The sequence below is a fragment of the Cajanus cajan genome, chromosome 7, assembly GCF_000230855.2.
Source record: "Cajanus cajan strain Asha chromosome 7, NIPB_CcT2T_4, whole genome shotgun sequence".
NCBI classification, from domain to species: Eukaryota; Viridiplantae; Streptophyta; class Magnoliopsida; order Fabales; family Fabaceae; genus Cajanus; species Cajanus cajan.
Genome location: NC_138523.1, coordinates 49,857,310 through 49,929,398, shown reverse-complemented (window position 1 = coordinate 49,929,398; position 72,089 = coordinate 49,857,310). Strand labels below are relative to the sequence as shown.

At 29.3% G+C, this 72,089-nt stretch overlaps 5 protein-coding genes across 10 annotated transcripts; all 5 read right to left on the bottom strand.

Moving 5' to 3' along the window:
- Positions 1-7,995: 7,995 nt before the first annotated feature.
- On the bottom strand, positions 7,996-11,368 carry LOC109810646 (basic helix-loop-helix (bHLH) DNA-binding superfamily protein). 2 transcript variants are annotated; one of them, XM_029273824.2, is made up of 7 exons: positions 10,930-11,368; positions 9,653-10,400; positions 9,422-9,550; positions 9,239-9,304; positions 9,047-9,112; positions 8,421-8,459; positions 7,996-8,326 (listed from the first exon to the last, which is right to left on the bottom strand). In XM_029273824.2, the coding sequence occupies exons 1-7, from the start codon at positions 11,238-11,240 to the stop codon at positions 8,162-8,164; spliced, it is 1,524 nt and encodes a 507-aa protein (XP_029129657.2). In that variant the 5' UTR covers positions 11,241-11,368; the 3' UTR covers positions 7,996-8,161. The 2 variants fall into 2 exon arrangements, with proteins under 2 accessions (XP_029129657.2, XP_020229748.2); XM_020374159.3 differs by having other exon boundaries at positions 9,239-9,310; positions 10,930-11,367.
- Positions 11,369-24,975: 13,607 nt separating this feature from the next.
- Positions 24,976-29,909, bottom strand: LOC109810600 (peptidyl-prolyl cis-trans isomerase CYP21-4). 4 transcript variants are annotated; one of them, XM_020374106.3, is made up of 8 exons: positions 29,735-29,909; positions 29,065-29,226; positions 28,461-28,500; positions 28,202-28,255; positions 27,785-27,870; positions 26,323-26,454; positions 26,064-26,214; positions 24,976-25,551 (listed from the first exon to the last, which is right to left on the bottom strand). In XM_020374106.3, the coding sequence occupies exons 2-8, from the start codon at positions 29,214-29,216 to the stop codon at positions 25,465-25,467; spliced, it is 702 nt and encodes a 233-aa protein (XP_020229695.1). In that variant the 5' UTR covers positions 29,217-29,226; positions 29,735-29,909; the 3' UTR covers positions 24,976-25,464. The 4 variants fall into 4 exon arrangements, with proteins under 4 accessions (XP_020229695.1, XP_020229697.1, XP_020229694.1 ...); XM_020374108.3 differs by having other exon boundaries at positions 29,065-29,221; XM_020374105.3 differs by having other exon boundaries at positions 29,739-29,909.
- A 10,823-nt stretch (positions 29,910-40,732) lies between these two features.
- LOC109810636 (uncharacterized) lies at positions 40,733-43,015 on the bottom strand. Its single transcript, XM_020374150.3, has 2 exons — positions 42,094-43,015; positions 40,733-41,188 (listed from the first exon to the last, which is right to left on the bottom strand). The coding sequence occupies exons 1-2, from the start codon at positions 42,764-42,766 to the stop codon at positions 40,875-40,877; spliced, it is 987 nt and encodes a 328-aa protein (XP_020229739.1). The 5' UTR covers positions 42,767-43,015; the 3' UTR covers positions 40,733-40,874.
- A 9,042-nt stretch (positions 43,016-52,057) lies between these two features.
- On the bottom strand, positions 52,058-53,080 carry LOC109810634 (AWPM-19-like family protein). The gene is made up of 3 exons (XM_020374147.2): positions 52,849-53,080; positions 52,581-52,758; positions 52,058-52,492 (listed from the first exon to the last, which is right to left on the bottom strand). Exons 1-3 carry the CDS (start codon positions 52,973-52,975, stop codon positions 52,225-52,227), a joined length of 573 nt encoding a protein of 190 aa, XP_020229736.2. The 5' UTR covers positions 52,976-53,080; the 3' UTR covers positions 52,058-52,224.
- A 9,936-nt stretch (positions 53,081-63,016) lies between these two features.
- Positions 63,017-70,033, bottom strand: LOC109810595 (ABC transporter G family member 21). 2 transcript variants are annotated; one of them, XR_014427947.1, is made up of 6 exons: positions 69,348-70,033; positions 67,986-68,793; positions 66,711-66,881; positions 66,443-66,621; positions 63,398-66,132; positions 63,017-63,254 (listed from the first exon to the last, which is right to left on the bottom strand). XR_014427947.1 is itself a non-coding variant. In XM_020374099.3 (5 exons), the coding sequence occupies exons 1-5, from the start codon at positions 69,579-69,581 to the stop codon at positions 65,479-65,481; spliced, it is 2,046 nt and encodes a 681-aa protein (XP_020229688.1). In that variant the 5' UTR covers positions 69,582-70,033; the 3' UTR covers positions 63,397-65,478. The 2 variants fall into 2 exon arrangements, 1 of the variants encoding a protein (XP_020229688.1); XM_020374099.3 differs by lacking the exon at positions 63,017-63,254 and having other exon boundaries at positions 63,397-66,132.
- Between the last annotated feature and the right edge of the window lie 2,056 nt (positions 70,034-72,089).

Below are 72,089 nucleotides of genomic sequence, written 5' to 3'. Positions count from 1 at the left end.
TTTAGTTTGTAGCCGCCCTCTTCCCGCCCACAACACCCAAATTATTGAAAGGGATCAGTCGAATCGAGTCTTTCAATTCAAGGCTATCCAATCGGTTGTAATTATTGTGTAATTTAAATATTTAAAAATAATTATTTATTATAGATTATAATTATATAAAATAAATATTTATCATGTGTATTATATAGACTAGAATATTAATTTATTTTCTTTACATATAAATTAGTATAATTATTTAAATGAGATTATTTTTTTAATAGTTATCACATATATTTAACATATTTAAAAATATTTATTCATTAAAAATTTAATTGTATAAAATAGATATTTATTTTTGTGTATTAGAAAATTGAGAATTAAATTAAAATTTAATTATGCTAATTACTCTTTTTTTCCCTTAGTTTTTATGAATAGATATTAATTGAAAAGTTTTGAAGATTTTAAAATTTGATACATAGTTTAAATCTGACTGTGAAATGAATCTTAACTTTTGGTTTAATCAGCACATTACAATTAAGGATTTAATTAAAAGGACTTAAGGCAAATGAAAATAAAAGAATAATTAGCATAATAAATGATAATTAACATATCCAATCGACTAACAAAATTATAACGACATTAATGATTGGAAGATTTAATCATAAGACTTTTAAATTATAAATATCTTTTTAGAGTGGTTTTAAGTATAAAGACCTAATTAAAAACTTGAAAAAATTAGTTATATTAAGGCTATTTATTATATTATGAAAAAACTGAACTGTAACATGATCTATTTGAAAGTATGGAACTGGAGTTCCCCACCTCTGCATTCACACTTGCCAGCAGCATTTGGTGGCAAAGCAAATTCCAATTATGTTATGTTCACCACCAAAGACCATCATCTTTATTAGGCAATGCGTGAGTTGTACCTTCAATCAATATCATTATGTTTTCATAGGCTTTTTAGTATTCCTTTTGGAAAGAAAGAAAAAAAGAAAAAAGTGATTGTCACTCGTGTCTTGCTGTTTCAATTCAGAAGCAAATTAGTTGGGGATTTAAACGTCGGATCTTGCTCTTTCGTAACATTAGGTATACTCATCCATTCTAGGTGTCAATTTAGAATAAATCTATTTGTTAAAAAAATATATCAACTGCTTCTATTTTCACTTCTTCAAAATCAAGTTTTGAATTGTGATCTGAGTTTAATTTGAGAAAGGTTGATGAGATTTTGAGATAAAGATCACTCGATACAGGGTTTGAAAATCTATACCAAACATTTTGTAACACTTATCATATCTTTCACATATCAATGGTCATTAGTTTAATGCTTTAAATATGTTTCTTTTTTTCAAACAAAAAAAAAATTGTTTCAGACAATTATTTCAAAATAAATATTTATCATTCCAGTTATTTATACTTTTGCAGACATTACATTCGTCCAAAACTATTAATATATGTTTATATATATAAAAAATTCCCCCAAACTTTCAATGGGAGGGAAATATTGTTGCACTATATTATATATTCTGTTTTACATTTTCTTAATAAATAAATTATTTTTATATTGTAAATATTATAATGAATTATATTAATACACCTTGAGATTTTATGAAATTTTATACAATCTCGTAACTTTTATTTTTATTTTTATTTTTACATTACAAAAAAATCTCTTATATGGAGATATGATGTAATATTACTCAAATAATTAAGAAAGTTAATGTAATGTCTTAGTAATGTTAATATAACACTTTTTAAATAATTAAGCAGAGTAGTATAGGTAGAAAAATTAGAGGATTGTTTGCATTTTAACAAATTTTTGAGGTGTTAGTGTAGTAATTTACTTAAAATAATAAATAATTTTGTATTTGAAAATAACATAATAAAAGTTTGATTTTTTTTAGTTAAAATGAACCTTTTAAAATTAGATACAAAGTTTTTTTTACATGATTTATAATTTATTTTTATTCACTCTTTCACTCAGTTAAATAAGTGGAGAATTTTCACTTTTTATTTTTACTCATCTAAATAATACATTCTTTTATTTTATTTCCCTTTTACCTTTTTTTTCTCTTTATTTCACTTTTAAATTAAACGGACCAAAAGAGAGATAAACTAAGAACAGGCCCAAGAAAGAGAATCAATAACCCAAAGAAAGCTTAAAATAATACTTTTAAAAACCGACCAACCAAACAAAGCCCAACATTCCAAATGAACGAAGATCCAGCCAAAATAGAATCAAACCTAAACAATACTAAAAGAGTTAAAGCAAGACCCAATAAGGAAAAAAAACTCCTGAAGCAACAAGCTTTGTAAGTCCAATTCAAACCAAACGAAAGGCCATGAACCTCTAGCTCAAAGACATAGGTGTGTTTGGAAATTCGTTAAGGTTATAATTGCTGTAAGTGAGGTAAAAGTGGTAAAAATTGTGAAAATCAGCAATACTTTTTTGACAAGTAAGATGACATTCTTTATTAACAATTGTCGAAAATTAGCAATACTTTTTTAATATATCATTTTTATTAGTTAAAATTTATAAAAAAAATTATAAAATCATAGTTATTCTTCGAATAATATAGGACTCACCAAAATTATGATTTCTAATAAATTTCAATCAATATAAAATATACATAATGCATTCAAAAGTGTGTTGGAAAATTTATTACTAATATTTCTCTTATTAATTATTGTTCTAATTCTTTATCTTTGAAGTCTAACTATAACTCTTTAACTAATATATTGTTGATCTAAGTAAAACTCTGATTGGATCTCTTAAACAACGTGATGAGTTCAAGTTTTGTAAATAAATAAAATCTAATTTCGAAAATAAATTATATTAAAAATGGTCAATCAAATTTTCTAACAAAAATTAATCAACAATAAAAACAATGAATACTTTACAACTATAATAAGGAAGTTGGAATTTGATTTCACTAAATCGTCCTTACATATATACTATAAACAATTAAATATTAGGTTTTAATTTGTGTTAATCCTATAATTAATAGGTTTATTTAAATCCTAATTTCTTAAATATGAAGGTCTAAATATCTTCTTTAAAAATTTCAATTTCTTGCAAAAGTTAATAAAATAATTTGCATTGATATCAAATGTTATATATGTTGACTAATAAATCTTATGTTATCTTTAGTTATAACTTTTATTAAAATCTCGTTCTAGTTCGTTATTTAAAAAGTATTTTTGAATGACATTTAATCCAAAAAAAAAACCATATTTAAGAAATTAGGGTTTAAATCATTCTCAGTTTTTTATAAAAAAAACACTAGAAGTATGAAGAAAAAACAATTAACTGAATTAAAACTTTAATAAACAATTAAAAAAAAAAAAAAACAATCTCCAACACATAAATTTAGCTCGAGTATGTATCTTCTTCGGTATTGAATCTGGTAGGAAACAGATACACACAAAGTAAAGCCAGGTGTTAAATCATTCATTATTTTTGTGTATATCCCTCTTTCTAGAAGAAAAAAATTGGTACATAAAGGATACATGCTCATTTAACTCATGGTCATAGAAGAACACAAAATGGTAGAAAATACTGAAAAGAAGGCCATGAAGTTTATGGATGTGGTCTTTATTCTCAGTTTTCTCAACATGAATCAAGTGGGTTTCGGTCGGCGTTGGCCAAGTCAACCACATGCCTAGCGATTGGTTTGTTTGGTCATTTTCTGCAAATGTCGGATATGATGAAACAATTTAACAATGATTAAAGCAGTTTTAGTATGGTTACTGATATTAGTGATATAGGGTAAAATTTTATATTCATCTTAACAATATAAATTAATTTCATCCGCTAGAAGAATGAGATCTATTTATAAAATGTTTTTTAAATTTTTTCATAAACATTTTTAAGAAGAAAAATTTAAAAAATTTCTTACTAATTCGTGGAAACTCATTCTTACAAATTTCTTTAAGTTCTTATTTTTAAGTTACGTATAAATTAAGTTTATTTCAAATTTTCTTTTCTAAAAATACTTAAAATCTTATCTAAACAATCTCTAAAACAAGAATATGTGAATTATTATATCGATATTTATAGTAACTTGTACTTTAAGGGGTAAAGTAGATTTATTTCATATTGGGAAAAATCTAAGTCCCACATTAACTAGAGATTAGGCAATTGAATAGTATATAAGTGAAAAACAACCCTCACCTTACAAGCCGGTTTTGTAGGGTTGAGTTAGGTTTAATCTACTATTCTAAGATGGTATCAGAGCCATTTAGATCCACTTTAAAAATGGGCCACCCACCATTGATGCATGCCTTATAGGCATAAGGGGGTGTATTGGGGGGGTGTATTGGGAAAAACACAAGTCCCGCCTATCCTAGATCATTAAAAAGGGCCACCCACCATTTATCCACGTACAAAGCCCAATAGTGCTGGACGTGAGGGGGTGTATTGGGAAAAACTCAAGTCCCACATCGACTAGAGATTAGGCAATTGAATAGTATATAAGTGGAAAGCAACCCTCACCTTACAAGCCGGTTTTGTAGGGTTGAGTTAGGCTTAATTTACCATTCTAAGATGGTATCTCAGAGCCATTTAGATCCACTTTAAAAATGGACCACCCACCAGCCATCGTAGATCATTAAAAAGGGTCACCCACCATTTATCCACGTACCAAGCCCAAATAGTGTTTGACGTGAGGGGTGTATTGAAAAAAACTCAAATCCCACATCGACTAGAAATTAGGCAATTGAATAGTATATAAGTGAAAAACAACTCTCACCTTACAAGCCGGTTTTGATAGGCAATTGAATAGTATATAAGTGAAAAACAACTCTCACCTTACAAGCCGGTTTTGTAAGGTTGAGTTAGGTTTAATCCACTATTCTAAGACCATCCTTAAGTATTTAACGATTTTAAAGATTCCCGAACTTGTGTTCAAATTTCCTATGTGTCCATGTTATGTATAAGAAGTGAGGCAATTATGAAACTAGTGACGATCGATTTTATTATATTTTTAGAGAATGTGCGTTAAATTGTGGTTTATGTGTGCACGAGGTGTCTGTCTGGGTTCTCATTATATGAAGTGCGACTTGATATCTGGGAGTGCACCACCAATGTTCACATTTGCTCATCTCTCCTTTGACCACTTTTCTTCTGCGCATAACTTTTGTCTTGCATTGCGTCATTTTACTTCTACAACTCATGCTGTCTTTTACTTGTTTAAGGATTCTAAATCGATCAACGTGTGAGTGGACATAGTAAAAACCATTCATGTCTCTCTACCGTGGCCGTTTTAATTTCCCACAGTTAATTGTTTTGATGGAGGAAATCAAACCCACCATTATAAACAACTTGTTTGTTTGTGTGTCCATGAGATCACTCAGAATTTTTTAACTTAAGAATCAAAAGTGATTGAAGTTCAAGACTTGTCAGCAAATATCTAAAGTTTGAAGAATATTTAGGAGAAATAGAATATTTCAAAAATGACGACAGATTTAAGTGTGAACATCGAGTTCATATAGCCAAAGGCAAAGTATAATATCTCAATCTTAATCACGAATCGACAAACTCACATATTTATTTCACACCGTACGTCTTCAAACATCATTCATCAATGCACATTGCGAGAATGAACAAAGTTGTAGCATGAAATCAACACATTACTCATATGCTTTTGGAGCTAGTTGATTGTTATATATATCTATAACCCTTGTCTTCAATTAAATATATATTCCTCCGCATCCCCCAACAAATTGTTTTATCTATCTTCCATTCATTTATGAATGATCTTGTATCCTTTGGCCCAAACAATCTATGATGCTCGTTGGTTTGATTAATTGGCTTACTACATTGGAGAAATTTGAATTCTTGTAAAGCTAAGTTTAAAAACCATACCTATCATTGTGCTGGATTTGAAAGCGAGGAATGTGCATTTGTAAGACCTTGGATCTAGCCAGTTTGCCTCTTTGTTGATCCAATGTGGAAGCAAAATACAAGCAACCAAAACTTTTACTTTGACAGAGTCGGAGAAGTTTAATGCAACAATTCAAAAGGTGATTTTTGTTTAAGAGTCCTTGGGGAAGCTTGAAATAAAAGTGCAAATATGTGTGAAATTTAAGATGCCACGATGCTTTCTTTCAATAATGGAATTTTATTTGTTGGGGACTTGGGGGTGACACACAAACATTTACATATGTGCATTTTAATTAAATTATAATAAAAATAGGTAGATTAATAAATTACAAGCCATTAAATGTTGTTTTACTGGGTAATTTCCATTTTCATGTTTTGATTCATCACAAATAAAATTGATCCTAAAGTTAATTAAATGAAACTTGCACAAATTAATTTTGCAGGTGAGATGAATTTATCCAAATGAAAGGCATTATTAATGATTTATGTTTTTATTTTCTTAGTTCGGGAGCCCAAGAAGTTGAAGCTGCCTCCTATGGCAGGAAAAAAGAAATTCTTATTCATGCTTTACTAGTTTAAAAGTGAATATTTTTAAAGTCAAACATTAAATTAATAAAAGCATTAATTAATTTATGATATATCAGTTAAACTATGATTAAATTAATATACATATATATAATGGTCATTAATATGTGTTAATTATAAAAGAGATCTATTTAGTTGGTCGAGTAGAATGCATTTGAGCATTTCCAATACAAAGTGTTTTGTGATTTTTTTTTTTATACTTTAAATGGATCCAATATGTCACATAATTCTTAAGTAACTCACATATATTTCACTTTTTTACAACTTAAAAAAATTAATGTAATTATTATAATTAAATAGTCATTTAATTAAACATAATAAATAATATATTTTTATTTATGCAAGTGATTTGTATTCTAAATAACATAGCTTATTTTAAAAGTCATTGCTTGTTTAGTTTTTTTTAAACAAGTTCTTGTGTTATATTATCATACTCTAATGGGATTGCTAATAAGTATCATTTATTAATAAGATATACCATAAATACCCTGCATTGGAGATGTTCTTAGTTGTTATAAATCATATTGGTTGTGAGTTTGATTTTGATAAATAAAAAAATATATTAATTTTCAATATAATATTAACCTTTTAAAATAGTCAATCCCTATATATCAAATATACAACCATTTTACACATAAATATTTTTAAATTTTTTATGAGGGATTTTTAAGGATTCTTTTAACTATATATCTAATTCAATTTTTATTTATCAAAATTAGTTATCAATTAAATTTTAATATTTTAAAATAAATTAAGAATAAATAAGAATAATCTTATACTATAATATAAATTATATATCATAAATTTAAAATATAATTTATATACTTAAAATATATATTTAGTCAAATTTTAAATATAATTTATATATTCAACCATAATATTTATTTGTACATATAATTTATTGTAAATTTTAATTATATATAATAAATATTTAATATACGCATTATTTAGGTTAAGATTCTAGTTTGATAAGAAATTGTATAGCTACAAAAATTGTTAAAAGAAGTGTAAAGAAAATGTTATTTGCTAACGAATAATATAAAATGCTAGGTTAAAATTATTCTGTTAATATAATTTTTTATTTATAAAAATTAAATTATTAATATAGACATTATGAATTTAATTACATTAATAGTATGTATTATACTAATTAATATATATCTGATGTAATGGTAATATATATATATATATATATATATATATATATATATATATAAAATAATAATAATAATAATTATTATTATTATTATTATTATTATTATAATTTGACATACTTAACGACATTATATGTTAAGATGATATAATTAATAATTTAGTTTTCATCTGATAAAGGTTTAGAAATGGAATTAAGCTGATGATCCAATATATACCAAACAATTTGTATATGATATTTATTTCTCCATCATAAGTCACCTACTTATATAAGTGATCGTTCCTCACCGTAGCTTAAATAAAAATAAATAAAATATATAAAAAAACGGTGTTATATGACTTAGTGCATGCATCTTTGTTATTGAAGAACCAAATTACTAGTTTATGCATCTCAATTTGAAGGTCAACCAAAATCTGTTTACTCGTATAACTCATGCTAGAAAAAAAGTTACATTTACCATGATATACTTTATTCACTAGACGTTATATTATAATTTTCCAAGATTGGAGCAACGTACGTACATTCACATACTGTATATATTATTAGACATGACACATTTTTCACCTATACAAACATCCTCTGTATGCTGGTGTCCAGTAATCTGGTCCACTGCTCTCTCTGTAAACTAGAGGAGTACATGAAGTAGGAACTAAACAAAGACCTCTGCTACGAAGGTCTACCTTTGTCTCCTCCTTATCTTTTCTATCCAAGCTTCCCCATGGATCCTTCAATCCCATCAAAACCAATGTCAATTCTGTTACTGTTGTTAAGAGTGAAAACATGAGAGAATTTTAAGAGAAATGGAGAGAACATTCTAACCTTGTGAGAATTAGCCTTCAAGTAAGGGTTGCTCAGTAGCTGCAAAACATGCAAGAAAGTAAATTTAAACCATGTACTAAGGAAATAATGGCTGCACTTACGTTAAAGGAATTGATCACGAAGTAATTTAACTCTTATGTATTCAAAAGGATAAATTTTTATACAATCAATTAGTTAGTTAAAGTATTTTGGTGTTATATCCCATTAGGTTGACTTAGTAGTAGGACTTTAGGTAATTTGGATGAATTAGTTTAAGGTTCATATATTGTTACTTCAATTCATTATTGTACACCAAAAAATGTGTTGGTGTTTAATTTGCATCTTTGTTGCACGTTGTATGTTGGGCATGGTCAGTGATAAAGAATTAATTTCTACTTGGGTGATCTTTAAATTATTTGAAGTCTCACATAGTGCATGATGCTCATGTGGTCGAGGAAAATGTGAAATCGTTCAATGTAACATTTGTTTATTCATTTTAGTAAATGATTTATCCAAACAAGTCTAGTTTTATTGGCTTTAAAAATGATAAGAAGAAGAAGAAAGAAAGCAACAACAACAATAATTGTGTGTAATATTATATAGTTGCATAATACAAAGAAAAGAAGCTTTTCCATAATGATGCCCACCTGGACTTGTTCTTGAAGAAACTTTATGTAGCCTATTGCTTCAAACAGCACAGATGCTGTATCGGTCTGAAATTCAACAAAAAAATTGATCATTATGAAGTAGGTAGTGAGAAAAGTAGAGCACTGTGAATTATATATATTTATAAAGAAGAAGAATCGAAAAAGGAGGGTGTTAGTGCAATGTGTAGTAACCTTTCCAAATGGAGACACAATTTGTTGAAGGGCTGTGATTTTGTCCCCTAGCTTGACTTTGGGTGCCTGCACCTTTTAAACAATGAATAGAAGTTTCTTAACAGTACATAAAAGGAGGTTTCCCACTTTCTGCTTTTCTTTACACTCATAAGTTCATGTTGAGTATTTTTTTTATGTATGTACCTTTGAAGAAGAAGCAGTTGATGCATCTTGCTTAGGCTTTTTCAACATTGCATCTGAAGATTCTTCAGATCTTTTCTTCTTTACTTCACGTGTTGTCCCCTCTCCTTTTCCATTAATATTAGTTCTTATCTGCATCATTTCATATTATACACATTTCGTAAACAAAATTATATATCTAAAACTGTATAATAAATTAACCATATATAATAATTTTGTTTATTATAACCTCACCGGTGATGGTGCCTGAAGACCCTGCTTCTTTGATTCAGATACGTTATTCAGGTACTTCATACTAGGCTTCTGTGAATGGATTCCAATAACTGGCCTTCCTAGTCGACTATCAAAGGATATAACATCAGAGAAATTTCTTGTGCATGAAGAAAGATTAGGCAACCCTTGGTAGAGTTTGCAACTATCTCCAGCTGAAAGGTTATTAAATCCATTTTGATATCCATTTGCATTTAATGGTCTTCCAAAACCAGCTGATCCTGGCACTTCACTTGCATGATGATGATACTCTTGTTTGACCTTCATGTCATGATCATAGCATGGGAACACTCCTGAATTTCTAGTTGCTCCTCCAAGCGAGCATGATGTGGAGTCTACAAAAGGTTGCTTGAAGTGATCAGATTGTGGGAAGTGCTCCATGGAAGAACTCAAGGACATGTTGTTTGTTTGTGGATCAAAGTGGCTACTAACTTCTGGGTCTGGTGGGGCAATAGACCAAGTGCTCACAAGATTAGATAACTTTGTCAACCTTTCATTATTCTCAATCATTGCCTCACTGAACCCATTTAAGTGCTTCTCAAAGCTATTTAATGAAGTTGAACCACTATAATCCCAACTGGTATCAAGTTTCTTCAAGTAGTCACAGACTGGTTGAAACATGGTGCTTGTCATGCTTTTTGATGATAGTGCATCCAGAAAGTTCTCTCCAATTTCTTGGCTGTTGTGCAACTCACCGTTTGATCCAACACCCCTAAAGTAAATTTGTTTGTGAAAAAAAAGTTAGTTGTAATTAAACTAAATGAAAAAAAAAATAGCAAATCAATCTTAATATTCTGTGCACGAACAAAAATCCCACTAATTCAGATGGATACAAGATTTAAAAGACAATAAAACACGTACATATTAAAGTTGTATAACTTATAGTGTTTAAGAGTGGTTTTGTTAGTATGAATGAATACAAAGGAAAGTAAAAAAATAGATAAAACATAATTAACATAGTTTTATAATATGAACACAAACGAATTGATGAGTTGACTGGAGTAGCTCACACAACAGCTGTTAGATAGTGGAAAGCAAAATACTAGAAGATTATTCGACCATTGAAAATCATAGTAACCCTATTATCAATTAGGACCTTTATTTACCGTAAAGCACCCTTAAATTTCACCATAAACAGCATCGAATATACTTATCTATAAACGTACTATAAATAATCTTATTCATATTGCTATATTTATTCCATATTTTGTTATAAAATCATTTCAAACATACAAACTTACGATAGAACGTGACTCCAAAGTTGATTATCCGAAGCATGATGTTCTCCCATCAACTCGTTGGAGGAAGGAGCAGGTGGCTCAATGAGTCTGCGAGAGGACTCAACAGTGAGGCTTGAATGGTTGGAAGCATTAGTGAAAGATGTAGAAACAGATATATCCTCCTCACAAGAAGAGGAAGAATTAGGGTTTGGTTGGTTGTTCCATGTGTTATTAGTCTCGTTCCAGGAAGAAAGAGAATTTGCCTGAAGATACCACCAGTTTAATGGGGTAATGGAGGTTGCAACTGTGTTTCCAGCACTTTCTTCAGTCATCTCTCTCTAATATCTCTCAATTTTTTTCTTCTTAGTATCCCTTTTATTGGTTGAACAAAGGACCTAGCTAGGGTTGGATATATAAGTCTCTTTGGTTCTTAGTTTTTGTGATGGGATGAATGGAGGGGATTGCTCTATATTAAGTGACGTATAAATTTGTAGATTATATCAATTATAGGGGGGACAATAAAATATGCAACCTGAGTTTTTCCACTAACGTTCGTGGGCAATTATTATATGAGGTGATGGGCCAGCACGAGTTTGGCTTAATGTTGCTAATGTTGTTGAGCATGCTATTTGGGGTTGCTAGTTTTACTACCAATTAGGTTATTACACATTAACTTTTTATATCATTTTATATTACTTTCATTTTTAGGCAATGAGAAACATAAATTACATCACGTTCTCTCTATATTATGTTTTAATATAAAAAGGTAACAAAAAAATAGTAGAAAATATTGATTTACAAAAGGTTACAATTCTGTACATCGAGCACTTTTTTTTCCGTCTCTCTCGATCGACAAGAGTATTACCACTCATTTCATGGGAATAAATAATTTTCTCAAAATATGTAAAAACTGAATATAAATGAACTTTGTGCGCCACAAGAAAATTAAAGAACAGCAGAAAGTGTAATTTCGCATGCAATTATTCTTGTTAATGCAACTCTGTATGTTCGTCGTCAAATATTTTTATGATGTTATATATAAAATACTTTAAAAGATGCGATCTCGCAGTTCTAAACGAACTGCGTGTAATCCTCATCCTAAGCATAGTGTAGTTTATTAATGTGGGGTAGAATTTTGATAGAGATAAGTTCCTGTAATGATTTTGACATAGTTTGGTTTAGTTTTTAATTTGGGAAAGTTTTCGTTTATAAAATCTCTGTTAAACTTTTTTAAAGGTAAAATGCCAATCTTTTCAAATTAGATGAGGGAAATTTATGCATGGACTACAAGGGATATAGTTGGGTATCCTTATACCACATGTTAAATAAATAAATTTGACTTGGCTGGTAAAAAAGAAGATATAAGTGTTACTTAAAGTATTACACAAGAGTATCTGAACAAAGATAAAAATGTATAAATTAATTTGTGTTAGTTTAATTTATTTATTTTCAGTTTTTAAGTATTTATTGAGAAATTTAGTTAGCGATTCAGTGAATTTCAAAATTGGAAGTTAATTAATCAGGTTATAAGAGGAATATATAACTGGTAATTAAGTTACCAAGAAGTTAGAAAAATAAGAGTTTTTAGAATGATGGACTCCCGTTGAATTTATTTTCCATATGCGTTTGACTAAATTGAGCTTGTGGGACCCACCTGTAGCAAATGGACATGTTGTGTGCGGAAGGATCAAATTGTTTTAGTTGTCAAATGGAGTATGCTTACCACTCACATTCTTAAGAAAATTGTTTTGGTGTCAAATGGAGTTTTGCTTCGGTACCATTGTTGGATTGTGAACAGAACTGAAAAGATGAAGAAGATTCTCATTAATAAGTAAAAACGTAATGATTTTTAACACTTCATTTAGGCATTTTTTAAATAGTAGTAAAACAATAAATATGCCATGTATACTTTAATTAATATATATATAATTTATATACAAAATTATATATTTTAACATGATATGAGAAAAAAGTATAATATTCATATTTTTCATGAAATAATACGTAATTTGTTCTATATTTTAACATAATAAATATGATAATACTTATATCTTTAATAAGAGATAAGTGTATCGGTGTTAAATTCAATTAATAAATTAAGTTTTATATTAATATTCCAATGTGAGAGGTCAATATATTAGTATACTCACATATCTTAAAAGAGATGCAATTTATTCTAAAAATTATATATCAATTTTTTAAAGAATATATTTAAATAACGATTAAATATTTAGCATAATTAAATACTTGACACTATAAGAAGACATTTGTAATGATAGAAAAAAATTGGCACTAAAAATAAAAAATTATAAATAAATATTCATTTTATATGTTGACCCACAGTCACATATAATTCATCTATTTATTATATAAGTTGTAAAATAATGATTATAATTTTTAAGTTTTATTTATATTAAATAATTATAAGTACAAGTATTTGAGTTTTACGTGTAGTAAATATAGGAAAAAATTTTGATTTTAACAACGATCATTACATATGTAAGAATAAAATATCTATATGGGTGTAGTTCATATTTTCCCTTACAGTGTGTTAAAACAAGTACACAAGTTTTGTTAGTTTTATAGGATCCAGCTTCATCTACTATAGAGTATATTGACCTAACAACGTATAACAATAATCAAGGAATGAATTAGTGAGAAAGTTGTACGTACTGACGTACACAATAACTACCTTGTACGAAGTATACATATTGCGCGGTTTCTTCAAAAGAATCTGTGTCCTAACTCCTAACTCTATGAAATTGTTGGGGTCTTTAAACGGACAAAATTTTTTAATCCTAAACATGATTTAAATTAAAAGGCCTTGATAATTTAAAATTTAATTGGACGTTGAAACCAAAATAGAATTTATTGCACCACTATGTGCATCAGCATACAAATGATAAAAGTTATATTTGTGTTAACCTACCACCCCACATCCATGTAAGTACGTAAGAATAAGAGAACTATGGTAGGCTGGTGGAAGTTACAATTTGATTTTCTCTGTCGAGAAAATAAATTAAAATGTCTTACTTATCTGTGAATTAATGAAGACCATTGGCTCAAACAGAAAGTAACCTTTTAGTTCCTGCACTAGCCAAACCACTACAAACAGATGTTCCTGAGCCACATAATCCATTCACTTTACAACGAAATTAATTAACTAAGATCGAAAGTGAGCCATAATAACCAAATAATCAGTATAATTTAATAGTAGTATCTTTAATGTGAAATATGTAGAAGCTGGATAGGAGAACACACATACAGAAAGTTGATAGGTTAGGTGGCTTTATTTTAACATTCTGTCCATTTGTTAGTACTGTTCAATTAGAACTATTGATAGCCATGAGAGAGATAGTTAATTGTTTAGCATTATGAATTTTTTACGTGCGACTTAAGAAATTTAATTTGCTTGTGCCACCGGGAAGAAAGCTACTAGCTACTAATTGCATGAAAGGGACGAAAGGGTTACGGATTTCGTTGTGGAAGATATGTTTGACATAAATTGGTCTATTGGACCGAATGTTAACATCTTGTATACTATTTGGTGGAATCACAGTGAATGGGAAAATCGTTTTGCATGCTTGAAATAATATTTTATAGCCATTGTAAACCGATATATAAACTCCAACAATATAAAATAACACCTTAAACAAATAATTATAATAAAAAAATATGATATTGTAAATTTAATTATAACATTTAACATAAAGATTTTAAAAAATATTTTTTTTCTAAATTATTTACTTAGACAAGTGTGCACATACATCTAACATATTATTTTATTTCATCTTAATATATTAGTTTGGCTTTACTTTTCTCATTTTGTTAATTTTATTTTGTATAATGTTTTATTTTATTTTTATTTATTTATATTTTATTAAAAATATTATTGTTTACAATTTTTTTGTATTTTATTTTTATTGTCTAAATAAAATTGAGTTTTGATGGTTTGGATAATTTTTTAATAGTTAAATTTATTATTTTTCTGGAAAAAAATTGATCTATGGATTGATCCTAACCCATAGGACTTTCTGGACTTTTTTATAAGTGGACTTTTTGGCCTTATGAGCTATTTTAATCTTGATTCATGTGGACTAGAGTTTTGAAGGATGATTTTGGACCAATTTGACAGGTCTAATTTTAAATTGAATTACAAAAATATAAGTACTTACATCAACCACAAAGATGCAAAATTAATGTTTAGCATAATCCTGCCATGAGTGATTTCTGACAAATTGATTTGGTTTATGTGTATCAAAACTTTACTCTTCTCATCGCATACATTCTTCACTCATAGTACTTGCACATGCTCATCTCCAATTTCAATAACCATTCACTATCCTTAAATAATGTTAAGCTATTAGGACAGAAAGACAATTTTAATTCAAACCTAATTTCTTTTATATATAATTCATACCAAATTAAACATGAGTCTCTACATGAAAAGTACAACTCTTTATTTAAATTTTTTATAAACACTAAAATTACCTTTATCACATTACGAGAATCTAAATTATGATTACTTTGATCCCATTTTTCAACTCAATCCAAATAAAAAAAAAAAAAAAAAAATCGTGAATTTCTTTGTGAAATTAAATTAGATGATATTTTTCTCTTCTAAGTTATTTTTCACATACTTCTAGGCTGTAAGAAGAAAATAATTAATCTGAAAGAACTTTATCTTTAAATTAAAGATAAATATATTATGATAAAATGCATAAGAACTTAATTTTTTAAAATACATTATGATGGAATACATAAAAAAAAAATATTACCCGTATAATGTAACTCTTATACGAATACCTAAATACACATAACATTTTTTAAAATTAACAGTTTGTAGATGGCATTGTTTTAAAAAATTTGTTGTATATTTTGAGCGACATTTAAAATTTTAATATATTTTTTAAAAGTATTTTTTTGAAGAAAACAAAAACTAATTAGTCATTTTTTATCAAACAACCAAATTTTTAATTACAATTAGTTTTATTGATCTTGATATTTTAAGTTGACTCTTTCTTTATTTTTTAAATGTGATATTTCGATAGCTAATTTCACTCTATCCCTGTTGACCATCTGGTCAAATGTGGATGAATTTAGAAATATCTTTTTCTTTTGTAATAAAGATAATAAACTTGTGCAAGAGAGCTCAATCTCACCTTATTCGTCTTTCTATTTTTCTCTTGTGAATTAGTTTGTGTATTCTCACTTATTGTTAATTATATTATCTATCACTATATTTTTGGGTGTAAGAAATAAAAAACTGAGTATAAGAAGTATTTGTCCACACGAATAAATCATTTATGACAATATTATTACATGTCTTAGATTAATAAGGTTCGTAATTATTCATGTTTGAGAATAAGGGATTGATTTAATTTGTAATCCCGAAGATGGATAGCAATTACAGCAAAGGTAACATGGATTATGGGTTTAATAAAGCAAGTGCAACTAGAGTTTGATGAACATGACACTAAATGCGAAATAAATAACTTATTTTATTGCACAGTTCGTACTTTTTTTGTAAGGCGAAATGAAACGAATGATGAAAATTATTTATTATATAAAACACAGTAAATAATAATAATAAATAATTCTGTCATTGATCAAAGGTTTATACAACGATTGAAAGGTTCAAGTGATTAAAATATGTCTTTAGAGATTAAAATATGTCTTTAAACTTTCTCCATGCTTACTAAGCAACTTTTTTACACTCAATTGTTTTGATATCAATTATTTTAATTACTTTCTTAAAAGATTATAGCCTAATAACCGGCATGAATTGTGTTATAGCTTCTAACTATGTATTTTTATTTATCACTCGTCACATTACTTTTTTTTTTTTTTTTTTTTTTTTTTTTTTTTATAACAGCAAAATTAATATATAACAGGTACAAGGGGTACCTGAACCCATATACAAAGTATAGAGTTTTCCAGGATTATAGAGAAATACTTAGTACATTTCTATCTCCTCATAATCAGAACCTGCTACCCTATCCACACCCGTTGAAACAAATACATGGCCCAGGATTGCTACTCCATTGAGAGAAAGAATAGGCAAAGGATGGTTTGAGGGTGGATAGCCACCTCCAACAAAAAATAAGAATGTCTCTAACTATACTACCTTGCTCAAATGTTCCGCCGTCAAAGATACACTTATTCCTGTACCTCCATAAGGTCCACATTACTAATGTTACGGTTGTCACCACTCTTTTCTAGATGGTTGAGATAGCAATGAAAATTGTAATGTTTGTAACAATAATTAATAGGAATAAGTACAATATATAATAATTTTGTTTATAATTTTTTAATTTAAAAAAATTATTAATTATTTTCATGTTATTATATAAGCAAGTGTTTTCATGTTATACACACATAGAATTCATCTATTTAAACTTTTGAGAGAGCTAAATTTAGAAAATAAAAAAAGTTATAATTAGTTAATTACAATGTTGAATGTACAGTTAGTTAAAGAAAATTATTATTAATGAATAATAAAAAAAAGTTAAATGAATAAAAAAATGAAAAAATGATTGTTTGAAAATTGTTTTCCTCGATCATTTTTCTTTTGGTGGGTATATGATCCCACGAACACCGGGGTGTATTTCTCAACAGCCCATCCACTTGTATTAGGCCAAGTACTCACATTCTTAATCATCTAGATGAATCTTAGGTACGACACATTTTATAAACAATAACCTAGCTTCCTATATATATATATAAAGAAGAAATAATTAGGTGAATATATATAAACGAAACCATTTTATATGAGTCGCTAAAACCAAATTAGATAAGGGTGTACGTCCAATAAACCGAGTAATAGTGCCACCCTTTGTCCTACCTTGGACATGCTTTATACGTTATAATCTTCCTTTTAAGAAATTAAATTCAATTACAAGACCTCCTTTACACATGTGATTAGAGAGCACGAGTAGTCTTCTACTTTTAAATTAAAAACACATTTTGGATGGGACAAGTTTGGGTGTGGCCATAGCACGCGACCCTTCTAAGTAATCATAAAAAAATAGCAAGACTTTTTGAAGATTGAAAAATCCAAATCAAAAAGAATTGTTAAACTAGAATAATTTGTGGTCTAGTGGTGCTTGCTTGTCTACATTATATAATCACAACTATAATAAAAGCTTGTTGACCTATTTTCTCTTTGTGGAGGAGTTATCTCGCATTGTTATAGGGCTTTTCATTTGCTTTTTTTTATTGTGATGTGTTTTCTACTTTCATGTGGGATTCCTCACACTTTTGTTCCAAGTCCAAATTCCACTACGAGTTGGGTGTTGGTGGAGGATGGCCAATAAAAAAAATAATAATATTAATAGTAAATGTCCTATTTTAACAGAAATTAAAGTCTCATTGGACTCCCTCTAATGTACTCTAACGTTCTGGATGTTGATGTTTTGTGACGGAAAAAAAATGTATTTAAGTTTGTGTTAAGGCTACATGTACATAGAAGATGTATATAAACTGAGACCAGTCATCGATTTAAGAAGAATCATTAGAGTTAGGATTTAGTCTAGTGATAAACAATGGAAATACTATGTATAAAATCTTAAGTTTAACTATCTTATATAAACTGAGATCACTCATCTACTTAATAAGAATCACTAGGATTAGGATTAGTCCAATACAATGCGTAAAATTTTAAATTTAAATTTCGTTGGATTATTATACACTAGAATATAATATTTTTAAATTTATACATATATATAACCGGAATTAAAAGTTATTTAGTGATCATGCAACCACTCATAAAAGTTATGAATATTTTTTTGTTTATAATATTAACTATTTAAATAAGATTTACTAGTCTATAATATTTATAGTTATCATTTCTTACATCAAAGCATTTTCATTTGATGCATTCCTATACGTGTGTATATATATATTATTCATGAGAGAAGTTAAAGTTGTCAAGCTTTTTATGCTGAGTGGGGTTACAAGAAAAACATGTAGAAATTAACTATAACACCCTCTTTTAAATATTAGCTATAATTATTTAATTATTTATTTATAAAAATATTATAAAAAAGTATTTAAATTAAACAATCTATAATGCTAAAATAATTGAAGATAAAGAAAAGATAACTTTATTTATTATATATACATATGATTATAAGTCATAACTATTAACATTCTTATCATAATTATCTAGAAAAGAAAGATATTTTTTTGTTTATTATTATTTACAAAGTTCCTTCATTCATTGCAATCTAGGAAAAATGACATGTACACCGGATGAATCCATCTATTTAATTAACTTTTAATTATAGGATTTTTTATTTAAAAGAAAAAAAATAAGAAACACAAAAAGAGTGAGAATATATATATATATATATATATATATATATATATATATATATATAATTATGAATTTTAATTCTACTTTATGAAGAAGAAAAAATTATAGATTATAATAGCTAGTTGAGATAAATGAGATTTACCATGATTTCAATAATATCATCCTTAATCAAATATATATTCATTTAAATCTTCAAAGTCAAACATTCAACTACAATTACATGTTATAATCATGAATTCAATTTTTTACTTTTCTTAAATGATAATAAATATCATTATAATAACTTACTAATCATAATAAAATCAAAAATATATCTATTATTATATATATTAATCATTATTATTATTATTAAACTATATATATATATATATATACACGTTCTTACGTAAAAAAAATTATAACTATAAATAAACAACCAATTATAGTATAATATTATTTAAAGAAAAACAATATAAATAAATTTGACATTATTTTTATTTATATAATTAGAAACAAAATTTTAACTAAAAGTATTCGCAAAGAAAAATTAACACATTAAAATAAATTAAAGAATGTACAAACAACATATATAAGATGTTAAAATAAGTAAAAATTGTTAAATATATCAACCTTAACTAAGTAGTATGAATAAACAAAACAAGGTAGAGTTAAAAACTCCTCACCAAATTAAACAATTATAAATGTTTTCTCTTAACAAAAAGAAAATTATTACTAAATAAATTATTGATTTGTCTCAAAATATGCACTACTATAATTTATACCAGTAGAATCTCTCACATATACTATTAAGAAAGTTTGTAAGTTATAAGCTTCTATTCTTTCCTTTCTTCCGTTAGCATGAAGTTTCGCTGCAATTTTATTTTTTTTAAGTCATGATTATTATTCGTTTCAATTTAATTATAATTTCTAGATTTTTGGTTACATTTTAACTGATTAGTCCGATTACAATAAATTCATTTATTTGCAGCAAACAATTACTTCCCCCTCTGTCAAGTTCCTGTTTTAGATAAGTCTACTCCAATTTCATTTTACGATCACGTTTCGTTATTATATTATATATATATGTGGTAAATGCAGATGATAACTATTCGATAAATCTCATTGAACCCACGTGAAATATCTATATAAAATAAATTATTATATAATACATAATAAATATATTTATATTATATTATTTATATACGATTAACTGTTTCATAATATATATTAGAAATCCAAAAATAAAATGAAATTTAATGAAATATTAATACTACTATTTAAAAATTTATCATCTAATAATATAATTAGATATAATTTATATCTGTTCAACTTTCTAAAAGAAAATAAAAATCTTATCCATTAAGAAAAAAAAAAAGTTTGCAATTGAAAATTTAGACATTGACGATTTTTTTCTTTTTCTTAGTCTATTCTTTATAGTATGAGAAGTTGCATTTAAACATTAGAAGTGTATGATTTGCTTCAATAGTTTTAGTTATCACTGAGAAGCGGTGGTTGAACCATAAACATTTAATTTGCATGTCTAAAATAATAAAAGCTACTTCTTATATGGAAATTATGTGAAATTTTGAAAATTCTTGCTTAAAATACTGAATTTTTATAATAATTAAGATACTGGTACGTCTTGAAGTACCTTTATCAAAAGATTAGAATAATGTTAGTGGTTTACGACATTACGTCGACTAACCTAAATGATGATGTTTAAAGCAGAATTTAATACACACTAAAAGGATACCATATACGGCCTTAATTTTAACTTTGCTTATATTTTTGTGATAAACTTTGGTCATGTATACGTGTCTAACAAATTACACTTAAAACTAATTGACTAACTTATTTGTTGTTTGATTAGTCTCCTTTAATTAATAATATAAACCTTATTTAATAGAAATTCGAATGCATGTTAATATAACCATTGTAAATTTACACTAATAACTTGATGTAATGATAAATATATATATATATATATATATATATATATATATATATTACAATAAAACTTATTTTTACCGACAATTATTTAACGACAATAAATTAATTATCTTTATTTTATTATTTAATAAAAGTATTAATGATTAATATATAATGGCCACTAAAAATATATTTATATCGCACCAAAATTTACTATTAACGACAATTATATTAAGAAAAACTTTAGTCTCACATTGACTAGAAATAAGATAATTAATGAGTATATATATGGATGATAACTCTCACCTTATAAGTGTGTTTTGTAGGGTTGAGTTAAACCTATAACTAACTATCCTAAGTTGGTATGAGATTACTCACTATTTCAAACTCAATAGTTCTATAAACTTAAGGAAATTGACTATTGATAAGATAATTAAAAAAAAATAAGAAAATTAAATATATATATATATATATATATATATATATATATATAAGTAGAAGACAATCTTCATTTTTATAAGTCTCACATCAACTAGAAATAAGGTAATTAAAAAAATAAGAAAAGAAAATCTTCATCTTACAAGTCTCACATCGACTAAAGATAAAGTAACTAAAGAGTATTTGTACTTATCTTACAAGTCCCACATCGACTAGAAAGTACAAAATATCACAAAAAGTTATACACTTTTTTCGATCATTATAAGGTTTTTACCAGCATTTAGAATAATTGCCGCTAAATGTTTTAGCGACACCGCATACAATGGCTAATGTGAAAATGCTGGTAAAAGATTTTGTAGCAATTTTTATTGCCACTAAGTCATATTAAATGTCACTAAAAATTTATTTTGTTGTAGTCATATTTATTTTAAATATCATACCACACATATACACATGTCTCACGCTTTGGATCCAAAGCCTCACGATTTTACTTTTAGACCTCTAAACCAATGGAGATATGTATATAAACCCATGACCATCCGGGGTTACCACACATATACACACCTGTCAGCCATCAGGCTCGTCGAGTCGGTCACCTGATCAGACCATCGGCTCTGATACCACTTGTTGTGTAGTGGGAGTTATCACACATATACACATGTCTCCACTTTACTTTTGGATATTACCCAAAAGGCCTCTAAACCAATGGAGACAATTGTGTATATATAAACACATGATCATCCTATTATTTGAACGATGTGAGACTTTACTTGCATCTTAACAACTTGAATAGTTTGAATAAGAATATCCTGAAATGATAACTTTGGGGTTAACAGAACCTAAGCCAACCTTATACACAATCTGTTTTTATTACTACTTATTAACAGAAATTTTTATACCTTAAGGTAAACCACCTATACCAACTTGTGTTGACTCAAGTTTACTGTTTCTATGAAAGTTCGGTTATATGAATAAACTATTAGAAGGAATAGACGCCATGACGATTTATTAACCAACAATTTCGGTCTCCACCATTTCATATAGTGAATGCTTTTTTGATATTTTTTTTTTTCTGATAAGCGAATGAATATGCATTTACACGTACAATTTGACAGGAACAATTGAATTGAGCACAAGGTGTGCAACAACTGTAGATAGCAGCAAATTAGATAATGAAAGTTAACAGCACTGACCCAAGCAATATGTATATATTCATTCGATTATATGTTACATACGTCGTTGATGGTGCAGATTCCTTGTTACGAAATTTGTGTTGAAATTTTATACATACAATACAGCTATCAAGATTCTAGGTAAACAGATATATAACTTTTTTGGTTGTGCATATCAAATTCAAGAACATATAAGAAATCACACACAAAAGTAATGGCTGGCAACAAGAACATAGTGAGGCAGCTTAACTTTTTTTGGAGATTTTGACACGTCAAAACCATATAAGTTTTTTCCAATAAATAAATATCAGCAGGGATTTGACATGCGCATAACTTTAGGTTTTGTTTTTTTAAGATATCTCTGTGCAAATTACGACGAAGTTCTTTCCCTAAAGTCAAACATATATTGGTCCGAAATTTGTGTGTTTCTAATAGACTAATAGTGCTATCGTTTCATCACTGTTCACTGAGCATAGCCTCCATTGTATTTGTACATCAAATCACTTTCCCTCAGCAAACGTTCATCGTCGATCGTCCAAGCAAGTTCTCAACCCAACGGTGTTGTGGATAAAGTTACATCTGATATGTATATTCTTTCTTTACCAACTTGGCTATTAGGTCCTTCAAACATGCTAATTATAATCCGATTCTTAATTATATTTGTGAAAAATCTTTTACTAAAATAGATATAACATACTTCGGTAATCTTTATATCTTAAAAAACACTACCAGCAAGAAATATCCTTTAGAGCACACTAAAAATAATCATAATGCTATCGTTTTTGTAACATTTTGACGACACGTTTGATAATTTAATATGCTCGATAGCACATATCATGACACCTAAATCTCACTTTTGGGAACTGCGTCGATTAATGTAACATAGAAAGTGCTAATGGCACCAAAAAAACCATCCGTGTTGAGTTAACCAATATATGAATGTCATTAAAGAATTAAATTGATAAATGTAATCATCTTAAAAGATTAAATTGACAATAATTATATCTTTCATGTATTAAATAATGGTTTAACTAAAAATTTAATTACCCGTAAAAGTTTAAGTGTAACACGAGGAGTGTTGAATTATTAGTGGGTTGGATATAACTGTGAAATTGGTGGAAAAAAAAATTAGACCCTTTTAGAAATAACAACCCAACACTTATATTCTTTATTTTCCATCATCCTAATACATGTGGAACTTGTATTTTTCAACATTCATTCAATTTAGATGGGGGAGAGAAAAAAAAATAGAGAGAAAAAAATAGATGTGATATGTCATATAATAGAAAAGATGCACAGAAAAAAATGTAAAAATAAATTGTAAAAGAATGATATGTATGTTCATAATTACCGTTTCATCTAATGTCATAACAAATTGATGGTTTTGTTTTAATTATTTTGTAGCAATATAACTATATAGGATTATATGTCAAAAAACTATATAGGATTTACGTTACATTTGAACACAATTAGCATGAATTTTATGCATGTGTACATTTTACTCTAAATTAAATTTTAAAAAAAAAGTATCAATATATGTAATTATTTACTCTAAGCGAAATGAGTTATACTTTACGATATTTGTTTATCTGCTACTATGTTTTTTATCCGTATTTACTTTCCAATCTACTTCTGCTTGGGTCAACCTATCCATCCAACGAATTGAAATTGGATCAGAGTGGATATGCCCGCTTTACCATCCTAAGGCCCATAGTTAGTTTGGCACGATGAAGCCATTGCATTTTTTTACTTTACCTTTAGATATTACTTCCTAATTGGCCCACTCCTTTACTAACTACATGAATTAATATGGCACATATGTTACCGTACTACCTTCAAGAATTTTCACCAATCATTAATCTTCCATAGTTCCATTGTTGCTTAAAATAATATTTCGTCATCTTTTGGAGTTGGCCCACTACAAAAAAAAAAGTAGCTTTAACAAGATAGTCAAACTATGGGTAAAGTAGAAAGATACAACATTTATAACCAAACAAGGTTCAGACGTTGTTTTGTCAGCATATTCCAACTGTATACTCCATATTTTCCAAAAGACTGATAATGGCATTGGTATGTCATACTAATTGCACAAAAAACCTAGGGTTCTTTTCCTAAGACTAGATCCTACCAAAATATTGAATGTTTAACTTGAGTGGCGAAACTTAGAACCTTAACAAAAGGATAAATTGCCGTTATCACTTATCATCAAAAATTAGTCTCCCCCAGTTAATGTAATTAAACAAGTATGGCTTTTATAACCAAATTGAAATGTGACTTACAAAGCTTACCATTCTGAGTGACCAACAAATTGGCCATATCAATCAATGGAAACACAACACACATGAAATGTGAACAGCATAGGGAAGTGATCATGTGATCTCTCTGAGGTTACAAATGAAGAGTAATGCCAAAATGAAAATGAAAAATGTGATATTACCAAACCTTACAAGCAAAATGAAAAACCCTGCCTATAAATCTAACCCCCCCAATTTTTTCAAAGAAAAAGTCAAAAGACAGAAGTTAAGAAAAGGAGATTGCATAATCCTGGTGTTAACTAAAAATTCAATAGCAAAAACAACATGATGCCTCGGACACTTGATAGATGCACGCTAGGTGAAACTCTCAAGGTTCATCCCTGTACAAAAGGTATGACCAGTGTACCAAAACAGGTTATCTGCAAAATATCACAGCTCATCAAGATCTTGATCTAGCAAAGAGCCTTCAGACCTTCTGTTTAAGAGTCACATCCAGTATCCCAATAGATATTTTAGGTTTGTAATGTTCATCTGTATCCACTTCTTCAATTTCCTGCCACAGGATTACATAACATTCAATATCAACCTTAATCATCAAACTCCTTGACTTTGTACATTTTGCAATTATTAAAAGCCATAATTTCACCGAAACAAGAAACATAAGTAATATAGCAGATATTCAAACAGCTGGATGTATTGTCATTCCAAACACAACAGCAAATCGCAGAATATTGACTCCATTTATACAGACATCAAGAGTTGCGTGGAATCTACCTTCTACAACCATTATTGTCCTTAACTAGTTTTAAAAATTGATTATAACACCTGCAAGGTGATAAATCTACAAATATTGGTTTTGCACAACACATTTTTGTTTCTTGGAATTAATTTTAAACAATTACAATCCTTAACAGTCATCACATGAAAAAATAGCAGAAAGCCTTCTCAAGTAATGGAAAATGGAAAAATGAAAAGGACAAAATAAGCTACAAAAGGAAAGGGCAAACATATTTTCACACACAATATTGCAGACAAACAATCGAGAATTAAGCAAAATTCAGTCACCTGAACAACATCCTCTCCCTTGATGACTTGCCCAAACACAATAAGTTTCTCATTTAGATCTGGTATCGGTGCAGTAGTTATGAAAAGATCAAATCCTTTGTTGTTGTGTTTGCCTTTGGAAGTTCCAAGCATGAATGCTTCATGTTTCATACTAGTTAATATCACAATATCCATTAATTAGAAAATTGTGCAACTAGTAGATCATTACTGTGATTGTCTATGAGAAACTTGAATTCAAAAACCAGAAGAATTACAATACCTAGAAATAGTATGTTGCTTTCCTCTCAAGTTCCAATCTTCAGCAGCTCCAGTTCCTTGGTTATCCCCTGCCTGAATCACATAGTGCTTAATTACTTGGTGAAAAAGCATCCCCTTGAAATGCCCTTTTTGACTGCAAAACAATTGTAGCTTAGGTTGAAACCATAAGCAGATAGATTCAAAGATAGCAAACCCCTCAAGTCATTATAAACAAGCTACCAACATATATGATGCCTAAAAATTTAAAATATCAGACAACCAATAGAGTTGTGTGAACAGAAAAGTTTCCATTCACATCATTCAAATACAGGCAACATATGCTCATTTGGAATGCTATGACAGTATTGCTATATTGAGTTATAACTAATAAGCAACAATTAAAGTGTGTTTGCCTGTTTGGAAATCATTTGTTAACATGGATCACCATTCTCTTGCAGCATCTGACACAAAAAGCTGCTCTTAGAGCTTCTGCGTCTCTTACATTTGATGTAAAAAAATAACAAGGATGTGTGTCAAAGATGTGTCCAAACAAAGTTATGGTAGTCAACTTAGTTTACACAGCTGTCACAATATATGGCTTAGAAAACCTATATTGAGTGATGTGGCAACACTCAAACTTGCAGTACTCAATTTAGATTTCACAAATGTCACAAATCACAATCATATGGCTTTGAAGACCTATATATTCTACGATAAGCAAGTCTACATGCACAAAACTGCAACTGCATAGATGTTTAACTAAAGTAAGTTCCATATAAAAAGTGCAAATAAACAAAATGTTCTAACAAGTTTTATAACACATCTTTCCCAAACATACACTTAAGCTATCACTGTGGAGTTTGAAATATGAGAGAAAGTGAGAAACTAAAGCATCTTAGATAATACGTTTGGGTCATGCTCTACATATATCTGATTGGACTTTAACTGATAAACAATTTATTTCCAGAGAAACTAATGTTGAAACATAGCACAACATGATTCAATTCACCATAGACAGAAAGTAATCTTTGATGTGAATAATGGAGAAGACTTTAAAAGTTTAAATATTAAATGATGATCTCATAATGAGTTGAGATTGAAAATTTGTGAAGTTAAATTATGAACTGAGTCGGATGAGGAACAAAATATATTTTAGCTAAAATTATCCCTATGCAGTTTATCAATTGATCCAATCATAATATACTAATGAATTATACAAACTTATAGCTTTATACCAAATCATTCAATTTTATGTTGTTAAGGATTACAGACAAAAGAAAAAGTAGTGTAAAAATAACTTGAAATACTACCATCACCAAACAACAAAGATCAAATTTTCCTACTTATCTTTATCACATAACGTCAATACTATTCCAACAAGTCCAACCAAAAGGAATGAGAAACAAAAATAGTTTACAAGAATCAAACCCTAAACCATCCAGCAGCCTCCAAATTATAATTTAGTAGGAAATTCAATTACTCACCATAAGTCAATGAATTCGTCAACAACTTCAGGAGCACTTTCCTTGTACAGTTTTATTATTATAGAACCTTTAGAGGTATTTAAGACCTATAATAATGAAGAAAGAGAAAACCAGCTTATCAGATAAAATAATTTCATATAATGAGTATTCTAAACCTCGTTGAAATTTAAGGCCTATGTGGTTTGAGAAAAAAAAAATTGTTTTCACAAATAATTACAAAAAATCTCACCTTGTTTTTACTTTGATTCCTGTATGAATCTTTGAACATGGGAAACAAGTAGAAAATAAGGTGCATTTCTTTGTAATTATTTGTAAAAACAAGAAATGAAATAGAAAATTTTTTTCCAACCAAAGAAACCCTTGAGTAGAAAAAGGTTCAAAAAAACAAGGAATTAAAAGCAGTATGGAAAAACTTACAGCATATCCAGGCAGATCAGATTTCTTTGACTCCCCTCCAAAAGTATTTTCGCCCTACCAAAAAAGTAGTTTGACTAAGAGAGTATAATTCTGTTGATAAATGGAAAAACTATTGACCTATCCCGGTGGGCAAACTCAAAACACAATTTACACCCTTCAGATAAAAGGAAGAAAATATTATGCAGGTGCATCAAATAACAAGCAACTATTAAAGGACAGAAGAAATATGAAAACCTATATAATGCATTTAAGGAAGTACCTGGGAAACTGACAAGTGATTTTCAGACTGCAACCTTGACCTGAATGCATGCAAGAAATGAATTATTAGTTCCTTAGTCTATATAAGAAATTAGAACACATGTTAAAAATCAATACTCACCATATCCTATAATGACCTTACCACACAAATCATGCAACTAATGCTCGTTCAATTTAAACTCATCTTGCTAAAATAAAAACACTCTAAAGAGTCCAATGGAAAAGCTTTTGTTATGTTCGATAAACGAAAAATTTCTTCAGCCATATATAGAGCAGAAACTAGAGTGACATCAGAATGAAGCTAAAAGGTTCAAATTAATCACCACTAACAAGGGGATTTTCTGGAAATCGAGATAGTAGTAAAACCTTCTAGCAGCCAAGTGCAACTTTCTGGCATTCATCTATCTAGTAACAATGAAATCTAAAATATCATCAACCACTAATCCTCAAGCTCAACAAGTCAAGATGAAGCTAGACTTCAATTTCGCCAAGTATCATTTTTAACACATTTTATTTGTTCTGTCTAAAAACAAAAAATATATCACATATTATTTCACAAACTAAGACTATTCCTTAACAACTAAAACGGAAAATCTGACACTAACCTGCTGGACCAATGTCTGTACGAAGCAAAAAGGAAAAAGCCAATCAAGGCAAGAATCAAAAAGTAAAATATGATAGTCGTGGCACTTATGCGAGAAGGACCCTTCTTCCTTTTACTTTGCTGCAGCAGAGCCTGAGGTTTGATCCTCGCCATTTAACCTAATCTTCAGTTTCAAGGATATCATCAATTTCCAGGTAATAAAACAAAATCAAAGGTTTCGAATTAAAAAACTACACAACCAAAAAAAAAAAACATTGTTTATGACAACCACGGAGAAACCACCTAACTCATTCAATAGCAATATCATCCAAATCTTACAGTTAACTTCAAAAAATCAAACACAAACAAAACCCCAACGCCCAAAGTTTGAAATTTTCAAAACGATGCTCAATCCGCAGCAAGGATTTTCCTATGAGACACAATCAGCATCATAATTGAATACAAATTAAGATCCATCAATCAGGAGACAGTTGCATCCTTTAAGATTTGGTCAAAAGCAATAACTTTATTTAAGACTTAGAGGGGGGAAGAAAAAAAGAAGAAATTAAACAATACCCAGTAATTATTAGAACCCAAAAACGGCATAAACCTTCTTTTTCTTCCTTAGTTAGAATTTTTTTTATAAAAAAAAAAAAAAAAAAAAAGAAGGAGAAAAGAAAAAGAGGTAGAACCTGCGAGAGTAGGTGCCTGAAGCAGAGGAGCAGGCACGCGGTGGATCGAAGAGAAAGAGAAGTAAAGGGTACGGTGTTGGGTTTAGAAAAGGAACAAGAAGCGATGAATGTGTGCTTCGATTCAACGATGATAGGCGAAAGATAGATACAGGATTCCGACCGGTGTTTTCCAATGTTGCCGGGTTATTTATGACGTATTTTATCTATTAAGTTTCTTAATAATAATTATATGATTATACACTATTAATAATTAATCATATTTTTTAATAATATTATGTGATTTATTTATTTAATAAAATAAAATAATTTAAAAATATAATTAGTTATTCGTGTAAAAAAAATTTACATCGATAATATATAAATAATTAATTCTTATAATAAAAAATTCTATTTATTTTTAAAAGCCTCATAGTGATAGAACCAAATTTCTTTGGCTTCAAGGTTACAATTTTTTTAACTCAACCAAATGTTCACTATTTTAATAGTGTATAATACACAAATACAAAACTAAGAAACTACTTCACACAAATTAAAATAGGTATTGTTGACGAATATTCTAAACTACTAATTAAGAAATTAATAAATAGAAAAAAATTTAAGTTAGAATTGCATTGAAAATTACTAGTAGTTCATTGTTATATATTTTAATAAAAATTACTTTTAATTCCTTAAATTAGTTTGTTCAATTAGATTATACTTAGTCATTTATTATTATTTTAATTATGCATTTTTTATATTTTTAAATATAATATATTGGTTAGTATTTTAACATTAGAATACACGTATGTTATATTTTGTTTGACGTTTAAAGATTTTTTATATGTATTAAAAATACAATTTGTATTTTAATTTTATGAAATTTATTATGCAATCTCTTTTATTTTTTATATAAATTAAATTGTGTATCATTTAGACTCCTTTTATATTTTTTTACTCCATAATAAATAATTAAAGATGTTATAGGAAAAATATTTTTAATCTTTCATTGATATCTTAAAATAACAATCAATATTTTTTTATAAAGTGAAAAAAGTATTTATTAATAGATGAGTTTTTATAGTGTTGTTAGAAATATGGTCCACTTTGATCTATTAAAGTAATAGTGTCTCTTGTCTATTCCTCCCTCTTATATTCTCATAATTTTTATTTTGACTACGTCGTATTTATAGTTTACACTAATTTATGTGACATTGTATCTTTATTGGGGATGTTAAGTGTCATTGAGGTGATGCTATACGTGAATCAAGCAAATACTATTTGCCTTATATGAGATTGAATGTGGGTTTTACCACATTAGGTGTGAGGCCCTAGGGGGTCTCCACCTCGATCATGTTAGACATGATTTAGATGGCTTTGGGTGTGAGATATGTTGCACTGGGCATGGGATGCTTGGAATGTTGTATGATGAACATGAATGGATGTATGAGTTCTATTGCATATTGTGTGCAGTACAAGAACTATAATTCTATGTATGTTGATTAGATATGACATATGCAAATGTTTGTATGGTGTTAAATGACGATAAACGTATGTTAGTTATATATGTGTATGATGTTGTTGATCCCTATATGTATTAACTGGATGTGATGCATATAGATGATGTATGATGAGGTGTGAATGCCTAGAATGAGGTATGACATTAAGGCACGTTGGTTAATTTAAAACTTGAAGAGAGAAAATTGTTTTGAAAATTAAGGATCCCACATAGGGAACTTTGGAAAGGTGATCGAGTAGGTCATTATTGAAAAACCTCATTGAGTTGGTGTGTCTCTTTGAGTGGGTTATGAGGTGTGTTTATATTTCCCCCAGGTCATTAATTAGTGACCGAGTAAAGTAGGATGTCAAGGAATACAATCCATAACAAAGTACTTAGAAAGGTTGTGTGACTCCTTGAGAATGACCAATGTGCTAACTCCATATGTGATTTGATAATGCATGCCATGATCGTGGCACGCCTATACCCAATTGTACCACTCCTAACGGTGGAATCGAACTTTCCAAGTGTAAATGAAAGAAATACGTGAAATCATGCTGTTGGGATTGGTGATCCAATTTGGTTGATCGGTCTATCAGTTTTATAAATGATCATGTTGATGGGTCTATTTAGTTTATAGATGATTAGGTTGATTTGATGGGGGTTGAACCACTTATACTACTTAGTTGTTAAGAAATCTTCATAAATGAATGTGTGACAACATAATGATTGAGATGTTTGCATATAATACATGTTGTGGTGTGATCATATGCATTGTTGGATGTTTTATTTGACATGGTTTGAATGAGATACATGTTTGTCTTTCGGTGTTTGGCTTCTATATATGGTTGTGTTATGATGCCATATGATATATAATTGTTTTTATGCTTACGTGTTTTTGATCTTTGACGACTTATCCTTCTGTTTCTATGTGGTTTGGACTGTAATGATTATACATTATATAGGAGTAGATCATGGTTAGCCTGGAGGAGCAGTCACAGTGAGTTAGCGAACCCTTTTTGCTGGGTGTTGGTGTTACTTTGGTGTAGTTTGATTAGTTGTGTTCAACCGATACTAAAAAATACAATTTATTTTGGAATTTTTGTGCATAAATTTATATAACCAGTTTATATTAGTGCATGTTTAACTTTTATAGTCATATTATTTATGTTCATATTTACTTATTTCTTTTATAAACTCAATATATCCCAAATTGCCTAGTTTTCACTACTAGTAATGTTGATTCTACAAAGTGTATGAATCAGTCGTTATAATTTATACGTCGTTCATCTCACCTATATTAACTCTTACGTTGTATTACTTGATAATATTTTTAAATTGTAATTATATATAAATATATTTTTATTATAATATCTATAATTTTAAATATATATATATATATATATATATATATATATATATATGATTAAGAGAAAAGTCACATTAAAGATAATCAACTAAATTTTTTAACAAAAATTAATTATTAATAAAATTAATACATATTTCATATCAATAGCATGGTTAAAAAAGTATTCAGTAATTTTCATTTTGAAAATATAATTTAAAATTATTTTGACATTACGCAAAAGGATATAATATAATTTAAATTTAAAATATGAACATCATTTATATTTTTATATAATAAATGTATCTTAAATATACTATATATATATATATATATATATATATATATATATATATATATATATATATATATATATATATATATATATAATCTTAATATATTCTCATGCATTGCATAGGTTGTTTATACTAGTTTAGCTTATATATAATTCTTTTAGTTGTCTAATTGTTTACAACATTAATTAATAGTTTAATTTTCATGTATTACTGACAAAAAAAAGTTTTACATAATAAATTATTCAAAATTCACAATAGATATATCTTTTTAAAATGTTTTGAGAAAAATATAAAAAAAATATTTTTATTGAATAAAAAGTCTAATAATCTTTATACACATTAATATTTTTTATTTCACTGAATATAAAAACCCATAATAATTTCGATTTTTTGCTGGACCACACGTACGCACACCAACCCTTATTCTTATCTTCGGTAACAACGTCCGCATTTAGCTTGGATTTGAAGAAACTATAATATTAATAGCTTGGGTTTGAAGAAATAATCATATGATCACTTTCAGATAGGATATTTATCTCAATCTTTGAATGTGGAAACATTCTCTGATCGCAGTAATGCTGAATCGGACTAATTAGCTATCAAATAATTGAGAAAGTTAATTGTCCCTAATCTATTTGTGGAGAAGAACATTGTTCCCCAGTTCTCCACTTGTAGACAAATTTCAATTGAAATTTTATCATTCTATTAGTCACTATTTTAATAATAAAGATATTTTTAAATTGATAATTAAATATTAATTTATATTTATAAAATATGATTTCTACTGATTAAATATTATTTTAATATAAATAAAAATTAAAAATATTATTTTAACATAAATAAGAATTAAACTTAAGATGTAAAGGTATTATTTAAACATGTGTGTATATTTCTAACTTCTCCAATAATCTTATATTATTAATATGACATGATTATTAATTTATTTTTAACTTTATTATAATAAAAAATCTCATTACCAATATGAACTTGGCGCCCCAAATGGATGTGTGACCAAATTCAGGCCCGCTTGTAGAGTGACAATTAGTGGGCCACTAGCCCATGCTTACAATTTAGAAGGCAAATGGGCCCTACCCTTGGGTTGTTTACAATTCTATAGATTTAAGCCATTTTAACTTTTAAGTGAGCCAAAATGTTTTTTCAAAGGCTGATGATATATACACCTCCTATCTTTTATAAATACACTTCCAATCTCTTTTTTTTTTTTGTTTTTAAATTCTTAAAATATTCTTCTAACTAAATTTTTATTTTTAAAGTTTTATTCACCCCCTTCTTTTATCATTCTTCTTCTTCTTCTTTCTTCTTCTTTTTCTTATTCTCCTTTTTTATCACTCTAGTCATTTTAATGATTTTATATTTTTTTCATTTTTCATTCTTGATTTTTCTTCTTTTACAATCAACATAATCATATTTTATCTTTCTATCTTTTAAATTCTATTTTTCACTTTCCACTCTATTCTTTCTTAAATCCTAATTTTTCATTCAATCATCATTATCCTCTACATTCAATACAAGGTGCAAAATTAATATATTAAATTATATTTCATATTTACAATTTTTTAAAACTTATTTAACATTACTTATGCACAACAGGTTCAATCGTAGACGCCAGTGGTGGATGAAGAGATAAAGAAACTGGTAAGTTAAATGTGCCATGCGCTTGTAAAATAAGTTTTTTAGCATCCCGGAAAGTACTTTCCAGAATAGTAAAATTATTGTTCATATAATTCTGAAAAGAACTTTCCGTAATAGTAACTTTAATATTATGGAAAGTACTTTCCGGAATGTAAAATAAGTTTTTTAGCATTCCGGAAAGTACTTTCCGGAATAGTAAAATTATTGTTCATATAATTTCGGAAAGAACTTTTCGTAATAGTAACTTTAATATTATGGAAAGTACTTTCCGAAATTATGTAACAAAATATTTCCGGAAAATACTTTTTGGAATAAGAATTTAATATTATGGAAAGTATTTTCCAGAACATTTTTCTATAATTCCGGAAAGAACTTTCCGTAACAGTAACTTTAGTATTATGGAAAGTACTTTCCGTAATTATGTAACAAAACATTTTCGAAGGCTACAGAATTAAATATTATGAAAAATATTTTCTGGAATAAAAATTTTATTATTCCTAAAATACTATATTTTTGTTTTTAGTACAATTGTTATATTTTTTTTATCTCTCATTATAGTTTTATTTATTTAATATTTTATTTTTATTTATATGTGCACATGAAATACATGTTAGGAAAATGTCTGAGGTGAGGAATATATCAACCAATGGAACAACAAATAAGACTATTGACTGTAGTGGTGTATTTAACACTAAAGAGGTAATTGAACAATCAATTATTTTTGTTAAGTTATCAATATATAATAATTGGTAGGTGCAATAAGCATGACACATCATCAAGATTCAAGAGTGATGGTCATCTCTTCTATTGGCAAGTGGAATGAGCTTGTCTCTGGATGCCATCGCTCAACAAATGCAGACACAAGACCTTTATCCACCATCTGGTAGTTGCAAACTAGAAGTGATGTCAAGTCAGACTTATCTACCAATTTTTGTATTTGGTGGTGCTTGATGACAAAACTTTTTACTTTTCTTCCATGATTGACAATCCTAAGCTCACCATGATCCTAATGTTTTATGATCTTGTCATTATAAAAGTTTATTAAACATCAAATTTAAAAAATCCAACAACATTAATTACTTCGCCACTCCATAAGCGGGTTGCAACATGGTCTGAAAAATTCCTAAGGACCGACAAATCCTCAGGGCCTCCTAGAAACGACCTCGGTGCTTGAGGGTTTACAACACCATATAACATGACCTCTTGAGGCTCCTCGTGATCATCGACTATAGGTACTTGAGCATTCACATGTTGCTTATCTTTTGTTAGTCGTTGACGCTTTCGTGCAACGCTACCACCTCTTGTCCGTGCCATAACTTCACATAACGATAGATGATCGGTCAATTTCAAAATACAAAGACAATTGATCAATCAATTTCAAACACACAAACCCTATAAAGAATCCTAAAAAGAAATGTAAAGATGAGATACAATGTTAACAAAATAGAGAAACAATGAGCAATAATAAATTACAAACAATAAGAAAAAAAGAATATAGAAGAAGGTGGAGATAGTGAGGAGAATTACTTAGAGGAAAAATGCATATGACCTTACACCTTTTCCTTTGACACTAAACCGTGAGCTTACAGTTTATAACAAAATAAAAAAGGAAGAAGATATTACAAAAACTAAAATGGCTAGAAGAGGAGGTAGAGAGGTCAGATAAGAAAGTGATGAAGAAGAAAAGAAGAAAGGGATAGAAAAGAAAGAAGATGGGGGGTGCGGGAAAAAGAAAGAAGAAGAGGGGTGTGGGGAAGAGAAAGAACAGGGGGTGCGAGGTGCGAGAAAAGAAAAGAAGAAGAGGAGTGCCAGAAAGAGAAAGAAGAGGGGTGCGCGATGTCAGCAGGTGGTCTTGTAAGAGAAAGACTCTTACTTGTTCTATGGAAAGAAACACTAGTACAAAAATGACTTTTAAAATCGGGGTTTTAAAATCAGTCATAAGGTAGCCATTTTAAAAGTGACGCAATGGCCTGTACTGCAACAGAACGGCCCGTGCTGCAAGCAGAACGGCCTGTACTGCTTTCAGTACGGCTCGTACTGCAAGCAGAACGGGCCGTTCTTCATGCAGAACGGACCGTTCTTCTTGCAGAAGGGCCCGTTCTGGTGCCGTTCCAGACTAAAGTTTTGACAAAGAAATCGACCAGGAATGGATCGTATACTTCAAATTCCGAGTCAACAACCCTAACTCGAGCACTTATATAAAAGAAAATCATTGTAAAGAAGCTTTAGTATAAAAGATACTTACCAGAGTCAAATCCTTCACCGGAAAAAAGCCTTTTCTTATGCTGGTTATAGTGGGGCTAGTCTTTTTTTTTTTCTATTCAGAATGACTGTAAAAGTATATTCATATTACTCTTGAAAGTTGCTTGATGACATTGAACGGAAAGAGGCTTTGGGAAGAAGAGGGGTGTGGGGTGTGGGGTGCGGGGAAGGGGGGTGTGGGGAAGAGAGGTGTAAATTTAGGAATTTCATTTTTTTTAAAGGGTAATTTAGACATTTTATAATTTTTTTTAAAAAAAGGGGGTGTGTTTATACGAGAGTGGAGGTATGTTTATCATCTGCCTTTTTCAAATCTTCACATTCTACAAAAAATAAAATAAAAAACATTTTTGCAGCAAATTGTTGTTATTAATTTTTTTTTTGGCTTTTAGCCCCTTTATATTATATAAAAAAAAAATGTTTAACCTAACAGAATTTCATAAGAATGCACTTTTCGCAAATGACACAGATATCAAAGAAACTATATAAGTAAGAATAAGCAACACCCAATATGTTTTTTTTTTCTTCAATTTTTCATTGTTTCTTTAACAAATAAATAAATAAAATAAATCACTCTTATAACCTCATACTAACACTGTCTTGGGTATTAGAGTACTTGTCAGTAACTTAATCGAATCTATGCTCACATAATATTCAACTGAAAATTTCATTTTACCTACTAAATACTTACTTTTTAAATAATCATATTACAAGTTATATTATAGGTACAAAATATTGATTGATTTTTCTTCTATAAGTATTTTTTTTTCTCAGAGAACTGTCTTGTTCTTGGAGTTGAATTGAGCTTAGAGACAAAAGCAAATGTTGAAGATTGTGATTGAGCAAGGTGAAAAGTAATCCTAAACATCCAAGTTACAGATATCATAGATTATATGTTGAAGTTTTCTTATCCCTCTCTCTATTTTTCTTATAATTCTTGGATCGAAGGTTTCACGTAACAATACCATGATTATCATTTGTAAACTCACAGTGAGTCAGTAGTTTCTTATTTTTAGGGATAGCGTAGCTCAATAAAGGACTATTTTTTTTTATTTGGCATCTTTTGTTAATGTCAGATATATTTTAATTCAATTTTTAGATGTTTCTTCATGTTCATTAGTGTGAATGTGTGATGATTTCCTTAGTGTGAATGTGTGATGATTTCCTATTCGCAAGATTTTAATGAATGTCAACCAAAGAATTGAAAGGTTACTAGAGGTCGAACTCCTTATTAGATACTTAATAAAAAAATTTAGCCTTTTAAAGTTTTTTTAATTATCACAAATTTTAATAAATTTAATTATATTTATTTACCACGAAAATAAGAATATTTCCATGATGAATTGTTAGATTAGGATAATTTACTCCTAAAAGTAAAATGTCTAATTCAATAAAAATAACTATATCAAAAATCTATCAATTTCAATTGTGGTGAACCCTAAATCTAGAAATCTCTCTAATTTTGAAACTTATATTCAATTATTGTTTGTTTAAAATTTTCTCTTTTAATTTCATGTTATTCTTTCTTTCTTAATATAGAAAATTGATTAATGTAAAAAAAAGAATTAATTAAAATTTAGATATTACAAATAGTTTGGTAATCATTTAGTGAACATGATATTATCTTTTAGACTATATCAAAAAGTTAAAAAAAAAAAAAAAAACTATCTTGCACTTGTGGTACATCAATGTGCATGTTTATTTTACTCTGTTTTCGAATTTTAAAACTCATTCGACTTAACTTCTATTTCACATAACTTTGGTGCTAAATGGAGTGAATTATTTATTTTAATCTGTTTATTTTGCGTCTTTGTTTTAGTTTAAGTTTTTATAATTGTCTTCTTGTAATTATTTATGACATGACATTTTTTTTTTTTGAAATTAAATTCTTATTTGTTATTTTTGTTTTGTTAATTTATCTTACTTACTTTTAAATTTTTTAAAATAATAAAAGTGTTAAATAGTCCATAATAGAGTGAATTGAGTATATGTTTAAATGAATTTCTTTATAAATTAAAATTAATTTATGCATAAACTAATTTGTAAAAATTTATCACATTAATTTTTTTAAAATTTTATTTTTTAATTTATCCATAACTTAATTTTAATTTATAAAAATCTATTTATTTATATTTATATTTTTCTCTTTTATAAAAATGCTTATGGAGAAGTTTTCCATACAAACTTTAAATAACCTATACTCTTACTATGTGTTCCTTCCTCAGTGAGTTGCCAATGAAAAAAAGTGAATGTATTTTGATCCTTAAAATGATTTAAATACATTTAATGATAATTATAAAACACTATGTAAACTATTTTGATGATCAAAAATAAATATATTTAGAATTAAAAAGATTAAAATAGAATATATTTTTTTTTTTGAAGGATTCAGATCAAACTTGAAAAAAATTAGAATAAAAATATATTTCACCCTTTTAAAAAATACAAAATATATATAGCTAATAATGCACCAGCCAAACTACATAACATAATAGCCAAGTCATTATCTTCATCGTTTTCAACCTTTCACGGCACTTCTATGAAAAGTACTAGATCTTCAAAACTGTTTCCTTAAAAAAAATATGAATTGTTTTGTGTTTATTTATTATTCTATCAATAACAATAAAAGATCATATTATATACAATTTATTTTTCCCCTGCCTTTCCAATATTTATAAGAAACAGTTAAAACAACATCATATTAGTATATTATTTTACGAAAATTATTTTAAAAGAATGGTACTTAAAACATATAAATGTAAGTTAGAGAGGCAAAGAATGAGTGCATGGTGTTAGGCAGCAGAAGAAGACAAAAAGGCCTAATGTTAGTTATTAATGGAGGTGAAAGGGGAAGGGAGGGGGGTGCGTTAGGCAATTAGGAGAAGGGTTGCGTCGGTGATAAAGTGGTAGGATTGGCGAGTTAAAGATGCCTGGAAAGGCAGTCTGTAGACTGTACTAGGCAGGAAGAGAGAGATGGGACGAGAAGGGGCATTTTGGGAAATTCAGTCTATCATTGAGGAGACTCTATCATGGTTTTGGCGTATATGAGTGCAAGAGAAAGGGTACACAAGGCAAAGTGGTGGGGTTCGTGTCCTATGTGGTCAAAAGAAATTTGACTCAGACCCTTTGACTGTCCCTAGTGTTAGAATGGATCAGCACTCTCTGCCCTCTGCCACACTTGTCAGCAACCCCTTCCCCCCCTCCTCTCTCCATTCCCAAACATACCCTCATTAACACTCTTTCCCCAACAATCCCCATCACTAACCCTTTTCACTCACCATTGTCATGTAACTTCCTTTTCAATTCCCTTCTAATCAAATCAATGGAACACCACTTTTAAAATACACTAATTTAATTAACTTGAAACAAAAATATGAAAAACTAAACTCATTAAATATCATAAATCTCACATCCATCGATAATATATATAAATAAAAAACAACTTTTACCTTTATTTATAGTATTAATGTAATTCTCATATAAATGAAATGTGTTAAAAACATATTAACTAATTATATGATCAAAATATAATATATAAATTTTATTTTACAAACTAGTTTTTTAAATTTGAGTTAGTTATTATCCTATTCTCATAACTAAAGACTAAGATGAATATAGAAATTAGGTGTGAAAAGTTTGGGGTTTTGAGTTAGGATGACACCAAAAGGGTAAAAACAACACAAACAATAACTTCATGTCTAAAACTTGTGGCATGTTCAGCATTTCAAATCAGTCAAACAGCACATACGAGTTTCTATAATAAGATGAAGAAACAAATGTAAGACAACAATTCAATTCAATTATATACATAATAACAATTACCAGATCAACAATGTCTCAATAAACAATTAATGTTAGGGCTCGGTTTGATCTCCATCAAAGAATGGAACATACACGGATGATCAATCACATATCAGCTGCTAACATATATCAATTGGTGACGAAATTGACTCAACAATATTAAACAACAATTGAATTTTAAGAGGTAAAGAATGACCGATGAATATCAATTATATGATTTTCTGATCAATCACATAATAATAATAATAATATAATAAACTAGCTAGCTAGGAAGCATATATATATTATTATTTTATCTTGCATATTAATTGATTATCTTTGGCCATGGCGTTCAGAATTAATGAGTGACTGAATGGCACCGGAAAGGTTTGTCACGGCGGCCACAAGGGTGGCGATGCCTTGCCGGTGAACCTCGTTGCGAGCCTCCTCCATCTGAATCCGCCTTTGTTCAAGTTCGATCAGTTCACGGTGTCGTTTCTCCTTCTTCTCCTCACAACTCCTTAGAGCTCGTGCCAGCACCGATGCACTTCGCATTATGCTTGAACCAAGATTCTTTACTTTCCTTCGTTTAGATTCCGACCCATCATCATCCTCACTGTGCTCAGTGCCAGATGATTCCGACCTCTCTACAATCAAACATGCATGTTCCACAATATAATCACAAAACTGGCAACAGCATTATTAGAGCTACGTATATATTTTGTGAAATAATACAAATATAATGGTACTCCTATGTGATAAGGACTAAGGATATTAGCTTAAGTTATAATTAACCATATGCATGAAATTAAAAATGACCAGTGATTCCAAACAAATAAAAAAAGATACCCCTTATAGAAAGTGAGGATGGAATTAATGAGTATTTAATTTGCATGAGAGGGTACTGGTGAATGCATTGGGTACGTGGAAAATGAAAAGTAAGAAACATTTTTTTTTAAATTTTAAATTAGAAGTAAGATTTGAGCTTTTGATATTATTAAGGATTAAGGATTATGTTAATGATTACACCCAGAGGGATTAAGCAAGTTAGAATCTATTTTCTTGGACAGCCCACAAAATCCATGACAATCATGAGGTGGTACCCTTTCACACACCGGTCTGCATGATTGTACTGTAGTGCCCTTTATTTTTTATTTAAAAATTATTAGAAACTAAAAGAAAAAAAATGAATTGAAAGCGAGAACATTTTCTCCGAGTTTTTTAATGGGGAGCAGAATCTTTGTGCAGTGGAGCAACGTGGTGTAAGATGCCACCAATAGCACCTCAGTAGCACAGTCTCCCTCATGCACCACTCGATGCAGATCAAACGGTCAGAAATCCCTCAGACGTATTTAAAATACCATGGAACTCGTTCTACCGTATCGTAAAAAAAAGATGGCAAAAAAATGGGTCCCATTAAGTGTGGCAGGGGGTTACAGACCCTGCAAGTTTGACCGATAACCCACACACAACACAACATCCAAAAATTGTTCGAAAAAAAAAAAAAAAAAAGTGTCGAGAGTGTGCGTGAGCTGTGTCGCACATTGCATACCTGAAACTGCCTGCGTGGCGGAACTAACCGGCGGAGGAGGTGGTGGTGGTGGCGGCGGAGGCGGAGGTGGAGGTGGAGGTGGAGGTGGTGGCAGTGTTTGAAGAGGTGAGGAAGTAACTAATGTAACCGCAGGTTGTCTTTGAGTTTGGGCTTGTGGTTGGGTTTGTTTTCTTTGAAGGACTTCGGTGATGGCTTGGTAGACATCAAAGACCATGTTGGAGGGGAGATTGTGTTCCTTACGTTGTTGTTTGTTGAGGTTCCAATAAGAAGGGAAGTGTTTTTCGTTGGATTGTTGTTGTTTGAATTCGTAGTCGCGAACCTTTTTGTAATCGCGGAGGAGGTTGTCCCATTTATCGTTGCATTGGTTCTGGCTTCTCAAGCAACCGTGGCTCCAGCAATAGTTCTCTACCCACTTCCACCGTAGTTCGCCGCTGGTTCTGGCGGTGGTGGAACATGCAGCTCTGGTGGGGTCGTGTGAGGTTTTGAGTCTGCGCTCGTCGTCGAGTTTCTTGGCGGTGATGAGGATGAGCGTCTCTTGGATGGTCCAGTTTCCCTTGCGGTACTCTCTGGCGAGGGAGGAGGAGGAGGATGCGGTTGCGCCGCCCTGGATGAGGTGGTGGGGAGAGGGCAAGAGCGGCGGAGGTGGCAATGGGGTGGTGGAAGGGTCAGACATGGTTTTGATTTGGCATGAGATTGTGATGTGAAGTGAAGTTAAAAATGAATGTGTTAATTTGGTGTGTTGTTTGTTATTCAAGTGTTTGTGTGGGAAATGGAATTGAGGATTCTGTTCTGTGGTGAGAGGAGTAGGTGAATGATTTAGAGCATCGGTTGTGGAATAGTGCCACGTGCGGAGTGGGGTGAAACGCAGCGTCGCTGCACGTGGCTCAAGTGAGGGATTGGGTGTGAGTGTGTGTGTAAATACTAAAGAGGAGGATCATTTATGAGAGTGTTTGATTTTTGGAGACAGACCAAATGGAAATCATGATACTAAAGGACAATGACATGCTAATTGTGAGAGAACAAAACAAACAAACTTGATTAACAAAACAAATTATGTTCATGCAAGTTCTGTACTGCTTGCATTGTAATTGCATACACTATATTACATTATGGACAAAGAGTGATACTTCTTCTCTCATTAAAATTTAATTTTATGAATTATTACTAATATAACAAAAAAAACATTTTCAATCAATAAAAAATCTCCACCATGTTTTAAAGTAAAATTATATGTTTTGTGTTTTTCTAACATTTTAAAAATTCAGTTTTAATCTAAAAATATGTTTGTTCTAATTTATATACGAGATGAAAAATCTTCCTTTTTGCAATGATTTTGTTCCTATCGATATTATTCATTTAGAATTTTCAATTTGTGATAGAAATATTTCATGCAAAAGTTATGACGGACTTAATTTCACCGGGTTCGTGAATTGTGACATTCTTTTTCAAGTAAGAATTTGTGTTCGTCATAAAATTATTACTAATATATTTTGTGACAAATTTTTTAATATAAAATTATTTTTTATTTATAGGATTCGAAATCGCACACTAATGCACTTGCTTATAAAACTTTGTTTTAAGATATTAAAATAATATCACAAAATAATATCACACATCTTATTTAATTAACTGGATTAGATTTCATTGATTTTTTAACATAAAATTTGTTCCCTCTCTAATTTAATTACTTTTAGTAGAAGTGAAATTTAATTTATTAAAAATTAAAGATATTGGAATAAATGTGAATGAAAAGAATTCATAATCCCTGGAGAGTTTTAAGTTACATGAAAAAATATTATTTTCTAAATACATACATCAATTATAAAATAGCTTAAGATTAACATTACTCATAAAATATTATTCATAATTTACTATTACTAAAATAAAATTTTTAAAATTAAAATTACTTTAGATAATATATATATATATATATATATATATATATATAAGACTAATTGTATATTTTAAAAAAAAACTTCAAACGTGTGGTTCAGTGGTAGGGGTTGATCCACGCTTAATCAAGGTCAGAGATTCGAATCTTGCCTTGTGTATGCGCCGTGTTAAATCTTGGGGTCAGCTATCCCACCCTTTGAGGTGTCTCCAACGTAGCGAGGAGATTAGTCACCACTATAAGTGGTGGATACTTCAGGAATGAAACAAAAAAATTGTATATTATACATATTATAATTATTTAAATATATGAATCTCAATAAATAATTTTACAACTTATAAAGTAAAAAATTAAGAATTTGTAAACTATATCATACTTGATCTTAAACATAATTTACCCAAAGACATTAAATATTTTTGACATCACCTTACTTTAGTAGTTTAAACTTATGTTTGATTGGATGTCAGAAATATAGGTTAACGTACATTTTCACCCACATTTTTTGTGAAACAATTTAAACTTATTTTTGAATTTTGATATACATTTATGATTGAGGTTAATTTAAGCACATATTTTAATTATATTTTTAGTGTTTTAAATTTAAGATAATTGTTTTTTATTCCAAATTTTAAATTTATAATTTTAATCTATATAATTTTTAAAAAAATATTATTTTAATTTCGTGTGTATTTTTTTGATTCTTCAAAATTAAAACGTGTTTTTAGTTCTTAAAATTAAAAATTATTATTTTAGTCTCTTAAATTATTATTATTATTTTTTTATTTTAGTTTATGTGATTCCAAAAAATATTATTTTAGTTTCTCATGATTAGTTGGTCACTGATAGTATAATTAATAATGACATATTAATACAATTTTGTAGTAATAGTCTTAGTTGGTATAGTGTGATAATAATGACATATTAATACAATTTTGTAGTAATAGTCTTAGTTGGTATAGTGTGATATTTTTACTAATGATATTACCAAAAGAATTTTGTGTGACAGGTTAATTAATGACATTTGAGTAATGTGTAACGATTCTTCTAGTCACTACACTTATTACAATCAAACTTCAACTAAATGAAAGTGCAAACATCAAATATTTGTATAGGATATCATGAAACAAGTAGGTAAATATCATGCAAACAATCATACATGTAAGAAATAAAACAATTATTCTTGAACAGATATGCATACTTTATGAAAAAGAAGTAATTATTGTATACAAAATAAACTTAGTCGTTGGTTAAACGTCTATACAAGATCTAATTACCTTGGGGTAACGACATCTCGAGTAAGTTTGTGATACAAAAGCAACATCATACAATAGTATGCAACATAAATAGTTTAAAAGGAACATCATTCATTACATCATATCATCACGTCTTATCATACAACTTAAAGTATCAAAGCACTCATTTAGTTAATTTCATCACAGTTATCAAACAATACATCATCTTCATACAATATTATGTTTACATTGTTCAACATATAACAACTCATACACCTTTGCACCTTTAGCTTAACAACATCTATACACACATATATAACTCACATATGGAACAAGCAACACAAACAACTAGAGAAATACAACCATACATACAACTTCAATCCACTTAACACATTCAACATAACAATGTATACAACTGATCATGTGTCGTCACACATATCAACCACGAAGATCTCCTACAACTAAGGTGAGCAGTTTAAGTAGTTTAAGGGTTTAGGGTTTAACCTTACCGAATCACAATAGTTGGTATAATACCATAAAATAATAATTGATACTAAGGCCAAAAGTAGTGGCTAACACAAGACTAGAAACAATGATTATCATAAGTTCGATTGATTTCTTAGGTTTCACCATTTAAACTAAAAAGTATGATAATAAGTCAAGGTAGAATAATATTTTAGATATAGGTCTTCCATGACATTAGCTTGCAACATTAATTAAGTTTCATATGGAATTAACCCACTAACTACCCTTCAATACTTGATTAGGGACCAAGTCCTTGACTTTGTAATTTACTCGGTTAGTCACTTGTATCAATATAACTTGACCTTGCCCCTATATTGTAGTCACTTTATACATGTATGTCTTGACCTTTTCCACATACAAATACCACATAGAACTTAGAGGAGGCAACAAACAACTTACTCATTCAGAAGTTGACTTACTTACTGAAGGATTCAACATAATGTATATTCGTATAATGAGATGTTAAATTGTAAAAACATCTTTAACTCTCCTTTAGTTTTTATGTATCTAAACGTAGACATGCATCACAACTACATGTCTAACAACTAAACAGTTTAATAACTTATTATCATACATCGTTACAACTTTAACATTATTCATTTTACATCTTAATCATACAATAAGATAACATCATATCAACTTACATCTTTACAACTTAACTATCTATCATCATGCATACCAACTTTCACATTAACAACAATAATAAACACAAATTTTAGCATGTTCCTTATCACATACAACACAACCATCTACATTGTCAACATATCATCTCATCACACATCTCCAACAACTTAGCATCATATAATTCTTATAACTTACACGTCAACCAACTTACATCATTCAACTTATAGCACTTCATAGCATATGCAACATATCCATGATTCATCTTTCACCTGATCAACAACATAATTATCATCATACAATTCATATATCTTCATTCAACTATAAGACAACTTAAAATACCATACAACATGAATCAACATACAACTTATTAAAATCAACTTTCATACAATGACAATAACATTCACATAAAATATCATACAAAGAGTTATACTACATGCATCAAGCTCATCCTTATCTCATATAAAAGATAAAAATATTATCTACAACTCTTATGAATAATTAAAGTTTTAACTCTATTATCTGTTATACTGAAAATTACAAAAATCATAATAATTTGCTTAAATGTTGACAATTTGACCTCTATTTACTAAAAAATCATAATTGGAGTTCTATATCTCCTTTTTAGGTAATTCCAAAGTCATTGGAAATCTAACATCCAAGAATACAACTTTTATGGAGACAATAAAGTCTAATCTGAAAAGCACTAATATACTTAGCCATTTCAAAATCACTTAGTGGATTCCTTCTAGAGACACCCATGATTCTCACCTCTAATTTCGCTCATTCGTTTCAAAACTGCTCAACCATTTCATGACAAAGACCACCTTTGTTTTTTGTGATTTTGGGGTTTCTAAACCTTTTTATTCAATCCCAAAATCACCTATAATCTCCAAACTCAAATCTAAACCATAAAAGCTCATATGGACATCATATACAACATGGAAACCAATTCTAATGTAACATGTATGCATTCAACGACAAGAGATCAATGACCTTGGGTTTGGGTTCACCTTTCCTGGAAACCCCAACTTCACAACATGAAATTCATATAAATTATTCTACTTCTCCACACCTCATACAACTCAAAACACCACAAAATATCACATGAAACCACTACCAACTCAAAATCATCAACCCATGGTCAACATTATGGAGAAAAGATAAATAGTATAATGAAGGTTGAATAGTATGTATAAAAAACTTGTACGTTTTTCATAGTAAAGTAGTAACATTAGTTAGATAAAGCACGAAAAAATAGTCAAATGAAACACTAGATATTTTTATACTGATTCATCTCAACCACCGAGATCATGTCTAGATTGCAATTCAACTGTATTGAAATTCACTATCTTGAAACAAAGATAAAATTATTATTTCAACAAGCCACTTATGACTCAATCCTAAGTATTTCTTGACTTGTCTTTTCAAATAACTATCTAAATATTCTTTAAACAACAAGCCTCTTCAAGCTTACTGTTGAGTGTCTTTTATGTATGATTTACACTCAACTTTTGGCACTCTTTTTGGGTAATTGTAGATAATATATATGTTATTTCACCCCTTTAATCTATAGAATTAAGTTATACTATAAGAGCAGAGGAGTAGTAGTAATCTTAAGGAATTTCCTCAATTTTTGCAGGATTTTTGGCTAGGCAGAGATCCACAGCCATAGCTGTGGATCTGGAGCTCGAGCTGTGGAAGTCTGGGAAGAATATAGAGGTCCAGAAAGTTGGAGCTATAGCTGTGGATCTGCAGCTATAGCTGTGGAAATCTAAAATGTACTTTGAAGCTCTAGAGAGTTGAAGCTAAAGCTGTGGACTCACAGCTAAAGCCGTGGAAGCACCCAGGACCCAATAAAAACTCCAGAGACTCACAGCCATAGCTGTGGCTTCACCGCTTGAGCGTTGGAAGTTCCTTAAGATTGAAGGAGTTGTCACAGCTATAGCTGTGAACCCACAGCTGCAGCCTTGGAGGTTTCTTCACCCTGAAGGACTCTCCACAGCTATAGCCGTGGATCTGCAGCTGCAGCCGTGGAAATAAAAGTTACTTTTTGGTCTTGTTTTGAAGCCAATATAAAAGGGAAAAACAGGGGAGAATACAGAGCACGAATTTAACAGAGAAAAACAGGGGAAAAGCTTGTGAAGAAGGAAGAACGAAGGAAGAACAGAGACTTGGAAGCTGGATCCTTTGGGAACGAAGATCAACTCCATTTCTTCATCCTTTGCTTTGTAATTTCTTCTTTTCACTCTTTGATTCTGTAATGGCCATGGGTGGCTAAACTTCTTAAGGATTGGTTAGATGTAACTACTAACTCCTCTTCTTCTTAAATATATGCATTTTGATCTCATTATTTGTGTATTGATTCTTCGCTTAACGCTTATATCGGCTTGATCAACCGTTGCATGAATTTTGGCTTTTGAATCCAGTTGGAAAACGCTTTCGAAAACCCGAACTGAATCTTGCACCTAATCACTTCTTGTTCTAGGAATAAACTTGATTTGGTTAGTCACATTGTTCAAGTTATTGTTCTTAATACGAAGTGTTAGACTCAAAACATTGAGGAATCATGTTTTGAGCTTAATGACTTTAGGATTCAACCTTGAGGAATCTTGTTGGATTATTTAATGAACGTGGAAATAATGAAATTAGAATTGCATTTATGTTAAGAAGATCTATGAGTTAGCAAGTGCATCTGAGCCAATCCTTGTTTCTTAATCATTGTCTTTACTACATTTGCTTTATTGTGTTGTTTGAATCTGTTTTCACTCAATTGAATTTTTAAACTCATTCTCTTTTAAATCATTTGAGAGAGAATTACTAAACACGCAAATCCCTGAGGACGATCTTTAAATACTACTTCGAAACTTGGTTCACTTGCTAAGTGATAGGTTTGCGAAAATCTTCATCACTTACCAACCAAATATTCTTTTACAATCAAGCCTGATCTTTAGGCTAAAAAACAAGTATTTTTTTTAGACAAGTCTTTCCATACTTAACCTTATAACAATGATTATGAAGGTTACATAAATGTTGTGTTTGTCTCACTTAGATGTTATGCAATCAATATAGAGTAATAAGCTTTTTACAAGAAAGAATAAATTTATAGAGTGTTTCTTTTTATACAAATATTTTCTGTATATGACACATTTCTTATTTCTTGAGCTTTGAGTCTTCTTATATTGTAACTTGGAGAAGATGATCATTGCAACACTTTGAGTCTAACTCGTAAGTTTGTTTTGTCTTCATTATTTTTCCTTGTAATGGTAGGTAACTGTTCAATTCATTTAAAGCAAGTATTAAATGCATTTCACCAAATGGTACCTCTTATCTGATTAAGTGGCTACTTATCATCTTTTCATATAAATATAGCTTGTAGAAGTAATGTCAATGTAGTGTAGTAGCAATAGTGACTTTATTTGCTTTTCTTCATGATTTCAGAGATTTTTGTCAGTTTGTCACTAGTCTTGAAGAAAAGTATAATTTTGTTCTCTTTAGTAGATTTGTGAGTTCCAAGATAATCTTCTACTTTGATTTGTTAAAGAATGAAGCATTAAAGAAACTTTTGTCATTAGTCTCAATAAATAATAAACATTTAATGTATACGAGACAGACTGAATGATTCATTTGATTTACATTGTCTTATAGATTATTTGCTTCTTAAACTTTGTCTAGTAATCATTTTCAAAGTCATTTTTTAAGACGTCTTTCAAGACATTTTTTCTTATAAAAATGTTTTGTTAACACTAAAACTATAAACTCAAGGGGTCTAAAGTTGTCTTTTAACTTAACAAACATTCAACAATTCCAAAAATTCGCAATGTAAGATTCATACATTCTCAACATAGATGTCACTAATGGACCAAATAACATAGAAATTGTCACATACAACACAAAATACATTAATCTACAAGCTGCCCTTACCTTTTAACGATCCAGAAACAAAAAGAGGGGAGTAGAATTCCTGAGCTTTAAATCTCCAAGTTGATTGATTGGTTCAATTACAAGGAAGAGGAAGGAAGACTTCAAAGGTAGAAGAGAAAAAACTCTGGTTATTCTTTAAAGGCTTTTGAAAGAGTGAAAACAAAGAGATATTCCTGCTTCTTCATAAAAAAGCTTTATAAGAATCTTCCTTCTAAAATGAACTAATCAATTAACCACAACTCTACTTTACTCTAATAACTAAGGTTGAAATAATATATATATTTTTTTATATACTTCAAGAGTTTAAAAACAAGTTTTGAAATTGAGAAAAAAAATACAAAAATTAAAACAATATTTTTTAAAATTACATGAACTAAAATAATAAATTTAAAATTTAAAAAATTAAAATAATTTTTATATTTTAGGAATTAAGAACTAAAATAATAAATAACTTAATTAAACTTATGTATTCAGATTTAATTTTATGTAGGTTGAAAATAATAAACCTTTTACCGTTGCTTTTTCAAGATTAGATTTTGGTCAAATAACAACAGTGCATTCACATTGGATGAAGCTGTTGTAGTAGTATTCGTTATTCTGTTATGATAAGAGACTGTGTCAGTAAGAAAGTGACAATCTCATGCCTCATACAGTTTTATGCTACTCTTTTAATTATATATTTGTATACACTTCCCTTCAGCCTGTCTATAATTTATTGGAAGAGATTTATCATTTATGGTTTTGGATTATATAAAGAAATTGAATACTTTTTTAGTATGAGAGTATATCTTACAAAATTTGATTATAATAAATTTATTAAAAATAAGTTAAAAATTTCCTCAATAAACACACTAATGTTTATCAAACAAAGTTAAAAATAACATCCGTTAATCATAAATTATTTTCATGAATTTAAATAGAATTAATTTAAACTTTTTTTTAGTGACAATATCTACCTTGTCACAGGTTTGCTGCTGTTATCAAAATATTATCAAGAATATCTTGAGATGTCTTCGAATATCAAACTTTAACAAAAGCTAAGGGAAGAAAATAGTTGTACTTGTACAGATTTTTTTCTAAGTTAAGCTCGAACTCTGACACACAGGAGTTAGATTCCTCACCTAATTAATGAGCTTCATCGTTTGCTCTTGGCTGATGCTAGAGGAATGTATTACTTGCATGTATAATTTTTTTTTCTTTTTCATTTTTTGCTTTTATTTATCTCTATTCATCCAAAAATAAATAAATATTTTTTTAGTTTTTTTTTTCTCGTAATGTCTACGTATAGACAATGATGTATCTTTTTATTTATATTATTCATATCAATTGTTTTAGAGGTATCAACTTTTTATTATTATTAATTGTTATATTCATACTTTTATATTAGAAATTAATTATTTTAAATTCTAAAAGGTAATTCTCTTAAATAATTCAAATGAAATAAATTATCTCCAAATCATTTTTATCTATCATATCTAAATATAAAACTTATTTTATATCATTTAATACTCTAATAGTTCTTTAATGAGAGATAATATTTAATATATATATATATATTTCCCCCTTTTTATCCTAAAAAATATTATTATTTAATCATACGTTAATTTCATATAATCCTCTGGGTGTAGTAGGTACCAAACCCCAAACAAGCCAAAATGAAGAGTCACTGAATTGAATTTAGGTTCATCGTTTGTGCATTTACCATAAATTCAAAATAAGGCGAGTCTCAAAATGGGGAGCAGAAAGAGAGAAAGTGACATAAGGAGGCAAATACAAAACCAATTGCAACCATTCATTCATACATATCCACAATGTCATGCTACAAAGTGGCTTTTCATATGCAAAGCCATTACTTCTAGTAAAAAAAATAAAAAAGGGAAAAAAACAAGACATAGTCCTAAAAGGTAAAGCAGTAGAACATGATTAAAGAGTAGAAATTTAGACACGAGTTCCAGTAGCAGGAACCCCCGCAGGCTTGTGCATTGGATCTCCTGTAGTCCCTCCCACAGCATGACCATGACCATGACCATGACCATGACCATAGTCATTGTCACGGTACCCTGGACCATATCTGCTACTATATAACCCTGCATGTATCAGCAACAGGTACAACAACTCTGTGAATGTGAGTATGATTATGAACGCTTCCACTATCTTCAGTCTCCACCCTCTGTGCCCTCCTATGTTTATCTGCTTGCAAGCCAACCTATTCCATATATATAACAATACATTATTAATCAATCACATATTTTCACTTCACTAAACCAAACTATTCATTATTTAATTTAATTTACCCAAAGGCTAGAGCAGTGACGGCCCAAGCAACTATTGATGTGGCTCCTGCTGATGATAAACTATCACTCCTCCATGTCCTCATGTGATTTCCACCCAAAATTTTTGACACTATGCCCAGAACTGCTGCTAGTATGGAAAAGATTAAAAAAAACATGGTTGCACCATTTCCTCCAAAACCTGAAACACATAAAAAGTTACCATTATTATTTAAACATTGTTAAGTTGGAAAATTAGTGAATGGTGGTGAAATAGGTAGTGCAAGCTTACTAGGGTGGTAAGTTTGGCCATTGATGAACCTGTTGAGGCACCAACTAGCGAAGCCGAGAACTATGAAATACATGAGCAAGTTAAGAAACAGCAAAGGTGCTGCTATGTTTCTTCCCACTGTGGCCATATTTTATGAGAGTTGCTTCTGATTTTTGGTCGTTAAAAACTCACGGATATTGCTGATATATATCAAGTGGAGAATTTCTTTGTTGCTTGTTGAGGTTCTATTGAGAAGGCATATATATAAAGATTCTAAAGGTGCATTCCAGACACGTGTCAATCAGCAAGGTCGTGCATGTGTGCTTTCGTGTACAGGTGGTAGGACACTTGTCATGTTTGGTCACTGTGTTTTCCACAAATCTCTCTCTTCAAATTGGAATCCAGAAGTTTAATAAAACGGTGCATTATCCATAGAGAAAAAATAAAATGAAGGTAAATAGTTTGGATGGATTTTAAATTCAGAGTACTGAGTTTTGAAACTTCAAATTAAGATTTTATACACTAAGAATTAAAATTCAACATCTTTTAAATTAAGATGTTAAAACATGAATTTCGGTGGTTGGAAAGAAGAATATTTAAAAATATTAATTATTTCACACTATTTTTCTTATATATATATATTCTCTTTATTATTCTTGAATATAATTAAGATATTACGAATATAAAAAGTGACGATTTTTTTCCTATTTAAAAGCACGTTAATTAACTGAAATATGAAGATTTAAATTTCTTGGAAGATTTTGACCCAAAAGAAAACAACAAAGAGGTCTTGCAAGATTGGCTTATGCAGGGTGGATATCTATTGGTTGAACACCTGTGTAGAAGGTTTGAGTCCAGAAGAAATCATTCGATCTTATCCAATTGGACAAATGTGATGACAGTTTCGAGTGTCACGTTTTGGAACTTGGGACTCACCCACCGTTTCAATAATTCAAATTTAAAGCATTCATTTTAACTTATACTATTTTCCTGGTAACTTTTGCGTGTACGTAGTTTAAACATATTAAACGTTTTTTCATTAATCCTTATATTTTTTAATTAAAATTAATTCTTATATTTTTTAGGTTCGGAATCAGTCGACAATTAAGTGTAATATTTTGGATAATATTTTATATAAATCTATCAAAATGAGATAAAATATGATATGTATTCACCGATTGATATAAATCCAATATAGACTATGCAAAGATGACATAACTTAAGATTAGTAGATTATTCCTTCTATTACACAAGTCTAAATAAAATTGATCTCTAAACAATTTGACATCAACTTATTAAGAAAATTGAAATTAATCTATTTCCAAAAAATCTAAATTGAATCTTATTTTTATGGAAGATTAAAATAATATGTCAAAATACAAAAGTTTTTAAAGTAAAGACGAAAAAAATTATATTTTTAAATATTTTGATTTTGATTAAACATATAAACAAAATTCTAAACATTTTTTTTAGATCGGAACAAAATTGAACTCTTCTCCCTTATACTCTAATTGTTTCTCTTTTAATCATTAAACTAATCCTAATAATTTATCATATCAATATTTTAATTAAATAAGTCAAATTATAATTTCTTTAATAGATAAGAAAGAATATAACAAAAAAAAAACAATTCGATAAGGTTATTTCAACTATTATTATATTTATATTTTTCTTTGGCTATATTTTATTTTTAAAATCCACCAATATTTTTATTTTTCAAAATATATATTTTTGATAAAAATCAATAAATAGATCCACTTACACGAGTGTATAAGATGAAATCAACGATTAATATATTTTAAAATAATTATTTATTTATTAGAATTAAGAGTAGAAAAGTGCTTTTATTTGTTTATGACATAAAGGATGAATAATTTTTATTTCATAGACAAAAGGAATTTTCACTTAATATTCGTTGATGTAAGAAATTAGAATTATAAATTTGTGTAATAAATTAGGAAGTGTATTACAAAGTTATTGCGGCAAGACTGTAGCGTACAGGTTTTTGACAGTTTTTCTAATGCTATGGGCTGATGGGCTCAGAAGCGATGCGGATGGGTTTGTGGATTGTTGGTTTGTGAATTTTTGCCCACTAAACCATGAATTGGTATCAATGGTTTAAAAGAATGCCATTCGTTTCTCACTTTCTTGGTTTCACATGGATTCATGATATCAGAGATTTTTTTTTTAATTTTTAAATTTTTTAATATACTGATGGAGTTGAAGTACTTTACTACTTCGTACCTCAATATACTGGTCGCCACTGTCATTATATTATCTATAATAATATATAATCTATAATCTGATAACAATGACTAAATGGAATGGAATAAAATAACCTTCACAAAAATCAAAGAAATATGATAGACCCTAGTAAAAAGAAAAAAGAAATAAATGATAAGAGCATTTACAGCGTCGGCAGGAGCGTGTAAAAAATTCTAAATTGATCCAAACCGATTTATAACCAATTTGATCTATATTGAAAAATTTGATCCATTAAAAAAAAAAATCTGAACGAATCACTTTATAAAACCGGTTCAGTTATCCAATCTATTTTTACAAAGTGGATAGGTTCGGTTTTTTAAAAAAATCGATCCATGTATGAGTAAAAAGTGGATAACTGCACCGCACCGAACCGATCTAATTTCAAAAAAACCGATTCATATTTTAAAAAAACTAAACCGATCTACTTTATAAAAAATGGATCGGTTAACCGATCTACTTTTATAAAACGGTTCGGTTCAGTTTGGATCTGTTTTTTCAAAAAATCGATCCACAAACACCCCTAAGTGTTGGTTGCTTATAAGCAACCCACTATGTCACATAAGTTTTTTTCATTATTTAGGTGCTAAAATGAGTTGCTTAAATTTTAACAAAATTGCTTGTAGAAGGTCTATTTAAGAAAGAGAGAGGAAAAGAGTTAATGTGGCACAATAGATTGCTTATAAACAACCCACACTGTAGATACTCTAACTGATCTTAGGGAATTGAATTTGGTTGATAGTGGGTATAACTGTGAATAGAAGGTATAATCTTGTAATATAAATAACCGTTAAAGATATCTAAAAAGAAAAAAGAAAAAAAAGAGAAAGAAAATAGTTGAGGAGTTGAGTATCTCCATTATCTATTGTTTTTTTCTTTGAATAACTATGGCAATGTGAGAAATTATTATATAATCTGTATTATTGTATTTTTGATTAATTTTTTCATTAATATGTAATTAAATCTTATTATTTTTTATTAAATATTATTAAAAAGTATTTAAATTATAAATACGTAATAATATTTTTTGTATTATCATTTAAGCATAAACCATTATGATATTTTTTATTTCTATAATAAATACTTAAAAATTATAGTACCAAATAAAAGATAATTGTGGAGAGAAGAAAAAAAAAAAAAAATTATAGCTTAATAGTAACTTGGTCGCAGATTTGGGAAGCTGATGATGGCTATGAGTTCGGGCTGGTTCATAGCTGCTTAAGTATAGTAAAAGTAAAATCAATCAATTGTAGGCCCAATTTCTTTATGTGAGTTATAGATTATTTAGTTTTTAAATTTAAAATATAAACTACAGTAACAATTATAATCACATTAATGACTTGATTTTCTTATCTCAAAATTAAAAGTCATAATTCTTTATTTCTACCGTGTCTGAAATTTTAGTCTTCGCATACATTAGTGTTGCTTACAGACAGTTTTGTTGATTTCCATACTCATTTGTTGATTGTACCAAAAGAAAAATATATACACTTTTGGTCCTTTTCTTTTCAATTTTTAATTTTATTTTTTTTATTTTAAAAGAAATATATTTGATCTTTTATTTTAAAATAAAATTATTTAATCTTTACGTTTTTTAAAATATAAAAATTTGGATCTATTATTAATTAAATATTCATTGATCACTAAATTTTAACTATTTTTGATGATTTTCCATTTCACTATTCAAATAACGTGATATTTATTGATATAACATATAAATTAAAAATAACCAACAAGATATTTTTGTTTATATTTATTTTATTAATAAATTTTATTTATATACTTATTTTTTAATTTTTGAATGACATATTATTAAATGTTATATTATTTAAATATAAATAAACATTAAATTTTACTTATTAACGGATGTCGGATGTTAATTTGATAAAAGAACAAAAATTTCATATTTTTAAAATTAAAGAATTAAATATTTCTAGTTTTAAATAAAAAAAATTAAAATTACAAATAAATTAAAAAAGAAAGACAAAAATACAATTTAGCCAAAAAAAATTATAACAAAACAGTTGCTTTTGTTGATTTGAGGACATAAATATAATTGATTTTTTTAATAACTAAGAAGTATAATTCACTTTATCTATTTAAATATAAAAAATAATATTTTCAGTCATTATTTTATATTAAAATTAAAGATTAATTTTTTTTGTAATTAAAAAATATAAGTGTTAAATCACTTAATTGTACCGATGACTTATGCGTCTAACTTCATTTTTATAATTCAGAAATCAAATAATGTTTTTATTTATATACTGTTAACATTTTTAAGAATAAATATCTAAGTACAGATATTAGATAGCCTTAAAGTTGTTATATCTGCATGTTAAAACTAATAAATAGTGAACTTCGAAAAATTTCATGTTAACTTTAACTTGGATTAATTATTAGTAATATTTTATGAATGTAATATTTTAAAATTGACGATCATGACTAATATATACTTATTCTTCTATTGACCAAGTAAATTAATAGATAACATATCTAAAATTAAGGTTCTGGATAGTTTTTTTTTATCAAAATAAAAAAAAAATAACATTAATTGAGACAGATTAATTTAACATACAAAATATTATTTTTGATTATATTATGAAGCCTGGAGCAAGCTGATGATATAGGAGGCCAAGATATATAGCTTGGCTAGAAAAAGAAAACAAGGTAGAAAGTGTTATTGTATCCAACATTAATGGTGGCTTTTTATTGTTACAAACCACACTTTACTTCAGTAAATAAGGCTGCAGGCTAGTGCTTTGCAGATGATTTGCCTCCTTTTCCCTATGCAAAACCAAAGATCAAAATCTTCATTTAGTTATATATATGTTTAAGCACACATAACATAAGAGAATCATAATAAAAGCTCAATATGTAACACATTTAATGTGTCACTGTTACATATGAAAAAAATAAGATACCTTTTTCTTGGATTCTTGGGGTTTCTGTGGAACTTTCTTTGTAGCTGATTTGGAAGCTGGAGCCTTGGATGCACCATCACTAACTTTAGGAGCAGCTTCCTTTTTAGGCTGCCCAAAAAGTTGGGTGCCAACGGGTTTGTCAGCCTTCAGGGATGCCATTTTTACTCAAAATATCTGAACCAAAAAATCAAGACTATATTTATATGGTTTTTTGTTGTTGTTTTGGTCTATGCATGCTAGCTCTCAAACACTGCCTTTTATAAGAGTTTAAAGTCACTAGCAATGGGGTGAAACTCGAATCCAAGCTTACGTTGATGATGGTGAATTAATGGTGGAGAGTCATTGGAATAGGAATCAATCACTTGGAGATCATCCAACCCCTGCATGGAACACTTTGGCATCAGATACTTTTCGGTAGTAAATTTTTCTAACATTATCCTTCATCAACCTTCCAGAAGTAGGTATATTTATGGATAGATTTAACCATGCACCAGCAATTAAGGTGCGTTGGAATAAGATATAATATTTCATGAGTGTGAGATCATAAGAATAGAATAGGATAAAAATAAGCTTTCATGTTTGATGCCCACGAAAATAACAAATTAAATAATATTGTTTTATTTTATATCATTTTTTTAATGATTATATATGATATAAAGATTATTATTATTTCATTAAAATTATATATAATTCCATAAAAAATATTTTTTTAATTTAATTGATTAAAATTTACAAGTTATAAATATAATTTAACTATATTATATTATTCTTTTTTATTTATATAGTTACTTCGCTTAAAATTGTAAAAAAAAATATACAATATTTTTAAATTATAATTATTAAAAATACAATATTTTTCTTAAAATCATAGGATTTTTTATCATGAAAATCAAACACAATACTAAAAGAGTTTATAATATTCACGCACCATATTTGATCAACTAAATTAAACTTCCATTATTCACGTATAAGATTTAAGAATACTTTTAATATGTTTAGTTAAGTGGTAGAAAATTATGGTGGGTATAAAATCATGATAAGTTCATTATAAAATATTATTTGTTTCTTTCAAAAATATGAGGAGTTTAACTTATTATAAATCCAAAAATTCTGATTTTCAATTCTATATAGAATGAAATTAAAATAAAAAGATATTATTTGTATAAATTATAAAAAGACTTTAATCTCAATTTCAGCACCATTGCATATTGGAGAATCATCATTGAGTGTCATTGACATTATAATAGAGATAAGAATTCAATATGAAAGTGATGGTGAAGAACAATATGAAGAGATATAATATATAAATTTATGAGAAATCCAACAAAGAGATTTAGTTTGGCTAATTAAGTAAAAAAAATGATTAAATTTTGATTTATTATGTTAATGAATTTTCTATCTTAACTAAAAGAGTATTAAAGGATATAAGAAAAAATCACACTTACCTTTTTCTATGACAGTGTCTACTATATAGAGCTTCTCTGGCTTAAATACCATCAATAATTTAGTAATATTATCAACCATCTGAAACCTTATACAATGTTGGTTAAGAAATATTCTTATGAAAGTTAGGTGAATGATTTTTATTAAATTGAACTATCTTTCATTCTTCATTAACATTCTCCGATCCTTTCTGCCGCTTAGGTGGATTAGAGGGTTTCCACAAAGACGAAGTATTAGCTAGGTACACTCTTAGCACATAATCATTGGTCTTCATTCTTCAAATTTCAAGCAACATTTCATCAATACTAAATATATTAGTATACAAATTCAAAGCCAAAAATTTTATATTTAACCTTACCTTTAGGATTTGCGAAAGATTTGGCTTTAAGAGAGACGTCACAACTATTAAAGGTGAAGATTTGGAGGATTTGGGGATGGTCATGGAGAGGGTGGGGCACGACTATCACAAATTTTGCTTCAACGAAAAAAACAATTGAATTGGGTGTGATAGTTGTGCTTATGCAACGAATGTGCAGCCATTGTGCGCATGCGACAAAGGAGCAACTATTGCGATTTTCACTTTAATGTATAAATCAATTGAATTGGGTGTGACCTTCGCACATATATAGTGAAAATGTTGCCATTGATTTTTTACTTCAACAAAGAATAATGGATATGGAATGAGAAAAAGCGTGAGTTATTGCAAGTGGAGGAGAATGATGACTGTTGAGCTCCTTAATCCAAATAATTAGGATTTTTAAATATAATGATATATGATTTGTGATTATGAAAATATATATTAAAATAAAAGAAACACTATAGAATGACATGTAAATATTTTTACTAAAATGACAATATTTCAGATATATTTTAGGATGAGGTGTCAACATAACGCAAAATAGTTCAACTTTTATATTATAAATAGATTTTGAAAAATAATTAACTCATGCAATAATATTATATATATATATATATATAATATAATTTTATGTTATAACTCAAAAAAAGATAGATGGCCAAGTAGTATAAATAGTGAATTTTATATCGAGGGTCCATGACTCTAATACTCAAAACATCCTTTTATCATATTTTATATCTTATATTTCTTTACTACTTTAGAGTTATTGTCCATGTTAGTCAATTAGCACACAAGAGTAAAATGATGTAATTTAGATTTTTATCTTTTTCTTATTTCTCTTTCATTTCTTGTCATATCTATTTATCTATCTTCTATTTATAATATAAGACTGAGTTACAAGCTATGATGTTGTCATTTCAAATTTCTAGAGATTTTAAGTTCTTTCACATTAACAATTTTGTTTATGTGACATGTTTCTTTTATTTCACAATTTGCTACACTTTTATTTATTTGTTTTTTTTTATTATATGGAGGCTAATACTTTTCAACCGAAATAATGGAAATGAATGTCTTTTATTCGTTATTAAACTCTCATTAAAAATTATTTATATTATTCTTTAAATAATTTCTTTCTTTTTATTCAATCAGTTCATATATATTCTGTCGAGTATCTCTTTCTCCTTATTTGATCATCACCCATATGAGCCATACATTTATCTTTCATTTTATTCATCACCTTTTCTTTTTCTTTTTTTCTCTCTCTTTTTATGCTTTAATCATTTTATTTGTTATGAGGTTAAGTCCAATCTTATATGAGAAGTTATGCATTAAAATACAAGGAGGAACTAAGTGGATTAACAAATTAAACAAGAAATATTTTAATTTATCATATTGTGAGAAAGATAGTGGTTGGATATAATAAAACTTATATGAGTTTATATCATGTTCTTGAGTTTTACAAATTATGCCAATTTTAATTCAAATAAAAAATATACAAATATGTTTGAATTACTGTGTGTTGATTCAATTTTGTTAATTATGTATTTTAGGTTTTTAAAATTAAAAGGCAATAACATATAATAGAACTTTACATGCTCAATCTAATTGTAGATAAAAGAGTTTAGAACATCCCTCTCCAATGTTCATTCACTTCCAACAATGATCATGTTTTATTTTTTTAGTTGTTATATTTTTAATAAATAACCATTATTTTATTAATCTATATTTTTCTCTTCTCTTGTTTCATATATCACTCATATACACTTTAATAATATTTTTTTTATGTCTCTATCAATATAACATATTAGTCATTATTTTTTATTTCTTCTCTTTCCCTCTCTCTCTTAATTTTTTATTTTATCTTTTTTTTCCCTTACGTCACTTATATTTTTTATATTTCTTTTCCATTTGAGGGTTAAGATATATACTTTTTATTATTTTGAATATTCAAAATTAATTAACCTTCAATCAAATAATTATGTCATGTATAGTAGTTATATAATGTTATTTATAATTATTTTTGATCGATAGTTATACATATTAATCAATACAATTAATATTGAGTAATTACATTGTAATTAAGAGACTAAATTTATTAAATTATCTTCATAAAAAATAGTAGTATGTAATATTATTAATTTGTTCTTAAAAAATATTATTAATTTACAATAGCATATCAACAAACTTTTGGTCAAAACTATAAAAAAAAATAGTTTTATACATGTAAAAAAAATTGCACACAGTATTAAATATTTGAAATAATTTATAACTCATACAAGTGATGATAATATCCATTTTTTTATTTTAATAAAATGTTGACACAAATTTTCTTATAATTTAGTTGTAGAATACACACTCTGGTAACATTCTAATAAATGTTAAAAAAAAATTAAAATGCATAATAGTACAACTTTTAATTGTAATATGTAAAATAAAATATTTAAAAATTATTAATAGAATTGCATTACAATTAATTTGTATATGTTTTTATTAGTCTTTAAATTCAATCTTATTCTCTTTGAAATTAGTTATATATATATATATATATATCATATATATATATATATATATATATATATATATATATATATGTATACATGTAAGTTTATATGATTTTAACTTCAAATTTATATCTTTAACTTTGTATACATACAAACTTAACTTAAAGATAAATTTGAAGTCAAAGACATAATAATATACAAAATGATGAAAAAAAAGTTACTTAAAAAATAATATAAAAGTGATTTAAGTTTTTCTTACACTTTATCAAATAAAAAATAATATATATTTTACAAAAAAAATACTTTAGAAGAAAAATAAAATAGAAACAAGAATAATTCTACTAATATGTATTCAATCAAGATTTTATAAAAAAGACTAATCTCTTTAAAAAATTATCATGATAGAGAGATTAAATATGAAAATCATAAGATTTATTAAGATTACATCACATGATTTTAAAAAATTATATCTAAAATAATAAATCAATTAATAAAATAATATATTTCAATATATTTTTAAATATCATTAGTTTAAATAATTATTTATTTATTTACCCATACATCATGCGGATTGATATCTAGTTTGCAATTATTTTTCCCCTCTATATATGTCTCTTTCTTGCTTGCACCTATATGCCTCAAAATTAGGATGTATGTTTAACCTTTTTCAAATGAAAATTACTGTCTTAACAGTGTCATCATCAAGTAAGGATTATTTATTTATTTATTAGGCCAAGGCAGCTTGGAGTTGCATGGCAAGGCTACAAGTAACAGAAGCAAGTAACATAGACCATACATACAAGTACTGATAATAAACTTGGTTGAAGAGCACCATATAACACTATCCTTATGGACTCTTCCCATAATTCCAAGTCCAACAACTATTCTTTCTGGTCATACATTTCACTACACATCTTCGGCTTATTTATTGCTGCTTGCCTGGAAAACAATTCAAAAGACAAATTTTAGTCATGTTCATGCATGGTTTGTGTGACACGAAAACAATTTTTGTGCATCTCAAGAACTCTGAAATATATGAAATGAACTTAAAAATAATAGTTTATATGCACGTATATATATACCTTCTTCTTAACCTGGCTTGAGGTTTTCTTTGGAGCTGGTTTGGAGGCTGGGGCTTTTGGAGTTCCTGAACTAGGTTTGGCAGCAGACTCTTTCTTCACCTGCCCTGAAGAGCAACATGATTTTTCAGCAGGTTTCTCAGCTTTGAGTGATGCCATTTTACAGTACTCTTCTACTCAAGGAAACGCTTATCCTAGCCACAGGTTTTAACACTACAACAAAGATCCATTTATAGTTGAATTTCAGCATATGCCTATGACACCAAATTGCCACCATCTTGGGAGAATAGAATAAACCAAACTGTGGATTGATGGAGGGATGCCGCTGCATCTGATGCTTTTACCTTAGGCATATTTGAAGATATTATTGGATTCATATTCTACATTATGGTTTTACAATTTGTTGAGGCATGCATGATTCATATGCTGCTTAACTGAAGCCCTCTTGAAGACTCGTATTTTTCTTGTTCTGACAACTACATCTTTCTTTTCTTCTTTGGTAGATAACAGTGATAGGCCTTTCCAGTTTATAGGATATATACAGATAATGGATTCTTTTCAGTGTTACAAAACAAAAGTAAAGGGAACAACAAAATAGTTCGTGCATGTCATAGTCTAAGAAGTGGGAACAAATAAATTAACTGTTGGAACTTGGAACTTATGTTATTTGTCAATGAATTGATTTTGTTTGCTTTGCTAAACTATGAAGGACGGGACATTACTAAAATACTTGTTATGTTTCTGTGTTTGGTTTTAAAAATGGTTGAGACAGAATAAAGTAAAAGTTGAAATATAAAATAAGCCTTAAAATTTGTTACAGAATTAAACCAGATAATCCTCATTTTCAAGCCCCTTTTCTCTTTCTCAACTTTACTCCTCTATACCTCTTTCCCTTTTCAACCTCGAAAATTACTAGTGTTGTATCACACAGCTAAAACACAAAAAACTACGCTATAATTAACTTGCACTATGTTGATGTACTTGTAATGTCCATCAAACACATCTTATACCTTATACGTAGGTGAGTATTTATGTTAGTGAGAGAACATTTCTTCTCTCTAATATGTCTGCATCCCTTTCGGGAGATGGCAATTACATGGAATTTGTGATTAAGGAGGTCCGAAATTGGGCGGATCATTCACTTGTCACAGGATATACATAAAAGGCTTTATCTGAGCATTTTTATAATAGATTAAACTTTACAGGATGAAGGGTTTCTTAGTGTAGTGTCAGACATGACAGAACATATTTATTTTAAAAACGTTACAAAAATAAATTATGGATAAAAATATTCGTAGCTTATGAACAATTAAACTCTCAAGCAGTTAAGTAAGTCACCAACTGATTAACCTTTTTTCTTTTTAAATCATTAACTGAGCAACTAAATGGATCAAAACTGGAAATATTATTACCAATAATTCAATTTTTATTTTGCACATCTAAAACTAATTAGCATGCCTTTAGTACAATGTGTATTACTATTTTGTTTCATCAAAATCAGCCTCACAAAATCTTGATATATTTTTTTCATGAAAACCAGTCCCACAGAATCGTGGTAAGGAGTCTACTCAAATACAGGATACGGTGTGCAGAAATTTTCAATTAATTAGACTGGTTTTGCAATTTCACTTTAAGAATATAATCGTTGAATGAATCCATGCAAGTGACGAAATGATAAAATAATAAAAAGAATGAACAATAGTGTGCTAGTCTGATAGATAAACAACGCAAAATACATATTGCTGAGGGAATAATACGCATTTAATTACTTCGTAATATGTTCCAACTTGCAACGATAATTGTGTCATGAAGATCCAAAATCACCTCTCGAAGCCATCAATAAACCATTGCCCTCTTGATAACTAAAATACTAGATGGAGTCTAATTGGTACCATTGGTTGTTCTCCATAAAAAATTGGACTATACTCAACAAATTTTGATCGCTTCATTTTATGTCAATTAATCACAAGAACTTAAAATATTCACCTTACAATTTGAATCGAATTACCACATTATAACAGGTGGTGATTCAAACAACCAAACTTAAAAATTAATAACATGGTCTCTAATCTGTTAAGTCTTAGTCAGTGAGGCTGCCCCATCCTCAAAGCTAGATATGCCACAACTCTATATCCAATCAACATTATAGACAATGCAGCCACATCTCCCCACATGTTACCATCAAGCCCCAAACACTTTATGGCAGGAAAATCTCTTACCCTACAATGCAACCCTGGTCCACACTCATATACCTCATTTGCTGAATACTGAACTCCTACCAGTAGCTTATAGCAGTAGTGACTAAAAGAGATGTACTTCAACCAAGCTATAAAAGCAGGAATTTGCTGAATGTAGTAACCACCAGCCAAGAGAAACACCAACATGGTCACTGAAGCTAGAGTTGTGGCCTGCTTCACATCCATGAGAATGGCCCCAAGTGCTAGGCCTATGCCTTGAGAGACCAGCACATTAAAAAGCATGATCAAGAGGGTTAACACAAATGTAACCAATGAAGGCTTGAGACCTCCCATCCAGTAGGATATTGTTACAAAGATAGTAGGAAGCACTAGCTCCATTGGTAAGTCCCCCACCATCCTTGCAACATAGTATGAAGAGAGTTGATACATCCCTGATGATCTTTCTTTTATTAGCATTGGCCTTTCCAGAGGGAATGCAAAGATGGCATTGAAGAGAGGGAAGAATCCCCAGAAGATGGAGAAGAAGAAAAGGAGTCCAACCTGTTACAAGGGTTATGTTGTTATAACAATATAACTCATAAGTACTACTACTACCGCAAAATAAATATACCACTTTCGATTTTTGAGTATTCAATGCAAATTAACCAGGATTTGACCAAGTATGTTTGGACATAAATTTATAGCAGTTTTTTAGAGCTTTTCTACTGAATATAAAAAGTATTTTTTTAAAGTAGAGAAATCTTCTAAAATTCTTCTAAATTTGTAAACAGGCTATATATAACTCATGAAAAATGATCAGATGCATCATTGAATTTTCATCCAAAAAAACAGAATATAGGTTCATAAATACCTGATCTTGTACATGTGAAGGATCAGAGTGCCACCACAGAAGTCCTGAGAGAATCGATACAGACAAGACTTGGAAAATTCTTAAGCCAGAAAAAGATTCATGCCTCCTCTCTTGTAAACCCCTCTTAAGAAGCACCTTGAATTGCTCCCACCAGCTGGTGGTCCATTGGTTATCAGAGCCTACAGACATAAATGATGATCATTTTAGCCATGGTGTTATGCATAACAAACTGTGTTGAACATCAAGAGACCGAGAAAATTTCACTTACGTCTAGTTGTTCCTGATGTAAAAGCCTGCAGGTCACTGTTATTTTGCTGAATGTCTTCTTTAAGAGCAGGATATAAGTTCTTCTTAAAGGATGAAATTAAAGATTGTTTGACTGAAGCTTGATCCTCATGGTGGTCAATCTGATCATCATGTTTGACATCAGCAACAATGCCTGCCACCACAGAATCTAAAGTATTAGAACGCTCTTCAGCATGTATCTCAACAAATTCAAAGCAAATCAACCATTTTTAAATTTTTTTTTTTTTACTTATGTGACCAAATATAACAAGACATCAAAGGACTAATCATCACTATTTCCGTGCTTCAAATTCCTTGTGCAATTCTTGGGAATTCAGTTTAATTCATCATCTTATTTTAGAATTAAAGTAGAATGGACTTCTAATTATTGTAACATGACCAGTAACACACTGTAAGAAAGACTTCATTGTTAAGTTGTTGATAATTGATGCATGGAAATACATGCAAAAAGATCTCACTGTAAATCAAAGGCAATCAATGACACCTGTATCTTTCAGAAAACTTTATCTGACCACCATGAGAATCGGACCATTCCAAACACCTTTAACATTAATTACATAAAGTTTGTCTTGTGTCGATCTATGCCAACACAAAAGAAAACTCACATGTTGCGTTACTGGTCCAACAGGGGTGAACAACTTTCGTTATGGTATCTTATCAATTTACTGGTTCTAATGAATGACCCATTATCGTTACTAGCTGTTGCTGCCATGAGAACAAGGTTCATGGGTTCAGATTAAAACCCTCAATCTTTACGCACCTCCATTATTTAAAACCCGAAAACGAACCCTCACCTACCCAATTAACGACAAGTGTAAAATCTCGATAGTCAATCTTGTGTTCTGAAGTTGACATGCACAAAATCCCAAACTTTTCTTTCCCATCACAAAACCAAAATAGCGTCCATTCAGGTTCCAAAGTCATAAAGCCATGCTTAGTGCCCCATTGACAAACTCACAAAATAAATTCCCCTCACCATACTATATATTAAAATTCGTGGCTTACATTAATTTAAACACATACCCCCTTCTCATTATACTAAATATCAAAATAAATTTAAACACATTTCAAAGACAAATTTAATACTATTTTTACTTTTCTCTAATTAGAATCAAAGTTTTATATCATTAATTAGCTTTATATTAAAAAATGACATAAAATATATCAATCATGTATATAAATTTTGTCCATATTCTATGTTTAATTGTTAATTGTGTAACACTACTTAGTAACTTACCATTAGCAAGGTCAAGTAGGAAATCTGCCGGGTTCATGAAATTGAAAGCTGGGACAAACCCAACGGATCCGAGATAGTCCATGACCCGACCCGCATGGCCACTATAAATCGGGTACCCGTCAGACAAGACAATCACCTTATCAAACATTCTATACAAGCGGCTGGAGGGCTGGTGGATAGTGGTAACCACGGTCCGACCCGCCCGAGCGAGCCCACGGAGCACCGACACGATGAGTTGGGCCGTGGTGGAGTCCAAGCCCGAAGTGGGCTCATCCACGAACAACAAACTCGGGTTGACCAACATCTCCTGCCCGATACTGACCCGTTTCCGTTCCCCACCCGAAATGCCCCGGAAAAGCGCCATGCAGCCTCCGACGGGGCTGTTGCGGCACCGCGTGAGGCCGAGCTCCGCCAGCACCATCTCGGCGTGCTCCACCTTCTCCTCTCTGCTTAAGCTCTTCGGAAGCCTCAGCAACGCCGCGTAGGTGAGGGTCTCGAGCACCGTGAGGTGAGGGTAGAGAACGTCGTCTTGCGTTACGAACCCTACTTTTCGCTTCACCAAGGTGGCGTCGGTGCGGCCGTTGTAGGTTATGGTGCCGGAGACTTTCCCGGCGAGCCTCCCCGCTAAGGCGGTTAGGAGCGTCGTCTTCCCGCTCCCGGAGGGGCCCAGCATTGCCGTTAACTCGCCGGGGTTCGCTACTCCGGTAACGCCGGTTAGCACCTTTCTTCTTAGCTTTGACTCTTTACGTAAGACGCAACCCTTGTTCTTTTGGCTTTCGAAGGTTATGCTGTAGGATACGTCTTCAAACTGTAACACAAAACAGTAACTAATTAGAGAAACGTTCTTTTTACAACATTTTTCTTGCAACAATTTGTACAAACTCGGTTTTTCGTATCAACTTATGATCCATGTTCTTATTTTGATACATTGAATACTAATATAAAAGTATACTAGGTTGCAGCTGAGAGATTTGAATAGTGCACATGTACATGTACAAAGTCTTAGGTTAGTTTAGTCTTTATTGTCACCATTGTATAGAAAAAATTAAAAATATTCTCATCTCATCATGTATGGCTTTTAAAAGGTTATAATAACCCATCATGCAAATAGTTTTGATTAGAAATAAGATCGATACGTACGGTATATATATATGTGAAAATAACATTTTATTAGTTTTATGATGCTTAGTTTATACGAATACATACATACATACACATATATATATATATATATATATATATAATAAAAAAAGTGCAAAAATTTGGATTATGCATGAACATAGATGGTAAAAATGAAATTGTTTTGTCAATCTAAACAGGAAGTAAGATATATAAGGAGAGAGAAGATTTATAAGTACTTACTTTGAGGGTAATGGGACGCAAGGCTTGGTGAAGGACGGAAAATCTTGGTGGTGGAGGTGTTGTTGGCTGAGTCTGATGCTGTGCAGGAATATTGCCATTATCATCCAAACTTGGTTTGATTTTGTTAGTGTTAGAACCCTCTGGTTCGTGGTGGACCGAGCTGGACTCGGATCGGGTTGTGATGGCTGGAATGTTTGGTGCAATATTAGTGGTTTCTTGCTCAGGGGGCATCATCTCAGAGATTGGTGATACACTAAGATTATTGTGTGTAATAGAACCAGAACTAGAAAATACTAATGAGAAGGAAGAGTTTACTACTAACTATGATGTGTGTGTGAAGAATTAAGGGGCAACAGAGAGATAGGTGAAGGAGGAGAAAGAATTGAAAGGTAGAGTGAGAGTCACATGAGAGAACAGGTGTATAAAGTGAGGAAGGCACGAGAAGGTAGCGCACAAGGATGTGATTGTATGATAACACAATATATAGTCTTAGGAAGAGAGGGCACCATGATCTGATGCTACTGTTTTGGTGTTGCTGTCACTACTGTTGTGTGCTGTTCAACCATGTTATTGCTTTGTTGTGTTGGCTATGCTATTGCTATTGCTATGGCTAGCTCAAATAAGAGAATAATACTAAAAAACATGGGTTTTGGGTTGCCCTATTTTTTTTCCTTTTTTGGTTTGTTTTCAATTAACCTTTGCAACGGGAAATGTATTGGTGTTGAATGTTGATGGATGGATGGATGGATGGATATAACGGTATTGCATTCAACACGGCCACGTGTGTGGAGGGCATTTCTTTGATTCCTTATCTTTTCTGTGAAAAAAGTAATGGAGATTTTTAAAGTTTGGGGGAAAAGGGTTGTAATAATACTAATAATCAATACATGGTTGGGGGACCCAATATCCGATTTCATAATATCCACTTGTCCTCAAAGTATGAAAATGCATAATGCCTTTTCTGCTTCCTCTCTATTATTGTATGTCTTCTTTTTTACTATGGTATAAACTAAATCGGTATATCTTTTTAATTTATATATAGTTGCATGCCAAGACTTATATCAGTCAAGACATGTTCTGCTATAACTTGGGGATTTGTTTTGTTTTACGGTTCTATATAGTTGGAACAACAGAAATTGATATTTTAATAATGATTGAGCATTTAGATTCCTAGAGAAAAAATATATTTTAAATTAAAAGCATATTTTTAAAAATTATAATAATCAGATACTTAAAATAAGCTGTAACTATATTATTAGGAGACTGCAATTCATGATTAAGTTAAATGAAAATGAAAAATAAAAATGGACTAAGCAGTGATTTAAATATTAAACAAATCTTATTATTAGATGATAATAAAGTGATGACCTTCCTCATTATGTAACCAAAGTCACTCAGAATGTACTTTATTTTGGATAGAGCCACCCGAAAATCTGAATGAAAAACTAAAAGTGAAAACTTTTTTTGATGCAATTACTTGAGAATAAGGCTGGCGAAGTAAAATTATACTACTATATGATAGATTTCAATTATCTGCAGTAGTTTGAAACACAGCTTGAGATCGAAAAAAAAAAAGAGAAAAGAGAAATATGTTCAATTTTTAAAATGAGAAAAATGTGCAAGTGTAAGAGCATATAATAATAAATATGAAATTAATTTATTAAAAATTGAATATAAATATGATTTTTTTGGTACAGAATATACTTATGAATTTGAAGAGAAGTTGATCAATGTAATATTAAAAAAAAATCAATTTTCGATCTTTTTCTTACCCTTTCTAGCCAAAAATTATTAACAGATACAACTTGAAATATCTTATTATCTCTTCTAGCTACTTTGAGCTCTCTACTTTTGTTTTTTGCTTTTTGACTGTTAACTAAACAACATGCTACCACTAAATAAAATATCTTCAATTATATGTACTGATCGAAAAAAAAATAGTAAAAAGAAGAAACAATGTGATACATAACCCTACACCCTAATTTGACTGTAGAAGATATGGGGTAGGACACCAAACCTATTTTGGAATAAAAAAACACATGAAAATTCTTTTATGTAGGTAGGATAATCACCAAAAATAAAAATAATAAAGACCTTAATTTGTAGCTCGTTTAACTTGGACTCTCTTTAAAGGGTATCTGTTTTTTGAGAGAAAAAGTTTAAGAAAGCATGGTTCCCCCAATGACTTTCTATGTGTCAAATACCGATTCATCCATAGAAGTAGTGGCTGAGATTGGTGTCGTCTTTCCCATAAAAGGCACTGGCTATAGTATAGAGTCATTATCACTGAAAGGGAACTTCTTTTAAACCTTTTTCTTTCAATTAACTAGTTGAGGTAGGTGAGTCAATTTTATCTTCTTTTTTGTTACTGTAATCCCGTAACAGATAAAGGTTATGGACAGAACCGAGTATTTTTACTCAATTCATAGATATATAGTTTAAAACTTGTTGCATGGTTGTTATAAGTTATTTCTAAAAAACTTGACTTGAAATATTATAATTTAAATTATTATCTATAAAGTTAGAAAAGTTAAAAAAATCATGCATATAATTGCTATTTTGAAGATGAACTCATATAATTGCTATTTTGAAGATGAACTTATCTAATGATCAGCGCAATTTGAAGAATTACTTTCACAATTATATTTGTGGCAATTAATGTCTTCCAATGATAAGAAAATGTTAAATTATTTTATTAAATACATATAAGGTTAATTAATAAGGTTAGGACTTTAAATTTTT

What these genes read in the sequence shown, in the direction of transcription:
- LOC109810646 (XM_020374159.3), bottom strand. Translation starts at nt 11,240, where the DNA reads ATGACTGAAGAAAGTGCTGGAAACACAGTTGCAACCTCCATTACCCCA. An exon ending in GTCTTCAGGCACCATCACCG is followed by an intron (nt 9,551 to 9,652) that starts GTGAGGTTATAA and finishes GAAATGATGCAG; the next exon opens with ATAAGAACTAATATTAATGG. An exon ending in CAACTGCTTCTTCTTCAAAG is followed by an intron (nt 9,311 to 9,421) that starts GTACATACATAA and finishes ATTGTTTAAAAG; the next exon opens with GTGCAGGCACCCAAAGTCAA.
- LOC109810600 (XM_020374106.3), bottom strand. Translation starts at nt 29,216, where the DNA reads ATGGCGAGGATCAAACCTCAGGCTCTGCTGCAGCAAAGTAAAAGGAAG. An exon ending in AAGCAACATACTATTTCTAG is followed by an intron (nt 26,215 to 26,322) that starts GTATTGTAATTC and finishes GATATTAACTAG; the next exon opens with TATGAAACATGAAGCATTCA. An exon ending in AGGGAGAGGATGTTGTTCAG is followed by an intron (nt 25,552 to 26,063) that starts GTGACTGAATTT and finishes ATCCTGTGGCAG; the next exon opens with GAAATTGAAGAAGTGGATAC.
- LOC109810636 (XM_020374150.3), bottom strand. Translation starts at nt 42,766, where the DNA reads ATGTCTGACCCTTCCACCACCCCATTGCCACCTCCGCCGCTCTTGCCC. An exon ending in CGCCACGCAGGCAGTTTCAG is followed by an intron (nt 41,189 to 42,093) that starts GTATGCAATGTG and finishes GTTTGATTGTAG; the next exon opens with AGAGGTCGGAATCATCTGGC.
- LOC109810634 (XM_020374147.2), bottom strand. Translation starts at nt 52,975, where the DNA reads ATGGCCACAGTGGGAAGAAACATAGCAGCACCTTTGCTGTTTCTTAAC. An exon ending in TGGCCAAACTTACCACCCTA is followed by an intron (nt 52,759 to 52,848) that starts GTAAGCTTGCAC and finishes TATGTGTTTCAG; the next exon opens with GTTTTGGAGGAAATGGTGCA. An exon ending in GTCACTGCTCTAGCCTTTGG is followed by an intron (nt 52,493 to 52,580) that starts GTAAATTAAATT and finishes TATATGGAATAG; the next exon opens with GTTGGCTTGCAAGCAGATAA.
- LOC109810595 (XM_020374099.3), bottom strand. Translation starts at nt 69,581, where the DNA reads ATGATGCCCCCTGAGCAAGAAACCACTAATATTGCACCAAACATTCCA. An exon ending in CCTACTTGACCTTGCTAATG is followed by an intron (nt 66,882 to 67,985) that starts GTAAGTTACTAA and finishes CTGTGGTGGCAG; the next exon opens with GCATTGTTGCTGATGTCAAA. An exon ending in CTTCACATGTACAAGATCAG is followed by an intron (nt 66,133 to 66,442) that starts GTATTTATGAAC and finishes CCCTTGTAACAG; the next exon opens with GTTGGACTCCTTTTCTTCTT.